Source organism: Carya illinoinensis, chromosome 15 (genome assembly GCF_018687715.1).
Source record: "Carya illinoinensis cultivar Pawnee chromosome 15, C.illinoinensisPawnee_v1, whole genome shotgun sequence".
In the NCBI taxonomy this organism is placed as follows: domain Eukaryota; kingdom Viridiplantae; phylum Streptophyta; class Magnoliopsida; order Fagales; family Juglandaceae; genus Carya; species Carya illinoinensis.
Window position 1 is genome coordinate 20,783,807 of NC_056766.1, and position 60,948 is coordinate 20,844,754.

The window sequence follows — 60,948 nt, forward strand, 5'->3', positions numbered from 1 at the left end:
GCTCCATTTATAGATTTTATTTTGGCTTCCTTGGCCAAGCTGCGTGAGCTATTCAATGGACTAGTCTAGTAATTATATTAGTCTTTTCATGTACTCAAGGAGCGTTGTCTCCAGTACTCATGATGTTACATATCTTTTTGGCATATACTGTAACTTTTGAACGTATGTTATCTTAAAATTATGAAATATGTTTGGATGTTTGGGATATATCTTTTTTAGTATATAGTATTATTGTTCAAAGAAAAAAAATTATCTACTACGAATATTACATATTGTTAGATGCATGCTAAGTGCATTGCATCTTTATTTGTTGTAAACAAGACTAGGTAATCTTGTGTTGCATGTCCTGACATTTCAGAGTTTATCAAATCCCAAGCAGAATCTAGGGGCGTCACACTCTACAATGGAACTTCGGTGATAAAAGTTATTCATATACAATTCCCTTGTTTGAGCATCATAGAACTGTGCATGATAAATAAAAAAAAAAAAAAAAAAAAAGGTTTGAGGATCCACACGCCGAGACATGTTGTCACTTTGTGTAAGAAAGCCACATAGCGAAGCATATTTGGAAAAAGATTCAAGGGTTAACCTAAATGTTTGGTAGGCATGAGATGGACCCATGAGGGACCCATGTGAGAACGGCTTACGATATGGTACCCAATTGATGCATAAATAGATGAAGTCATGAAAAAATGCATGAGGAAGCATTTGGTATGCCTACGATGATCCGAGTGACACAAGTGAAATCAACATGATGCTTTAAAATACCATGGGGATCAGTGAGGATTGCATGCATTTGCAACAAAAACCAAGTCCATTAATGTAACTTGAGAAAATGAATGAAAATATGGAGATTTCTGTCAAGAGGCATGTTGTCAAACATATGATGTGCCTAGTATGCCAAGCTTTAAATGTGTGCAATTTGCATGTGTGAAATGTTCTTAAGTACACAAGTCATCCAACAAAAATTTTAGAATGCCAAAGAATGAGGATTAGACCCAAGATCCTACCTAAAATTGAAACAAACTTATACCCAAAATCAAAATCGCAACCTACGGAAACCCTAAGTCAAACTCCAATGAATCAAAAATTTGGAAGGAGAAAATGAGCTTACCATGTGTAAGATCAAAATAAGGGATGTGAAGCTTGTAGAAATCAGACTAAATGTGGAGAATGGAGGGGAACTGAACGGTTTGGGTTTTTTTTGGGATGAGGGAGTGAAATGTCCCCAAGCACAGGCTCTCATATTTGGGGATTTTGAAATTATTTGCCCAACCAAACAAAACCTTTAACCAGATTCTAAATTCATTCAAACTTAAAAGTAACATTCGGACTATTTACCAAACTACCATGCTCCCCCGCCAAAATTTTATATAGCATCCCACCACAATTATCGTTTGAACGATTATCTCACCACATTTGAATGTAAAATACCATACCATCAAATGGTCTGAAACTCAGTTCGAATGCGAAAGTTATATTCAAATTATGTGTCAAACTCCTTTACCACAATTGTGTAGACTTCCTATCACAATTATTATTTCCACATTCGAATACAAAATACCATACCGTCTAAACGAATTACCATATGTTTAAAAACTAATTTATCTTTTGGGACGATTTGTATGTTTCATCCCAAAAATTACCATTCAAACAAATATTTGAACAGGAATAACCGCTTCCACCTTTTGGGACAAAATCTAAATTTCATCCAAATATTCACTTTTTGGAACAAAATATAATTTGAAATATAATTAGCCTAAAAAACATTTCTTCCCAAAAGTGAAATCTCTTGTAATGGATCCTGATTGAGAAAACTTTCAAGTCTCCCGATTTTAATGATAAAACTAGAAAATGATTGAGTTAAATGATAACAGTATAAAACCGACGGACTACTTGAGTACTTAACCCCTATATTTATTATATTAGTATTGTGACACCAATCACATGAAGCTCCAACTCAATTTGTGAGACTTCAATTCATTGTAAAATTTATAGTGTCTCTAGCATCTTCTTATAACATATATGGTTGTAGTAATATTTTACTCATAAGAAATGTTTTGTCCACAAAAAATTTTTATAAAAGTAAACTCACAAACTAACATGACTTAATATAGTATGTCAATCTATCGTATATATAGATTCATGCTAGTTTGTAAATTTATTTATTTTTTTTAAAAAATATTTTTGTGACTATATAACCATTCTCTTTACTCGCTCCTATAACACGAGCATATATAAACCTTTACAGTTGTTAAGAGAGCTTTACATAGGTTGATGATTGTATTTCATATATAACATTTTGTGTCAATATACATTTCTTAGCTTAAATGATACAATTTATATGATTTTTGCCAACTGACAATTTTGGGAACCTAAGCAATTCATATGTTGTGAGCAATTGTCCTATTTAAATTTGTTTGCTATTGGGTCAACAAGTCTCGGGACAAAAATCATCAATGCATCCTCTTGGAGGACGAAATGTTGCAGCACTTAATATTGGTTGAATATTACAAAGACGTGCTTGGTTGGGCCAAGACATTACGTGAAGTTGAATTCTATCCATTTCAAGGATTGCTGAAGAGAGAGTGTCCCTAATTTCATTGTGATCACAACAAAGTATAAGACCATCGGAGCAGCCACTTGTAGGCATAAGACTCTTGCCTTCTAGTTGAGAGATAACGAGAAGGTATCCATTTGCAATTGCTTCTTCATGTAGGTGCCTAAGCCCAGAGCGATCAGCAGCTAGACCTCTTGTTATTGCATACACATAGATAAAGCCCTACCAAGTAAAAAAGAGCAAGAAAGAAGTCAGAGGATGAGAGACCCAAGTGGCAGTTGGAGGTATTTACAATTTTTCAGATTAAGGTCCCCTCGAGATTTTGTCTGAATTTGAAGGCATCAAGTGGTATTAAAAGATCAGTAAGAAAATATTTATTAGAGCATATTTATTGTTGCTCTAATAAATATTTCTTCATAATAAATATCGTAAGACTTACTTTATGTATCTATCTCTTTTCTACTTGAAACCCTCAAATTAGGATAAGAATTTAAGTTGAACATACTATTTTTCCATTTTTTCAATCAATGAAAAGAGACTTCAACCGTCAAAAGGATGTTTGTGATAAGCTTGATGAAGTAATTAGTGTCAAAGTAAGTCTTGGATACCCATCACAAATTCCAATAAAAGAATATTGTTGAGGGTTTAAAATCTTGTTGGATATCAAAGGTTGAGTAGTACTATATATGAATGAGAAAAAAAAAAATGATGGGTAACCTTAAAATTTAAGGTGCAATGATATAATATATACCTCGTCTGTTCTTTTGATGTTGATTCCAAACCACTCTTCCCCTGGTCGGGGGATCATTTCCAATGGAACTTCTTCAGCTCCAGGTAAAAGCCAGAGTCTTGTACCCTGAACTATCTGTGAAGATGCAGCGTTTTGTTGCCTACCCCAGCTTATTTCTCTTCCTGTTTTATCCTTCAAGTATAAGAAATTTAGACATAAAATCAATATCATTATCATAACAGATCGTAAGATGTAGGGTATAAGTCAATTACTTAGTTAGGGTGGTATAACCATATATGATTAATGGTGCAAATTAATATTAATTAGAGTATTAAGAGAGTTAGATTTAATGGTACCGAGGTCAAAATTTGTTCTGTTTCGATATTAACAAAGACTAAAGGAATCCCCGAAGAAATTGCTCCTGAAAACCAGGCCATGCATCTTGCTGTAGTTGCCTCAATACAGTACTCGGATTGCAGCCGCATGAACAGTATTGATCTAACAACTGGAGAGCGTTGGTCCGGCAGGTAGGTTCCCACTTTCATCTTCCAATCATACTTTACACCCCTTTTGTTGAATTCCCAGCAGTCCATATTTACAACGCTCTGACTCCTTTTTGCAAGTTTAAATAATAGAACACCCTTTTTTTTTTCTTTTTTTTTTTTTTTCTTTTTTTTCATATTATTCATAACCTTTGAATCCATCATAACTCCTTGTTCTTCAAATTCTGCAATGCACCCTCGAACTAGCTAGTAGAAACCCTCCATAGTTTTTTTTATAGGAAACAATCATAAATTGATAAAATAAATAAAAATTAAATTATAGCATGCTCTAGATCTGGAGATTGTACGTTATCATTTAATTCTTTCCATTGCACTCTTTATTTGATCACTGCAATTATTTGTATACCGATGTTCATCTTATTATACCAAATTCAAGGTATATATGTTGGGGTAAATAAAATTTTGAGAATATTTAAAAAAGTTTTGAGGTATGTATTTTATAGTTTCTTTTAAGTAAATAGAAACATTTAAATAAGTTTTTTTCGAAATATCTTTTATATTGGGAATTGTGAAATATGTGGGTATAGTTGGAAAGTGGGCAGCCTATTCAAAGGCATTTCATACCACTCCAAAAGACTATTAATTTCACGCACATAAGCTTATTATTATATATATATTTTTTAAATTTTTATACAAAATATAATAAAAAAATTAATTTTTTTTAAATTTTAAAATAATAATAATATTTTATTCAATTTTCTACTTAAACTATTTCATCTTATTTCCCTATCTAAACTATGCCTAAAAAGGCTTTACAGCGACAAGAGACACAAGATGCATGGGTCACGATAGTTTAAATATTATTTTCATAGTAGTTTTTTTTTTTTTTTTTTTAAATTTTTTAACGGCTGTTTTAATTTTTGTGTTTTTCTATGTTAGTAAAATGTAGGTAAATTATTAGATAAAAAGCTATTTTGTAAAAGGACGGTGCTATAGGCACCGTTGGTGGCTCTCGCTGGGAGTCACCGTTAGGCAAAAAAAATTTTTTGCCTTTTTGATTTTTTTTTAAAAATTATTTTTTAATACTTTTAAACATTTTAAAAAAATATAAAAAAATTATAATAATATTATAAAAAAATTACTTAATCATTAAGAAAAAGAAAAAATTAAAAAAAAAATAAAATAGGGCCAGCGGTGGCCCACAGCGGGAGCTACCAGCGGTGGCCCTATCATTTTCCATTGTAAAAAGTGAAGATCTTTAATTGGATCTTGAGAGATATTTAGACTGAAATTGAAAAGTATTATAAAAATTTTAAAATTAAAAATGATAAGTACTACATGACATGCATCGCCTCAGTCTCAAAAAGTGATGAAATTATGATACTATAGGGTTTGCTAGGATTTAGATATGGTTTGTTAGGATTTTGAGATGAGATGATATGATTTTAAATGAAACATGAAAGTTGAATAAAATATTATTAGAATATTATTTTTTAATATTATTATTATTTTAAAATTTGAAAAATTGAATTGAGGTTCGAAAAAATTAAATTGTTTATTATATTTTATGTAAAACTTTGATAAAATTATAATGATGAAATGAGCAAACTATTCATATTTGAAAATCGGTAGAATCAACGTACCGTACAAATCAGTGCATTGTTCCAAGGTCAAATCCCCCAAAACAGCAACGTGTCTGTCATCTCCCACAGCTCGAATGGTGTATCTTCTATGGAGCGGCTGCGCCATTGAAAACTTCTCCTGAACAATACGTGCTTGGAGTTTCATTGCTCTATCTCCCCAGCTTCTAACCTTCACCCAGATGACTTCCACCTGTTGATTATTGAGCTTCCCTAGTTGTGAGCTTAGGTCTGACTTTGCCTTGACTGGCACAAACATGTCGTCGGCATCATCCTTTGCAAATCCTTCAATAATATCCCCCGGCAGAGGCAAGCTCTGATCCTAGTCTTCCGGTGCCTCCTGCATCACTTGTTTCACGCACACAAGTTTCCGATGAGCACTTCCGGCGCCGGCCATTCTTCTTTAAGTGGAGGTTGTACTTTTCCATGGAGTACTAGAAGAATTTATTTGGTCATGGAGGTTGTCTTATATAAGTGCCGGAACGATATATGTACGAGCATTTCAATGATAGTTTAGGTCTCTTCGCACAGCGTCCAGAATGTGATTGCGACAATTCTCTCATAGTTTCTTGCTTGAGCGATTGCTATAATTATAATATGATAAAACCAAGGCATGCGCGCGGCTGGCTCTCTAAGTTCTTTTGGAAAAGCTTAAATCTATCAATATATATTCTGATTATCCAAGGAAAGAAAGAGTTCGATTGAAGCCACGTGCATACATGAAATTTACTATAAAACATTTATGGCTAGCAGCTTTCAAGTTAAGCAGAACGATCATCTCTAAGAACAACCATATTTTATTTAGAGGAATATTACAATCACAAAGAAGTCTGATAAAAATAAACTTATAAACTGAGATAATTTCATATATATGAGACTTTTGATTTATTTTACAATAAAATTAATTTTACAATATAACGTACCATATCAAGTTACGTATATTTGTAAATTTATTTTTATGAGATTTCTTTATCGCTAAAATATTTTTTTTATGAAAATTTTTATTAATGAGTCGGTGTGTAGTACACATACTGCATATCGTTGATTTTGTAGGATTTGATTTATAAAAAAGAATTTACTAATTTGAGCCTTATAAATCTAATCATATAATATCAATAATGTGAATGATGTATTCTCTACACTGACTTAAGAATATAATAACTATTATTTTAGAGGAAAAATGGCCATATTTAAGACTAGAAGATAATCTTGTAAAAACATTAATAAAAGTAAGGATATATTAACTTAATTGTACAAGTGGCATTAATTAATAAACAAGCTTAATTAGTTTTGTACAAAGTCAATTAATAATTTATTAAACCTTTAATGAATATTTCCAATTCAACGAGGCATGATTCATTTGTATCCGAGCATGCACTTCAGGCTTGCCTTGATCAGTTTGCTTCTGGATCAAATATAGTCATCCATATGGTATTCAAGAGTACTAGAAGATAATCCTATACAAAAATAATAATAAAAGCAAGGTTATACTAACTTTAAATACTAGTCCAATGATCAAGATTATACAAGTTGTCTCATTAATTAATAAACAAGATTAATTTCTTGTGATGCCTCCAACCACTATTTGGGATGAAATGAAGACTTGGAAATTTCATGATAACCAAGGCCATCTCTACAAACATCACAATAAACTCCAATTTGCGGTCAAGGTCGGGTTTATTCTCAATCATGCATAGTCAGAGGTAAAGTTCATCTCCATCGTGATTGTCAAAATTTGGTCCTGCTACAGCTTCTACAATTAAGTGGGGAATGGTAGTTGGAACTACCAAAATGAGATTTCTTAAAAACTCAATATAATGCTCGTATTCAAATGGGTAGGATAGTTACTTCTTGTCGTTTAAAAACTACATCTCATATAAACTCCTAAGTCTCAATGACACATAAAACACCTTGTTTCAATCAACTACTCTAATATAATTAATTTAAAACATCACAAAGTTTCAAAATAAACGTTAACCTTCAAAAATACCAAGTCAACATAACAAAAACAAATCCACTGAGTAAAACTCTTCAATAATCAAATTACCCTCTTAGTACTTAATCCACCATGCTCAAATAGTCTTGTCTATGCTTCCTATGCTTAATCCTCAGCTGAAACATCCAAAATATTTGAAAATCTTATGGAGATAATAGATGAGTTATCAGCAACTCCATAAGTAAGGAACATATACCAGTATGTAAATATGAACCACTAACAAAATGCAGATTAAAATATGTTATCAAAAATATCGGAGTGACAGTTCAGACATATACATATTCAAAGGTCCTTTGGCATAGCTAACTAAAATATTATCATATCATAATAGAATTTCATATTTAACCCTCATGGTAGGATTGTGCAAATATTGGCAGCCAACCAAGTAGAAATAGAATTTAAAATCTTTTACTTATTATTCTCGGAGCCCCAAGTGTGTACACAAGAAAGACTATACAGAAAACAATTTTGCTTCTAAAGTAGGTGCACCAGAAACATAAAAGTCGGTACTAACCCAAATAGAGAGGCCACAGTTTTACACTTGTGGTAAGGTCAAAATAAAATATCATGCCAGAGGTTTTAAAATGTCATATCATATCATAACAAAGTACTAAACAGATTCAGATTACAACCGGTTCAATTAATCTTCATATAATCATGCACAAATTTTCATATTCTCTCTTTTTATATAACTAACTGAGAACAAAATGGCAAAATAGTTCATGCCTACACCGGTCATGATGGAAAATATTTTTCTCTTCTTATACAGATTTCGTGAGTAATGTAGATAAAATGACCGAGGTTATTTTCAAGTTTCTTTTCATGACAAAAGATACATATTTTTCATAAAACCAACTTCAGTCGATTTCCTTTTATGTAAAGTCTAGCATAGGAGTCCCGCTTACATGGATTTTTTAACTTCTTTGAATTTCCTCACATAGTGTGAAGGGAATATTAATCCTCACCTATAAAATAGTCACGTAACTTGAATAAATCTCTAATTGAGCATGTAATTCATAATTAAAACCCAAGATAATGGGGAAAAAAAATCTATATCCCCTAAATTCTAAAATCCTTGAACCCTAAAATATCATCACTTCCCAAACACTTTGATTTTCAAATAATTTGTCCAAATAATTATACAATTAAATCCCAAGATCATATTACATTATTACTATGTATTAGTCCGTAAATTGGTCTTATAATATTTTCCATGCAAACATGTGATCTTAACACCAAAATATACACATTAAATCTATGATATCCACTCGTGGCCCATAAACCTATGTAGCCCATAACCCAAAATGAGCACAACCGTGTGATCTCTCCAAACTATTTGAGAGGGGTGGTTTGTCTTTGGCATTGCATCTGTGAGGTGGGGAGGAGTATGACTGTACTGTGAGGCTGCTATAGTGTTTAAATTGTGGTTAGCATGGAGCTGAAGGCTTGGGTGGCATTTTTTGTGGAGTTTGGGTGGCTGAGGAGGCTTGCGGGGTTGTGGTTTTACTGTGCTTGGAGAAGGAACAACGCTTTACTTTTGTGGGGACAAAACAGGGCATGCATGCATGGGATTGATGCGTGAAGAAACTGGGGCTTTGGTGGTTGATCATTAGAGGTTGCAATGGCATTGTGGCATTGGGGGGGGGGGGGGGGGGGGGCAAGTGCTTCTTGCTTAAAATAAAGGCTTCAGTGATATGGTGTAGGAAAGCTATTGCTGTGAGAGATGAGTGCGTGACTTGCGACTTGGGTTTGTAACAGTTCATAGTGGACGTAACATGGTACAATGGTGAAGATACAGTGGACGTCTGTGCATGGGCTAGGGGTTGAGTGGGAAGTAGCCTTAGCACGTGAACGGATGCAATTGATTAACAGTGCACATTAGGTATTTCTCCAGCATAGCTGTGGGAGAAGGCTGCTGGTGTGTTGGTTGGGTTAACAGTGGCTTGTGAAAGGGAAAGGTTGCTTCGTGTGGGTGAGGTCTCTTGGAGGTTGCGGCATGCTGAGGGTAACTAGAGAATTAAACTAGGGCTTGAAGAATAATGAGATGCACGTACAGTGCATGGTGTATATATAAGTCTACCGGGTTTAAGGAATTTTAATGTGAAGGGGACTGTAGGATTGTGACCTATGAGAGAGAGAGAGAGAGAGAGAGAGAGAGAGAGAGAGAGAGAGAGAGCTCTATTGCAGCTCGAATCCTAGTAGAAGTTTGAGATGTGCAAGGCTTAGACTTATAAACAAATTAGGCTTAGACTTAAAGTTAGGGTCCATTTCATGATCAAAAAGTATTAAAGGGCTTTAATTGAATAATTGAATCTAATAAAATTTCTATAATCCATTTAATTAAATTCTAGGCCATGGCCTATTCAAAATAATTCAATGAATCTCAATCGGGTTCCTAAAATATTAGCCCAAAATCATCCGCTAACCTTTAATGGGCTTTAAAATAAATGTTTTTAGTCTCAAGCCTAATTAAAATTTCAAATTAACCTGAGTAATTATTGCTCATAGGGTTATCCAAAAGAGCCAATTAAACCTAATTTAGGCTCAACAAATTATCCATGTTTCATCTCCAATAATTTTGGATCGGATCATTACACTTGGTAAGTTAAACAAGTAGCATACACAAAGATAAATTATGCATATCTAATGATAAACATGAGATACAAAAATCATATGTAGAAAAATTGTATTTGTCTTTCATCTATATTGCTCAACATTTTTTAGAAAACTTCGATGCATATCTTCTTATAGAGAACACTTCTCATCCTTTCAAAACATATCAAATCTTGTTATTAGAGCCATCATTAAAAACATAGGGTAACATCTTAGTTCTCTATTTTGCACTCATGAGCACCATGCCGGTAACCATAGCACAACTTAGGTTGAGACTACATCATTAGAGCTGCATAGATAAATCTTTCAATGCATTGATCTTAAAAATTTCATAACATATGCACCCAACAGTGTTAGATGTCATATACGACTTTACTCGAGAATTTTTTGAAAAGAACTCATTCAAAGCTTATTGACAGTTCTTCATTCTAAGGATTATTACTCCATTTTTACTTACTTCAAAGTAGAGCGAGGAGTTCTAATAGGATACTCCCCTATCCTAGTATTGGATTGTGATAAAAACAATTTTATGCTATGCTTCATAACAAAAATATATTTTATGTGTTCATTTCGTAACATGCAATATACCTCATGCTAAAATGACATATTTTTATGTATCATACAAAAATCAGTACTATTTCATGCTTTGTGCAAAAGTAACATAACACATGTCATGTATGCAAGTAGTGGAATATATCACATGATATTTCACGATCAAATTATATAACATAAATGTGGTGTTTATACAAGAATCATAGATAAATTATCCAAGAGTACGTTAGAAGCTAACTTACAAACTTACTAGGTTTAAATAATCATCACGGTTGAAATAAAATATATACCAAAGTAAGGAATCATGAAATTTCAGAATTTAATCAATTAAAAGAAATATTTGTATATCTACTCCTAACTTTCTCAAAATTGTTATTTTTATCCAAAACTTTCACTATTTGCATTTCGGCCCCAAATTTTACAAAGTTACTCAAACTTCATATATGCCATATCTATTCCATATATGACCTTAGAATTTCATGAATAAAATATCCACTATGAGAAATTCAACCAACCCATGGCATGCATATTGCTAATTTTCACTATATGTGATTTTAAGCCTATAATCTATATGGATGCTTATATAGCTGAAAGTTAACACATTTAAACATTGGTTCTAATATTATTAGCTTTCTAGTAACTTAGACTCAAGTCACATGGGACGATATCAACATTTATGTGATAGACAACACCAAAGCATCATACAATCACCAAATTGAGTACCCATCATGATGTATATAACTTCTTTTTAGCATATGGACCCTTATAGCTCTAAAGAATCGTGTTCTCTCACTTTTGACATGCTGATAATATGCTTCTAGATGTTTATAACACCTGATTTGGGAACTCAATCAAGATTTCATAAGATAACTCCAAACAAGTGGAATCCAAAACATGCTAGATAAACAACCCAATATATTGATTTATAATCCTAGCATGACATGCTATTTTTCCTAAAATTTAACCTTTAATCAATATAGTAAGACATTAGCTATGCTTATAACATCATATCAAGACATGTCACTACAACAAATGTGGGTTTTTTATGGCATTTTTATTATTACCCAAACGAAATCACCGCAAAATTGCCTATTGCGACGCCTTCAGTTATCGCCACGCAAATTAATCGCAAATGTTGTCTTATCATTATGGTTTCAGTGAACAATAATATTTCTTTTGTAGCGAACCTTTTCTTTTTTATGACGATTTTGCCGCCACAAAGGCTCCATCAATTTCTCGGTGCTTAATATCCTCGGTAATGATATATATTATGGTGATTTTATAAGCAGCTGTAACAACAAATTCCTATTTTTTCCGATTCTATCGACATATCCCTTATCTCCCTTCTAAAATCCTACCCCTAATCTCATGACCCAACTGTACCTCCTGAAAACTTCTTCCCCTGATGCAGTACTGAACACTCTCTCTCAGCCCAAGAAAGTCCCTAGTAGGAACTCTTTTTAAACGTACTGACTTCTTGAATCAGCATCTCCTCCATTGATCCATGGTTTGAGCCTTATTCTTGCATATTTTGATTGCTAGATAATGGATGCAGAGAGGGATGAAGCCGACAATAAATAGTCCAATATCTAGGAGCCAAAGTAAATTACGATCAAATTTCTCCACAACCTTTGGATGCTACTAGTATGTGACACAATAAAACAATAAAATTATTCCATGTGAATAAAAATCCAATTCTATGAGCGGTTGGTAATCAAACTTTAGGTGGTTTAAACAAATCTATAGAAGAGTATATTTTGTATGTTCGTTTTATGACATTATGTTTATCATTTTTATTAATTTTTCTATCAGTTGTGATACATGATATACATCTCCTCTTTAATTTTTCCATCTAAAAATAGATCAATTCCATGCAAACAAATCAATTCCATGCATGCATGTGTGGAATTAATTTCATGGCCTCACTTTTCTAAGGAGTGATTGATTGTTGTACTCAATAGTTACCTAGACTAAAGCATAAAAGTAACTAATCCTATACATGGGCTGTTTGTCATTAATCCCAACAAATTTTCCAAAACTGAAATAATTGTTCCCAGTAAGGCAATCAATCTCAATAATTGTCATTAATCGGTCTTTATTATTTATAATTGTCATTAATTGTTCCCTTCATGATTTTCTTTAGTATATCATGTAATGTTTTTACTTTTTATGTGACCTATAGTGCTCATATACTTGCCTTCAATTGGTCTTTATTATTTATAATAGCCATATCTCAATCATTTTAGCCCATAACTAGTGTGCAACTAAAAGGCTCATCATGTCTAATCCAACCATCATCATTCTCTCATTTGGTTGTAGAACCTTTTATATGCATATTAAAATAGTATCATACAAATTGTGATTTATTTTTAAATTAGAAAGTTGGCTGGTGATTGGGCAATAATAGCTCTTTTATGTTGGTTTACAAACTGGATGAGACATGAAACAATAGGGATCCTCTGATGCAGTCACTCTATTTATCAACTAAAAACTCAGGTTAATTAGGAAGAAGTCTTAAAACTTTAGACCAAACATTATGATTAATACATGTACTAGGCAGTCCAGATTCAAGTTTGCTTAAAATAGAATTGTGCAAGAGATGATGTGCAAAAGTGCCTATTGGTAAGTGGAAGTGGAAGTAGGCAACTCGATACTTAAGATTTATGTAAATTATGGCATTGTTAATGTAGGTATGACACATGGATGAATAAGAGGCAGTGACATTTGAGATGATGAGTTGAGTTGATGGGTGTTTAATTGGATGGTATTAGTTTTGGATATGGCTTGATGTAGAAGTAGAGCTGCTTAGGTTTAAGCCATCTTACTAGTTTTTAGGATTCTCTGCTGAACTTACTTTCAACTGTAACTTGATGTGCTAAAATCAATAATATTTGCATGCTACCTTATTGTGTATTAAGTTGTCGTGTGTAACCTAGCTCTTCCTCCCCCTTCCCCCTTGTTATGGTGTGCAACTTATATTTTATGAACTTTTGCTCTTTTTGTGTTTATAAGCTTTCTAATGTGTTAATTTTAATTTGTATATAGCTTTTGGGTTACAATGGCAAACCCTTATCCTCTAAAGTTGACTCCTACAAATATTCCAACTGATGGTCAGCACATTTTTAATCTTTCCTCTAATGTGCATGGGTCTTTATTGATAATTTGGGAGTGCTGAAAGTTGGAAATAGTAACTCAATTTAATTTTTGAAAAAAAAAATAAAAGGATTGTACTATTGAAAAAAAGAAAAAGAAAAAAAAAATGAAGGAAAAAAAAATGATTTCAATTATGCAAACGTATTGTTCCCCTTGACTACAACATTAGATTTGGTTCAGATATAGTTTTTTTTTTTTTTTTCTTTTTTTTTTTACACCTAGCAAAAATCAAATGACAAAATATTGTACAAAAATTTTATACAGCTAAGTTCCTCACTCCCCCAATATTCAGATGTTCTTTTCCTTGTGAAAAGCCGATTCTCCTCCTTCCCTTCATGATTTTGGATGCATAATGTACTCACTTCTAGACCATTTTAAATTCTGCAAGTTGTATCAAGCAAAAGGAAAATATTTTATAATATAATCTTCTATGTTGACTAAGATTAAAAGACTCGTGTTTTTTTAAGTTTTGCTCACTTTGCTCACAGTCATGCTAATTTGGGTCTCAGTAGGTAGGAACCTCTTAGAAACTTCCTCTAGCTCGTAACTTACTGTAGATCCCATTTTTGACATTTCCATGTAAATTAATTCTTACAGATTTCATTCAATGATTAAGGCTTTCTAATTTATTCTATTTTATGACTTCTTGAAGCAAGCCGAAAATCTAATTTTTTTGTATCCCTTTATTGTTGGTTTGGACCATTTACTATTTGAGCTATGTAGTGGAAAATTTCAGCCACCTTCTACAAATATGATTTTAGGAGTTGGATATGTGAAATCAATTGTATGTTGGTATCTCATTTAAAAATGTTCTTTTGTAGGGCCTTTTCAAGGTGAATCAATTTATTGAGGTATGCCTTGTGATTGTTATTAAAGATCATGAGAGTGGGTACATCAAGTGCACACTAGCTCCTATTCCAGAATAGTTTCATTATATTTTAAGCAAGATGAGCTGCACTTTCCGATACCCGGAGGTCTCATTGGGGTTGGCACAACAATGGAATGGGCATTAAAATGTACTAATAGGTTGGTGGGTTAAGTTCTTTGTGAAGTTGGATCACTCCCAGAAATCTTTATTCAGCTTGAGGTAAGAAGATAGTTTGACAACTTCTTTTGATGGTCTCCTAACCTTGGTACCTGTATCAATGTGCAAATATCATTTTTTTTTTCTCACTTTGAATTTATTAATCAAGTGATATGCAACTTCCCCAATTCATCCCATACTTTCCTTGCTTGTGTCGAATGGATTTGATCAAACTTTGAATAGGCAAGGTACATAATGTTAGTGGTAATAAACACAAGTGTGTTAGGGGAAAATAGAAAACCCACTAATGTGCATCTATCATATTTATTACCACATTTGAATGAGCTTCTTCGGGGCTCAAGATTCTTTCCTAGATTTTAAGTGGTGATACTCTAATATTAATTCTTATGGCATTCCTTCAGTTTAAGCTAAAACCTAGATGTTGTTGGCCTATTTTTCTGCTTCATATGCTATCAAATTCCAAAAGGCTGTACACGAGCCAGATTTGTGATACAATCATGTATGATACAATGATGCTGCATGTCAATCATAGTGTTAACCTATAACTGGTTCAATTAACATGTTCCATTTAGTTTTACTATCACATGGCATCACTTGAACCTTCAATATACTCTCACTTGAACCCCAGTGATCATGAAGTAGAAAATAACTACTATCATTTCTAGATGATATAACTACTATTAATTTTTACTTATAAAAAAATTATTTCTAGTAGTAGTTAGAACATTTGTAAGTACATTAGTAAGGGATTTTGGACTTTGGTTCTTATTCTCAAATTTATTGATGATTTAATGGGACAGGAAGATTTACAAAACCTGTATGCATATCACTAATAGGTTTAGATCCAACGAATATAATGAAGGGGTGAGGACATTCATGGCTATGGCAGTGGAAAATGCACATGGAAGTAATACGATAAGGTGTCCATATCGTCAATGTTGTAATAGGTACTTCCAACCAATAGCAACAGTGGAGGATCATTTGTTCATAATTGGAATTGATCCCTGTTATACAAAGTGGATTTTTCATAGGGAGGAAGAATTATTGAATTCTACTACTGAAGAAGATAGTGACATTGGCAATGATTTTGGAGAATATATTGATGACATGGATGATATGTTAAACGATCTTCAAGCTGGAGCATTTATGGATAATTCTGCAACGGATCATGGAGGTACTCAAGGTCCAATGTTTGAAATTGGTGAATCTTCAACATTTCAATAATTGTTGGATGATGCATCACGTCCCTTATATCCATATTGTCCCAACTTTTTTAAGTTGTCATTTATTGTGAAGTTACTTCATATCAAGACCATTAAATTGTTTGATATGGTTATAACTTTATTGAAAGTTGCTTTCCTAACGCTCTATTGCCTAATTCATATAATGATGCATGTCATTTGGAGCATAGGTTGGGCTTTAATTATGTGAAGATATGCCTGCCCAAATGATTGTATTCTTTTTTAGAAAGAACACAAGGAGAGACAAGAATGTCCTGTTTGCAAGGCATCAAGATGGGTGTCAAGCATGGAAAAAGATTCCCATGTACCTCAGAAAGTCTTACTCTATTTTCCTTTGAAGTCGAGACTCCAAAGATTGTTTACATGAAAGAAGACATATGATGCAATGAAATGGCATCATGATCAACATGTTGATGATCCGAAGTGTATGAGGCATCCTGTCAATTCTAAGGTATGGAGGGATTTTGATGTCAAGCACACTTGGTTTACTAATAACCCTCGTAATGTCAGACTCGAACTAGCTAGTGATGGTTTTAACCCATTTAACAATATTGCAAAGCCCTACAGCATATGGCCAATGATACTTGTGCCATATAACTTACCTCTTTGTTTGTGCATGAAAGATACATACTTTATATTGTCCTTGTTAATTCTTAGACCTAAAGCACCTATAAATAATATTGATGTGTACTTGCATCCCTTAATTGATTAACTAAAAAATTTTTGGGAAACAGGTTTTGATACATTTGATGCATCTAGTTCAACAATCTTTCTGTTGCATGTAGCATTGTTGTGGACTATCAATGACTTCCCTGCATATGCCAACCTTTCTAGTTGGAGCACTAAGGGAAAATTGGCTTGTCCTATGTGTAATGTTCACACAGAGTCAATGTGGTTGCAGTATGGGTAAAACATTGTCATATGGGTTATCGACGTTGGTTGGCCCTAAAATATCCAAGAAGAAGGAAAAAAAGTTTGATCAATGTCGCGAAGATCACCATAGTACACCAATGGAACTGTTAGGAGATTCTATTCTCGAACAATTACTAAATGTCATAGATTGATGTGAACCCCAATCGACTCGCTTTGAGACCTAACAACAATATTGGAAAAACAAATCCAATAAAGCCAAACTCAAGTCTATGGATGGAGAATTTAGACCCGTTGAGATCTTGTTTCAAGAACCTAGATTATATTAAAATCTAGACCCGTGAAAAAACTTGTCTCAAGAACCCGGATTACAAAGGAGGAACGCCACAAATGTTGTGATTTACTTTTGATAAGTTCAAACGTTCAATAAAAAACAAGAGGAGATAAACTCAACTCACAATGAATAAAATTCATGAATTTCAATAATGTCTTCCTTCTCAAATGAGGCTACAAGTGGTTTAAATAACAATCCCCAAAACCCTAAGTAAGCCGCGGTACTGTAGCATGAACAGTGCCCTGGCTATAGTACTTCTAAAACCCTAATTCACTTTAATTAATAACTTTTCAAATATATCCTTAGCCAAAATACAAGGCCTTCCCAAAAACCTAGTTCATTAGAAATAAGACATATATGTGAGCTGACATCATCAACCTCACTTATTCTAAACTAATAAGATAAGTTCTTTTAATGAAATAAATAAGTTCGAGGCCTTCAATAACATAAGCCCAAGTCGTATCTTCCATAATTTGGATCAAGTGGATCAAAACTGGTTCTCCTTCTTTCAAGCCCATCATGAGTGTTGGCCTCTTATTAGCTTCATCCCAATTGGATTGCACCAATTCTTGCATTGCTCCCTTAATCTTCATAACTCTTAATCTTATAATTGATTTTTAAGACTTGGTCCGCCTTAGGGCCCATCATTCCCCCTCTCCTCAAAAGGATTTGACCTCAAATCTCCACCTGGATCAAAGGGAAAAAGATCAATAACATTGAAAATAACAAGCACATGATACTTACCTGGAAGATCCACTAAATATGAAGTATCATTAATTTTATCAAGAATTTGGAAATGTCCATCTAAGCTACTTTTGTCATCAACGGGTAAAGGCATTAAATCAAAACGAATAAGTGGATTAAAGCCAAAACTAACTTCAAAAGATGAATAAGAAATAGTAGCATGTATGGTCATATTATATGTACACTTTAATAATGACAATTGATATTCTCGCAAACATTCATGCAACAATGGATGAAAAATGATACTCCTACAAATGTTTATGAAACAAATATAAAATCTTCCTTACACCAAAATGAGCACTCAAATTATAGGCGACCTCAATGAATGGAACCATACTCTCAAAAGTGTTCATGCAATACACATAAGCTCTTCTTTACACCAAAGTTACCACGCCAACTATATGCAAACTCAATGAATGGGAAACAATACTCACACCAATGTTCATGCAATATGCCTAAAATATTCTTTATATCAAAGTGACCACTTTAACTATATGCAAACTTAATGAATGGCAAATAGTACTCCCACCAATGGTCATGCAACACATCTATAGTCCTCTTTATATCAAAATTTTCCAACAGACCACATCCATGCACAATCAACTCATGCATAAGACTAGTAGGCACACAAAGTTTTTTTTTCTCTAAACAAGTACCAATCTAGTCTATATAAATGAGAAAATGACGCTTTCTCACGTATTCCATACACACTAGCCAAGCCATTATCATTAACAAATAAGTTCTTATCATATTCAAGTCTCAATAACTTTGCATCCAAAATAAAGATAAGGACATACCTTCTTGAAATATATTAAACAGAAGATTTTCCTTACCTTCTTGTAATGATGATGGTATGTCCTTGTCATCATCAATGAAGATCAAGGGACCTTCATTGATGATGCTAGCTCCAATGATGATGACAACTTTGATGATAATGGTAGCTTTGATGACGATAGCGGCCAAAACAACAGTGAGGAATACAATAGTGGTAGCAAAGGAGACCTCGAGCTTCATGAAGTTACGGATGCTAATCAAAGGTAAACCTATATTTGTGTTACAAGTGTATTTCATTCAATTTGTGCTACTGCAACAATAACTTGAGTTATAATATTGCAGGTCTCTATTTCTATTATTTCCTGAAACCATTTGTTTCTTTCTCCTGGTTTGATTGTTCTCTCTCTTCCCTTTATGTTTCTTTCTCACCAACTCATCCCCATTGCCATAAACAACTCCATCGAAGACAATGTTCATCGCCATAAACATCATCGTCAACAACTCATTCACATTAGCTCTTTCTTGCAATACCTTAGAGCTTCTCTCCAGAAACTCTCTAGCAACAATAGGGTAAATTTCTACAATTTCTTCTCCTCCATTTTTGGTTAGATTTAAATGTGGGAGAGAATTATCATTGGGTTTGATTTTGGTCAAATCTTTGGGTTTCTCTGGGTTATATTTTCTTTGGGTTAGGAAAGAAGAATGAGGTATTTTGGATTCTGTCTTTTTACAATAGATGAATGAGCTATGAATTGGTGTATATGTGAGCTACTTTTATGTGAACTACTTTCATTGGTGTTATTTTCCTTTAAACACAGCAATAGCTTTGGTTTGTGTTATTTTGCAGTAGATAGTGGATCTCTGTTCTTGTCTTTGATGTATGAAAATTGTGCCATTGATGTCTGAAACTATTTGTGACATTGATGTTTGAAAATTGATGCTAATGTTTGAAGATGTTGGATATAAACATCAAATAGAGAAAATAAAACCGGTTGTTTCTGCATGCTACTTTTTTTTTTTTTTTTTAAATCCTCTTGTTCCATCTATATAATCTATATGACCTTACAAGATTGTTACTACTGTTGTGGCAAGATGTTGGATATAAACATCAAATGGAGAGAATAAAACTGGCTACTTCTGCATGCTAGTTTTTTTTTTTTTTTTTTAATCTTACTTCTTGTTCTTTCTATATAATCTATATGACCTCAAAAGATTGTTGCTGCTGTTGTAGCAAGATGTTGGATATAGACATCAAATGGAGAGAATAAAACTTGCTTCTACTTGCTAGTTTATTTATTTATCTTACTTCTTGTTCCTTCTATATAATATATATGATCTCGGTAGATTGTTGCTACTGTTGTGACAATATGTTGGATATAAACATCAAATGGAGAGAATAAAACTAGCTGCCTCTGCATGCTAGTTTTATATATATATATATATATCTTACTTCTTGTTCTTTATATATAATCTATATGACCTCAAAAGATTGTTGCTGCTGTTGTAACAAGATGTTGGATACAGACATCAAATGGAGAGAATAAAACTTGCTTCTGCTTGCTAGTTTATTCATTTATCTTACTTCTTGTTCCTTATGTATAATATATATGACCTCGGTAGCTTGTTGCTACTGTTGTGATAAGATGTTGGATATAAACATCAAATGAAGAGAATAAAACTAACTGCTTCCGCATGCTAGTATGTTTCTTTTTTTTTTTTGTTCCTTCTATATAATCTAGATGACCTCAAAAGATTGTTGCTACTGTTGTGGCAACTCAACCTCCCAACTTACCTTGGCTATGGTTCCATCATGCACTAGCACATACTCCTAATCACAATAAAACAATGTCATCATTTACAACCAAACAATCCATATAAGAACCTCCACGTAGATAGTATATTGAGAAAAATTCCCTCTCCAGAAGCCAGATTGTATTTTCCATACAAGAGTTTTAAAAGCCACAGGCCTTAATTATGTATATATGGGCATCAAGAGCATTGAGTGGTATTTTGAAGCTAGAACATCTGTCTTGTCCATGCCATTTATTGAATAAGAGATGTGAATCATATCAGATTTTAAATGGCATTTATATAAGTGTGGATTCTTTGTTGCAGCTCATTACTGTGTTTCCATTGCATGTGAAGACAATTTTTATTGGCTTAAGAACACTTCTCATATTGGTCAAACTTTGTTTCCAAAACTGAACATTTGTGTTAGATGTCCTTATTTTGTTTTTACATTTTTAATGTCAGGAAATAAATGTTAGAGGATTCATGGAAGTGATTTTCGTCTATATCTCTCCATCTCAAACTAGTTGATGTTGTGTAGCCATTTGTTGGTGTAATGTATTGGGATAGTTGTTATCCACTTAATATTGTAATTAATTCCCTTCTATTGTATTGAATGAAATGAATTTTAATGACTTTTACGCTACATTCTATAGCACATAGTTTTTGTAATTAGGCTCTTTTTTGTATACTTTGTGTACTCTCAGGCTTTGCCTATTTACATGGATTAATAAATTCTCTTTTTTACCTATCAAATTTTGATTATTAAATGTGTACTCCAGAGAGCTTTTACTATATCTTTTGTGATAATTTTAATTAGCAGTCATATTGTTAATTTTGGAAATGAAAATGAAAGTAGCACAATTTGTTGCTCAATATGAAAATGAAAATGATACAATGGAGACTGTAAAAATGAAAATAAAAAAGTATTTTTTTCAAACATTTTTTTAATCCCTTAAACATTTTCAAAAGATAAATAAAAATTACAAACTCATTAATCCAAATAGCATAAATCGGTTTACTCATTTTAAAATAAAACTGCAAATGAGAGAGCTCAATAATAGAAAAGACAAATGGAACCAAAAAATAGAATCGATAACAAAATATACAAACCCACCAAAAATAGAGAGATCATGGTCAACCTGCTAGCAGGAGACACGTGTACTTGACTCAGTCAGCCCAGCCACTTAACCACCTTATTCCACTCAACCGTTTTAGCCCACTCAGCCGCTGCACATGTACGCACACATGCATAGCCACTAGAATTTCGCCCACTATCATCCTTTGAACACTCATACGAGTTCAGCCAACACCCCATAACCATCACAGTCAAGCAAGTGGCTGATCACGTCAGTCATCAAGGCACAAGGAGGGGCGCGGCAGCTTGGTGTCTAGGATCTTGACCGAGGACCCTATCACCAAATTGGTGCTTTCATTGAGAGCAACCACGTTGCTTGAAGGTTCAAGAAAGGTTCTCACTTCTCTGATGAGGTGGCAACCCATCGCTCATCTTTTGTGATTTTGGTTGGGGGATCCACTAAGGATCCCGACGTTGCTGCATTTTCTTTTTGTTGTTGTTGAATTGTGAAGTTTGGGGGTTGCTGTAGAGGAAGGAGTAGCTAGGCTTGGAGCGGATGCCACGCGAGAACGTGAGAAACCCAAGGTCGGACTCATAGGTTGAGGTTGGGGTCGGTCACCCTTGAAGGTGAAGGACCCAAGGTTGGAACCACGAACCTTCACCATCAGCCCGCTTTCACCCCTCATGACTGACAGTTTGCAAGCCTAAGCCAACTGTGTGGGACAATTTGCAAGCCACTCATTCGTGATACAGTTGCAAGAGTGAGTCAACATGCAGGAGAGGCAGTCTATAGAGGAGCCTACGGGCATTTCTAATAGAGCCCAGCTAGAAGTTCTAAAGGATCACACCAACCACTTAGCCGAGTTACGTGTGGCCATGGAGAATTCTAATAACAATAACCAAAGAGCCATGGAGAATATAAGGAGAGAGACAAACACGACATTGGAGCAGCTAGAGATGAGACTAGCCGAGAACTGCCCTGGGACACCACCTCACGAGGACGATGCATATGCTAATGGACTAGAAACCAATGTGACCGAGTCCATGCATGCGGCCCCAAGGCAGGATTGGAGGCATGGTGGCCGTGTAGAGAATTGATTGCCAAGGGTATCATGAGAGGTGGATTCCGAATGAAGCCTTTGAGAGAGAGGATCCAATGGCTGGCTATCGGGCTAGGACCCCTAATATTCACCATGAGCACCAGGAGTCTGAGCACGAGCAAGGCTTTGAGGAGCCCTACCAGCGTGAACAGCCAAGGGCATGGAGAAGACAGCCAGGTCATGGCTATCATGGGCCACATTTCGAGAGAGAAGACTATGAAGACTGAAGGGAAAACCGAAATCAAGATCGGGGACCCAAATGGCCTAAGGTCGACTTCCTAAAGTATAGCGGTAGTGACCTCTATGAGTGGTTGGACAAGGTCCACCACTATTATCTGACATATGATATCCCACACCATGAGAGGGTGTCGATAGCCTGCTTTTACCTTGAAGGTAGGGCTGGAAAATGGTGGCGTTGGATAAGGGACCAATACGACAAGGATCGTATGAAGCTGGGGTGGATAGCCTTTGAGAAGGAGCTCCTCAGCCAGTTCAGGCCATCACCATGGGCAATTGGCCAAGCTAAGGCAAGGGGGCAAGGTCCAACACTACATAGAGGAGTTCAGGCAGTTGCAGATTATGGTTAGGGGCTGGTCCAAGGAAGTTTTGATTGGCACATTCATCGATGGTTTGAAACCTTGGCTTGCCAAGGAAATCAAATTTAGACAGCCCACAAGACTTCCCGAGGTGATGAAGATGAATAAAATTCTTGAGGAGAGCCATGCTAGTGAGCGACGCCCAACCAAAGACATAGGAGCAAGTCTTTCAAAACTGTGCAAACCAAAGTCTCTTAGAATGGAATGGACACATCAGCCACCACCTCTAAACCAAAACATGAGATCAAGAAATTGTCCACTGAAGAGGTGCAAGAGCGCATCAAGAAGGGTCTGTACTTTAAGTGCGGAGACAAATGGGGCTCGAGTCACAAGTGCAAGGCAGCTCAGGCCTTGCTTATGTTTGAGGACAAGTTTAGTGATGATGAGTCGGAAAGCAACAAGGAAGCATCTAGCCAAAAGGAGGAAATCGACGAAACTGAATCTGGTGGCACACCAGAAGAGGCTGAGCTATCATTGAATGTTATGGTTGGCATTTCTAAACCCACGTCCATGAGGTTGATGACATGGGTGGGCAAGCATGAAGCGACTTTGCTAGTGGATAGCGGCTCCAACCACAACTTGATTAATTCCAACATTGTTAGTAAGGTTGGTCTTAAGCTGAGCCCTATCCCACCATTTGAAGTGAAGGTTGCAAGTGGTAAAAAGCTGCAGTGTGAGGCCCTCATTCAAGAAGTTAAGATGAATGTTCAGGGGGGTCTGAATTATGGCAGACTTGCATGTGCTGTCGTTGGTTGGCCTTGACATAGTCTTGGGGAATGCTTGGCTGAAAAGCCTTTGCAGGGTTGTCCATGACTATCATAACGTGACAATGAAGTTTAAACTTGGCTCCAAGAAGCAGCTTTGGACAGTCATTGCTAGTAAGGAGATCAAGTCTTACGAAGCTATAATGTTTGAGAAGTTTTGCAAAGGCAGGGCACATTGCTTCGCCATAGTAGTGACCGAAGAGGATGTATTGAGGCTAGCCAAGAACAAGGGTCAGGAGAGCACCCACGATGAATTAGAGCTGCTGCCCGAGGAGGTCAAGCTGGTTTTAGAAGCCCAAAGGGGGTACTTGAGGTGTCCACCACACTCCCACCTCCTACGGAGTTTGATCACCGCATTCGGTTAGTGGATAAAGTAAAGTCGATCAATGTGCCACCTTATAGATATGCCCACTTTCAAAAGGGAGAGATTGAACGGCAAGTAGATGAGATGCTGAAGAGTGGCCTTATCCGCGCTAGCACTAGTCCCTCCTCTTTACCGGTGCTGTTGGTGAGGACGAAGGATGGCACATGGAGGTTCTGTATCAATTATAGGGCCCTAAATGAAGCTACTGTCAAGGATAGATTCCCAATTCCCACAGTTGATGAGATGCTAGACGAGCTGCATGGGGCCATAGTGTTTTCCAAGTTGGATTTGAGGGTCAGCTACCATCAGATTCGGATGAATGAGGAAGACATCCATAAGACAACCTTTAGGACTCACTCAGGTCATTATGAATACCTGGTGATGCCTTTCGGCTTATGCAATTCGCCCTCAACTTTTCAAGCTACAATGCATAGCATCTTCAAGTCACTACTTCGAAAGTTTGTGCTTGTCTTCTTCGATGACATCTTGGTTTATTCTAAGACTATCGAAGAGCATAAGCAGCACTTGGAGAAGGTGCTAACAATTCTGGAGGAGTATCATTTTTTCATTAAGGCCACCAAGTGTGCTTTCATGGAGAAGGAGTTGTAGTATTTAGGCCACTTCATTTTGAGGGATGGTGTCAAAGTTGATCACAGAAAGGTAGAGGCCATGGTAGATTGGCCTCTACCCAAAAACATCTCGGCTTTGAGGGGATTCTTAGGGCTCACAGGTTATTACAGGCAGTTTGTCAAAGGCTATGGGCTCATAGCCAAGCCACTCATAGCAATGCTCGAGAAGGACAGTTTTGAGTGGATAACCGAGACTAGGGAAGCCTTTGAAGAATTGAAGCGAGCCATGACCAAGACACCTGTGTTAGCACTTCCCAATTTTGAAAGACCGTTTGAAGTTTTTACAGATGCAAGCAGTGAGGGCATCAGGGCTGTGTTGGTTCAAGATCGAAGACCTTTGGCCTTCATTTCCTAGGCACTTGGGCCTATGAAGAAAGCATGGAGTACCTATGCCTGAGAACTATTGGCAGTAATGCATGGTATCAAGGTGTGGCGCCCATACCTCTTGGGACGCAAGTTTACCATCATCACAGACCAGCAAGCCTCAAGGCATCTACTCCAGCAGAAAATTGTCACCCTGGAACAACAGAAGTTCCTTGTCAAGTTGTTAGGCTTTGAGTACAACATAGTCTATCAACCACCAGGATCACTTCATGTCCTCCGCTAATGGGTAGGCCCTCTATAAAGTCCATTGTCAAGTTCTCCCAAATTCTGTTTGGAATTGACAATGGTTGGAGAAGTCCCACTTTTGGCCTAATGTCGTACTTGGCCTTATGTCGTACTTGGCCTTTTGACATATGTCACATCCGGCCACAAGTCTCTTGACATCACCCTTGATTCCTTCCCAATGGAAGAAGTGCTTCAACTGGATGTATGTTCTCACTCTTGATGTCGTACTTACTATTAATGAGTCCTGAAGGCTGTCTTATGGATGCCTTTCTCATTCATCTTAATCTGATGGTAGTCGGCCCTTAAACCCAACTTGGAAAACACTGTGGCCCAATGCAGCTCGTCTAGCATCTCATCAACTGTGGGAATTGGGAATTTGTCCTTGACAATAGCTTCATTCAGGGCCCTATAGTCGGTACAAAACCTCCATGTGCCATACTTTTTCCTCACCAACCGTACCAGTGAAGAGAAGGGACTGGTGCTAGGGCGGATTAGTCCACTCTTCAGCATCTCATCTACTTGCCGTTCAATCTCTCCCTTCTGAAAATAGGCATGTCTATAAGGTAGCACATTGATCGGCTTTGCTTCATCCACTAGCCGAATGCGGTAATCAAACTCCCTAGGAGGTGGGAATGTGGTGGGCACCTCAAGTAACCCCCCTGTGGGCTTTTAAAACCAGCTTAACCTCCTTGGGAAGCAGCTCTAATTCATCTTAGGTGCTCTCCTGACCATTATTCTCGGCTTCACTCAATACATCCTCTCTGGCCACTACTATGGCGAAGCAATGTGCCCCGCCTTTGCATAACTTTTCAAACATAATAGCTTCGCAAGACTTGATCTCCCTACTAGCAATGGCTGTCCAAAGCCGCTTCTTGGAGCCAAGCTTAAACTCCATCATCATGTTATGATAGTCATGGACGACCCTACCATGGCTCTTCAGCCAAGCTGATGGGCCCTGACCAAATCTTAAGGATCAATTACAAGATTAAGAGCCATGAAGATTAAGGGAGTAATGCAAGAATTTGTGCAATCCAATTGGGATGAAGCTAGCAAGAGCCCAACACACATGATGGGCTTGAAAGAAGGAGAACCAGTTTTGATCCACTTGATCCAAGTTATGGAAGACACGACTTGAGCCTATTGTTATTAAAGGCCATGACCTTATTTATTTCATTAAAAAGGCTTATTTTATTAGTCAAATGAATTAATCTAGAATAACTGGGCTTGGGAGATGTCCAGCCCACACATCTTATTTCTAATGAACTAGGGTTTTTGGGAAGGCCTTGTATTTTAGCCAATGGCATATTTGGAAAGTTATTATTTAAAGTGAATTAGGATTTTAGAAGTACTGTAGCCCGGGCACTATTCATGCTACAGTACCCGCGGCTCACTTAGAGTTTTGGGGATTGTTATTTAAACCACTTGTAGCTTCATTTGCAAATGTAAGACATTATTGAAATTGATGAATTTTATTCATTGTGAGTTGAGTTTATTTCCTCTTGTTCTTGATTGAACGTTTGAACTTATCAAAGGTAAATCACAACCTTTGTGGCGTTCTCCCTTTGTAATCTGGGTTCTTGAGATGGGTTCTTCAACGGGTCTAGATTTTAATATAATCTAGGTTCTTGAAACGAGTTCTCAACGAGTCTAGATTCTCCATCCATAGACTTGATTTTGGCTTTCTTGGGTTGGTTTTCCAATACTATTGTTGGGTCTCAAAGCGAGTCGTTTGGGGTTCACATCACAAGCATTCTCCAAGACTATGTCATGGCTGACCAAGGGCAGCACATGCAAGTCTACCATAATTCGGACCCCTTGAACATTCATCTTAACTTCTCGAATGAGGACCTCACACTGCAGTTTTTCACCACTTGCAACCTTCACTTCAAATGGTGGAATCGGGCTCGACTTAAGACCAACCTTGCTAACAATGTTGGAATTAATAAAGTTGTGGGTGGAGTCGTTGTCCATCAGCAATGTCACTTCATGCTTGCCCACCCATGCCATCAACCTCATGGACATGGGTTTAGAAATGCCAACTATGGCATTCAATGATAGTTCAGACTCCTTTGGTGTGCCACCAGATTCAGTTTCCTCAGTTTCCTCATCTTGGCTAGATGCTTCCTCGCTGCCTTCCGACTCATTATCACTGAGCTCGTCCTCAAATATAAACAAGGCCTGAGCTACCTTGCACTTGTGACCCAGGCCACATTTGTCTACACACTTAAAGCACAGACCCTTCCTGATGCGCTCTTACACCTCTTCACTGGACAACTTCTTGATCTCAGGTTTTGATTTATAGGTGGTGGCTGATGTGTCCCTTCCCTTCCAAGAGACTTTAGTTTGCACAGTTTTGAAAGACTTGCTCCCCATGTCTTTGATTGGGCGCCACTTACTAGCATGGCTCTCCTCAAAAATTTCAGCCATCTTCATCACCTCGGGAAGCCTTGTGGGCTGTCTAAATTTGATTTCCTTGGCAAGCCAAGGTTTCAAACCATCAATGAAGGTCAAAGCTTCCTCAGACCAGCCCCTAACCATAATCTATAGCTGCCTGAACTCCTCTATGTAGTGCTGGACCTTGCCCTCCTGCCTTAGCTTGGCTAGCTGCCCATGGTGATTGACAACTGGTGATGGCCTGAACTGGCTGAGGAGCTTCTTCTCAAAGGCTGTCTACCCCAGCCTTATGCGATCCTTATCGTACTGGTCCCTTATCCAACGCTACCATTTTTCAGCCTTGCCTTCAAGGTAAAAGCAGGCTATCGACACCCTCTCATGCTATGGGACATCATATGTCAGAAAATAGTGGTGGACCTTGTCCAACCACTCATAGGGGTTACCATCGCTATACTTTGGGAAGTCGACCTTAGGCCGCTTGGGTCCCCGATCCTGATTTCGGTTTCCCCTTCGGTCTTCATAGTCTTCCCTCTCGAAATGTGGCCCATGATAGCCACGACCTGGCTGTCATGTCCATGCCCTTGGCTGTTCACGCTAGTAGGGCTCCTCAAAGTCTTGCTCGTGCTCAGACTCCTAGTGCTCATGGTGAATGCTAAGGCTCCTAGCCTGATAGCCAATCATTGGATCCTTTCTCTCGAAGGCTTCATTCGGAAACCACCTCTCATGATACCCTTGGAGGTTCTCTATACGGCCACCATGCCTCCAATCTTATCTTTGGGCCACATGCATGGACTCGGTCACACTGGTTTCCAATCCATCAACATATGCATCGTCCCCTTGAGGTGGTGCCCCAGGGCGGTTCTCGGCTAGTCTCCTCTCTAGCCACTCCAATGTCGTGTTTGTCTCTCTCCTTATATTCTCCATGGCCCTCTAGTTATCCTTATTAGAATTCTTCATGGCCACACGTAGCTCAGCTAAACTGTTGGTGACACTATCAAGAATTGAAGTAATCTTGTTGGTGTGATCCTCTAGAACTTCTAGTCGGGCTTTATTAGAAATACACATGGGCTCCTCTACAAACTGCCTCTCTTGCATGTTGACTCACTCTTGCAACTGTACCACGGCTGAGTGGCTTGCAAACTATCAGTCACAAGGGGTGAAAGCGGGCTAATGGTGGAGGTTCGTGGGTTCAACCTTGGATCCTTCACCTTCAAGGGTGACCGACCCCAACCTCAATCTGTGAGTCCGACCTTGGGTTGCTCACGTTCTCGCACGGCAACTGCTTCAAGCCTAGCTGCATGGCCCAGGCCAGTAGGGCCTAAGTGTTGGTCTGCATGGCCCAGACTAATGGGGCCTAGGCATTGGTCAACAGGGCCCTAGTCAAGGCCTGGGCGTTGATCAGCATGCTAAGGCGTTGAGTAGCAAGGCCCTGCGTTGAGTGGCATGCCAGCCTGCGTGAGCCTGCTGGGCAGTCGCACCGTCAATTCCAACATGGGGGTGCATGCGTTGGTGCCTAGGCCATGCACGGGTGTTGTGCTTGTGCACAGCCCATGCATGCGCACAGGGTGTGCGCGCAGCCCATGCACACACGCTGCATGCGTGCACACCCTGTGTGTGCAGTCTAGCCGCGCGCTGAGCATGGTGTGACAACCACGCTTGCGCACGCACGCTGACTGTGAGCTGGCCTAATTGAAGGTGACCGTGTGGCCTAGCATCCCCCAAGGGCTCGGTCTGTGGGCAATCAAGCGATGCCAACAATGCTCCTGACGTGATGTCTGAGCATGGAAGGGTGCTTGTCAAGGCATGGCTCGTGGCCTCCTGCCTTGGGATTTTGACATTCCTATAATTTTTAAAATAAAAAACAGCAACTTCTATCAATGCAAAAAAAAAAAAAAAAAAAATTAATCATAAAATAAAAAAGTAAAAGCCATCTTTTTTTCCAAGAAACTGCAAATCAAAACTGAATAACAGACTAGACAAATGAAACCAAGAAACCAAATCAATAATAAAACATACAAATCCAACAAAATATATAAAAGAAAGGTACCAACTATTCTTAAAATGAAAAACACAACTTCTTCTATTAATGCAAAAAATATATATATATATATTAAAAAAAAAAAGAAAGATAAAAAGCATTTTATCCTCTCTTTTTTTTTTTTTTTTTTTTTTTTTTTTTTTTTTTTTTTTTTTTTTTTTTTTAATCTATCTTCATTTTGCACCAATTATGCCATAGAGAATCAGAGATTTGAAGCTGGGAAACACACTTTTAGATGGAAGCATCTTTAACAAAATATACAATTTAACATTTACACTCTGCAGGAATCAGTTGTCAAGCAAGCGCAAACTATAAGAAATTGTACAACCATTCAACACAGAGAGATGGAACAAATGACAAGAAAGGTGGAGTATCCTTACACAGTTGAACACATTTGGAGCTCCACGTCCTGTTTGAAATGGAAAGAAGGTTACAGGTTTACCATAATGATTGAATAGAAAATAACAATCAAGCATTAACTTCGAATGGTTTATTACAACATTGCATACCTATCTCGAGATCATGCCAAGGATGTGCAGCAGCTGATCTCCTGGTCATGGATGAAAGTATCCTCTCGTTAAGAGGTGGATGTGGGTTACGATGAGCATCGGAAGTTTTGTTTGTGGTTTCAATTGGTGGAACCATAGTTGCAAGCTAAAATGCACGCAGGAATATTTCAAAACACAGCTACTTTGAAATAAAGCTAATAACGTTTCTTCCAGCATTTTATTTTCAAGCTACATCATCGAAGTATTCATAGCACAAGACATAGCACACTCCATTACCTTAATCAATCCAGTTTACTTGTGAAATTCATATTTCACCACACTCAACAGAGCTCCCCATAGCAGTCCACCACGCAAGGAAACATCTTTCAATGATTCAGTATCTTCTGTAATTAAACAAGTGCCCCTCAAGTCTTAAAGTGGAAGATGAACGATATTCCCCTCCCTTCTGTGAACTCCCTCCAGCCACAGAACCTAAATCTAACTTAGAAAAACAAAAAAGGAAGTATGAGAAAGAAAAAAGACTCCAAAAAAATAATGGGAAAAAACAACAAATTTCACATCCAAGTAAATGGCAAATCCAACAAAAATGGTCCATACCAACGAACGGAAATTCTGGGACCCAACAAAAAATTCTGTACTCTCCCTGAGATCACCAGAAAATGCTGCCCGGGCCATTGAAGCTGGGGCCGGGGACCTTGGTATCCAAGCCATGGAGAAGTTCCCCACCGCACAACAGATGCAAAGAAAACAGGTCAGTTTTTCAATTACATGACGTTTCATATTTTCAGCAAATTACTTATATCATTCCACTCAATCCTACAATGACAATAACCAAAAAAAGTAATGCTAGAAAAGGTAATGGAGTGAGCTATGCCTTGCCAGAGTTAGATACTAAACCAAGGTCCCTGTTGGATTTTATTCGTAGTAAACCATTTTATTCTTCTCCGTTTGGCTCTGATCTCTAGCTCCTCTTTTCACTGATTCTCGATATCGTGCTGTTCGGTAAAGAAACCCATTTTCATACTCACAGTCCGCCATCGATGCCAACTGGTTCACGTCCACCACACCCAGGAATGTCGACGTCGCAGATTAATCTACCAACTGGTTCAGACGGAAGATAAAAGGCAGTCTATTTGGACAGGTTTTGGTAAACATCTCTCCTACTCAAAGTTTTCATCCCATTATTTTAATTTTTTTAAATTTTTACGTAAAATAAAATATAAAATTTAACTTTTTTAAATTTTAATTTAATTTTTTCAAATTCTAAAATAATAATAATATTTAAAAATAATATTTTAAATTTTTATCTCTATTCAAAATTCTCATACTAAATCTGTCCTTAATACCAACATTAAATTTTTATACATATATCAGTCGATCCAATTTGATTTAGCCCAATGTTTAAAAAAAATAAAAAAATCAGAACTGAAACGATTTCAATTAAAGTGATTATATAAAGTAAATTCATAAATTGACATAATTTTATAAAATTTGTTAAATATATTTAATTATAAAAATAATTTTATAATTTAATATATCATATTAAATTATATCAATTTATAAATTTATTTTTATATAATTCTTTTAAATTCATAAATTGATATAATTTTATAAAATTTGTTAAATATATTTAATTATAAAAATAATTTTATAATTTAATATATCATATTAAATTATATCAATTTATAAATTTATTTTTATATAATTCTTTTAAAATACTTTTCTTTAAGAATATAAATCCGGTACGGGGCCAAATCGTTTTGAACCGAATACAATCTATCGATTCAGCTCGTTCACTCCAGTTAACCCTTTTTATTTTTTTCACCCGTCGTCCTCTCCATATCTCAATTGAGGAATGCTACACAACCTCCCAACACTCCACACTCCATTTTTTTTCAATTTTTTAATATTTTTTTAATATAATTTTTTGAATTTATTCTTTTTAAATTAATTTAATTATTTTATTCATTATTTATATATTAAATGTTTGATAAAAGATAAAATAATAAAAATTAAAAAAAATGTAGAGTGTAGAGTGTTGGGAGGTTGTGAAGATTTTTTCATCTCAATTCCGTTCATTGACGAGACTACACATTTCTATCACTAACATGGAGCAACATAAAAGCTGCACTAAGCCCCTAGCGAAGACAGAAATCCATCCCGTCGGTCTTGTCCTCCCGAAATTTCTTCCGCTTTGCTTTCTTCACAACTGACACGCCATCGACCAACGAAAGACAAAAATAATAAATTCCCAAAGAGACGCTTGCCAGTGTGCTTGATTCTGACTCCAACTTTCATTACAGAATTAGTATTGAGTTTTACTACATACAAGCACAGTCGCACACTAATCTGTGTACCAATACTAATTTATTCATACTTAAAATTTAAATTAACATTGTTTTTAATAAAATTTACTTTTTGACCAATCACATCACATTAATGCACAATTATGCTTGTAACTATATTTTTTCATTAGTATTTCCGATTTTCATTCCGATTTTCGAATACTCCGAATCTATTAGAGTCAGAATTGGATGAGTTGAAAATTTGCACACCTCTATTTCCCATCCCATCCCCTCCCCTCCCCCCCCCCCCCCCCCCCCAATCTCAACGCTTAATCCCGAAACACGTGATGCACTGACACAATAAAGACAAATAAATCTTCATTTAAACCGATACAAAAGAATAAAATAAAAAGGATAAAAAAATATAAACACACGATTTATACATAAGGAAACAATAATTTTACTATTCATAGATATATGACTCATTTTTTTTTAACACTCGGCCTGTGATGACTCGCTTTCGCTTGTATTTTCGCTGATATGATTGTTTTTATTTTAATTAATATATTAGCTTATTTATTTTAATTTATTGCGTTTTAAAATTGGTTTTTAATTTAATTGATGTTGTGTTTTATTTCTTTTAGTTGTTTACAGTTTTTAATATCTTTGCGGCAGTTTAGTGTTGTTTTCCCGGAATGAGGATTAGACCTCATCTTCTTTCCCTACACCTTTTTTCCTTTTTCTTTTTCCTTTTTCTCTTTTCTTTCTTCTTTCTTTTTCCTTTCTTTTTCTCTTTTTTTTTCTTTCTTTTCTTTTTCTCCCCCTTCCCGCGTCGACCCCCCTGTCTCTCTCTCTCCTCTCTCTCTCACGCCGGAGCCCCTTTCAGCCTCGACTTGCCGCCGTCCGGCCACCGTGCGGCTCACCGCCCACACCGGTCGACTCCCCTCCCTCCGGCGCACCTTCCCACCAAAACCCACCCCCATCCGGCCGGCCATTTGGCCGGAAAACTCCTTCAAAGCCCGCACGGGTTTTGCTCCGATCCGCCGCCGTCGCTCCACCTCCGGCCACCATTTCTTCACCACTTCATCACCGGTCCCTTGCCGTCCTAACCCACCTATTTCCGGCCTCCAACGACCACCGGAACAGCTCCCACGAGCTAGCTTTCCTTTTTGGGAAATCCGGCCTCTCTCCGGCGTTTTCGCCGCCACCCACGGCCAACCATCACTTCCAATAGCTTCACAATCATCCCTAGACCATTCCCTATCAATCCCAAGCCCTGGTTTGTCCCCGTTCAAAAGTGGGTATTTCACAACCCACGGCCACAGTGAATTTTCACTGTAACGTTGCTTTTTCTCCGCCGTTTGCGACGCCGGGTGTTTTCTAAAATTACTGTATAGCGCTGTAAGTATTTTCCAAACCCTATTTTCAGATTTAAATATATATCGCTCATTCAATTTATTTATTGCTGCTGGTTGGTTGATTCCGGACTGAGTCCGAGGAGTTAGAGGGTCGGATGGATGGAGGACGGAGTTGCTTGATTTATTGTGTTATGGTTGGTTGTTTGTTTTGTGCATTGATAATTGCATTTGCATGGTGCATGCACGTGTATTTTATTTTATTTGAGAAATCCTGTTTTGCTGGCATGAATGGTTTTTGGGTGCGTGTGTCTCATGAGCCCAAGCCGGGATGGGTTATTATCCCGGTGGAGCTCCTCTGGTCACTCGGGAGGGGATAAAACTGAGTGACATCCCCTGGGTTGTCGCAGGGCGACGACCGGATCGCACTATACGGTAACGCTGTCGTGTCGACTCTGTGGTCCTTAGAGTGGCGGGGACTAGAGGATGGCCTGGCCAAGTACGCACTGGGCGCGAGTCTGGGCATCACTCGTGTAGGTGTCACATGCGTGGTCGTTACCTGCGGTGTGGCACAGAGCCAGGGTGTGCGGATGATCCCTAGGGGAGATCATGGTGCATGCATAACCGGAATGTTTTTATGGTGTTCGGAATGGGCCATTTTCTGGGAAAATGGCGAGTTTTGGTTTTGAGGCTTTTGATCCATTTTCTGGGAAAATGGTGGTTTGGGTCATTATCTGGGATAATGGTGAGGCTTGGTTTTAAGGATATGTTTTTATGGGCCAAATGGGTTTTTTGGCGTGCGTGGTAAAAATGTGGTTTTGCGGGACATGTGCTTTGGCTTTTCTTGCATTCATGTTGTTTGAGTTCTATGTGTTTTTATCTGGTGGTGTTTGGGTTTTACTTACCTGCGGTACTATTTTTGGTTCCGTAGCTTTTGGTACAGAGTTCGAGGATGAGGAGGAGGAGGCTAGGCCCGAGGATGCGGCTCCGCCGGGTTGCTGATGTTATGTTTTGTATTTGATTTTAAACTATACTCGTGTTTTGTTATATTTATTTATGTATGTTTTTGAATAGCTTTGTATTAAACAAGAAAAATTCTGGTACTTAGTTATTGACTTGCTTTTCGCTGCGTATTTCTCGTGCACGTTGTTGCTTTTGCACACACTTGGCACACGTCGATAGGACGATGACCCGTGATGTCATCGTCCGAACGTTTCAATTTTCCCGTGTCCGTGCATGGGGATTTGGGGGCGTCACAGGTGGTATCAGAGGGGTTTGGCTCTGGGTAAAACCACATGTCCCGTAGGTAGTACCAGAATGCTTTTAAGGTTGTGTTTAAAAAAAAAAATATGTTAAGTACAGTTATTTTATTTGTTTTATTTGTTTGAGTTTGTTTATTTGTTTTTATTTATTTAGTTATGTTTTTGCAAGTTGTTTATTTTGTTTTGGTGTGATGTGGTGTTGGTCTTTGGTTCTGTTTTTGTTGATTGTTGGTTTTATTTGTTTTTGTTTTCTGAAAGGGAGTCAAAGGTTGTGGTGGCAGGAAAATGGGAAGGCCAAAGAAATCTACTCAGGAGCCACGGGACAATACATCAAGAGATGACTCCATAGCTCAAGCCATACGGCAGATGACGGAGTTTATGCAGCAAAATTATAGGCCACAACAGACAGGGCCTTGGCCACAACCAAGGGGACCTTGGCCACAACAAGGGGGTCTCTGGCCGGCACAAGGAGGGCCTTGTCCGCAACAAGAAGGATTTTGGCCGCAACCAGGAGGTCCTTGGCCATATCAGGGAGGGCCTTGGCCTTACCCGGGAGGATCTAGCAGCATGGTGCAAGCCGGGTGCACCTATGAGCGCTTCCTGGCGTATAGGACTCCACACTTCACTAGAGAAGAGGATCCGCTTCGAGCTGGAAAGTGGATCAAGGACCTGGAGAGAACATTTGAGGTGTGTGGATGCACCGAGGCGCAACAGGTACTCTATGCCAGCTATCTCTTGCAAGGCACTGCTTCGGATTGGTGGGATACCAAGAGAGTGATGCTGGAATCAGAATTGGGATCTTTCGCTGCGGTGACCTGGCAGCGCTTCAAGAAGGAGTTTAATGACCGCTTCTTTCCCGCATCGGTAAGGAAGCAAAAGGCGAGAGAGTTCTCAGATTTGGTCCAAGGGGGCGCGACGGTGGAACAGTACGCCCGGAGATTCATAGAACTTGAGCGATTTGCTCCTCACCTTATCGCCACAGAGGAGATGCGAGCTGATCGTTTTCAGGAGGGACTGCGCCCTAATATACGCCGTATGGTGGTCAGCCATCGGATATCCACTTTTCAGGAATTAGTGGATATGGCCACCCTGGTGGAACGAGAAAACAATCTGAATATGGGCTCCCCTCCAGGGCATAAGAGGCGGAGTTTTTCTGGTGAGGGAAGCAGCTCAGGTTCGCCTCAGAAATTTGTTCAGCGGACCGGGACTCGACCGCAAGCATCCTCAAGTGTTCGCATGGGAGGACGTGTGCCTGTTTGTGGAGTTTGTAATAGAGCTCATGTGGGTGAGTGCCAACCTAGTGGAACTCGATGTTATAATTATGGCCAGCAGGGTCACTTTGCCCGAGAGTGTCCAAGAACAGTTCAAGGAAGCCGTGGAGGTAGACGCGGTGGAAGAACAAACCCGAGACAAACAGTGCAAGCCCGGGTTTATGCTGTCACACCCGGAGAGGTGGATGATGAGCCGCCAGCGACCCATGATGCTGGAGTAATTACAGGTATGGATTACTTTAATTTTAAGTTGGATTTAATTTTGGTGTATTTGATTTATTCTTTGCTTTTTGGATTTCATGGGTTGATGTGTTTGGTTCAGGAAGAGTCCGTTTGTATGAGTTTTATGCTTGTACTTTGTTTGATTCCGGTGCGTCGCAGTCATTTGTATCTTCCACGTTTGCGCGGGTGTGTAATTTGGTTACGGAACCGTTGCCGAAGGCTATGGTAGTGGCTCTACCCGATGGTGAAATGGTGTGGTGTTCCAAGGTTGCTTTGGGATGCCCGTTAAATTTTGAGGGAAGATTCTTGGATGCTGATTTGGTGGTGTTCAAGCTGTTGGGTTTTGATATCATCCTCGGAATGGATTGGCTATACCGATATTCTGCTAGTATTAATTGCAGAAGTCGGATAATTAGCTTTCAGCTTCCAGATGGTGATTGTCTGGAATTTGCGGGGAGTAAATTAAAAGAAAAGTCGATAATTATATCGACGATTCAAGCAAGAAGAGAGATTGCATGGGGAGCGGATGCATTTTTGGTTCAGATGGTGTCCACGCCATCTGAGAAGAAGTCGTTGGCAGACATTCCAGTTGTGGAAGAATTCCCCGATGTGTTTGTGGATGACTTGCCAGGACTACCCCCTGTGCGGGAGATGGAGTTTGTTATAGACTTGGAACCTGGAGCGGCTCCTGTGCATAAAGCTCCTTATCGCATGGCACCGGCTGAATTAAAAGAGTTGAAGACTCAGTTGCAAGAGCTGGTAGAGAAGGGATTTATTCAGCCTAGTACTTCACCGTGGGGTGCACCAGTTTTGTTTGTTAAAAAGAAAGATGGAACCCTCCGTATGTGCATAGATTATCGGGAATTGAATAAGGTGACCATCAAAAATAAAAATCCTCTCCCGCGGATAGATGATTTATTTGATCAGCTTCAAGGAGCAGCCGTGTTCTCTAAAATTGATTTGAGGTCGGGATACTACCAGCTGAGGATCAGAGACAAGGATGTGCCTAAAACTGCTTTCAGGTCGAGGTATGAGCATTATGAATTTAAGGTGATGCCGTTTGGGTTAGCTAATGCCCCTGCTGCTTTCATGGATTTAATGAATCGAGTGTTTCGACCTTATCTGGATTCCTTTGTGGTAGTATTTATTGATGATATTCTGATTTATTCCCGAGATGTTGAAGAGCATGTGTATCATCTTCGTCTGGTACTTGGGAAATTGAGAGAACACCAATTGTACGCCAAGCTCAGCAAGTGTGAATTCTGGTTGGAAGAAGTTAAATTTCTTGGGCATGTAATTTCCCGAGACGGAGTGGCGGTTGATCCTAATAAGGTAGAAGCCATTTTGTCATGGCAGCGCCCGACTATAGTGCGTGAGATCCGGAGTTTCTTGGGGCTCGCCGGGTACTACCGAAGATTTGTAGAGGGTTTTGCTCGCCTATCCAGACCTCTCACAGCTTTGACTTGGAAGAATACAGAATTTGTTTGGTCAGAGAAATGTGAGAGAAGCTTCCAAGAATTAAAGAACAGGTTGTTGGGTTTTACTTACCTGCGGTATCATTTTTGGTTCCGTACTTTTTGGTGCAGAGTTCGAGGATGAGGAGGAGGAGGCTGAGCCCGAGGATGCGGCTTCGCCGGGTTGCTGATATTATGTTTTGTATTTGATTTTAAACTATACCCGTGTTTTGTTATATTTATTTATGTATGTTTTTGAATAGCTTTGTATTAAACAAGAAAAATTCTGGTACTTAGTTATTGACTTGCTTTTCGCTGCGTATTTTTCATGCACGTTGTTGCTTTTGCACACACTTGGCATACGTCGATAGGATGATGACCCGTGATGTCATCGTCCGGACGTCTCGATTTTTTCGTGTCCGTGCATGGGGATTTGGGGGCGTCACACGGCCGATTTATATATATTATTTATTTATATGATTATTTATATTATAGTATATATATAATATGATAAATTGCTAATTAATATAACATGAAATTTTTATTATTCAAGTATAATAATCTAATAACATAAAATCTTAAACTTAAACATGACATAATATAAAGTTATTAGTATAAACCTACTTTTGATTTGTATATATATTATATCAAGGACAAATTAATTTTATGACATAATAAGTTATATCACATATCAACAACTACCTTATAAACAAATTAGCACATTTAGAGCTCCACTAGTATATTATTTTCTTTTATAACTGGTCTGGTCTTCACTACTGCTGAGACTTTCTATAGACAAACGACCATGAGACAGCATTCTGCCTAAACAGACTCAACCTCATCCTTCATGGAAAGAGATGACTCAACATCTACAGACAAACGTCCAAAAGAGGAACTCCATTTTTTTTTTACTAAACAATAAGGAAAACAGTAAGATAGATTCAAAAAATGACAGATTATAATTTAGACCAATTTCAATAAACATCGGAATCTGTGATGGTACATGAAGGTAACACACTTGTCTCCTTTCAACCACAAAAAGTTAGATTTGAAAGATCTGATGGTGGCGATTCCGAGGATCTGGCGTGTGTGGCAAGAAAAGCAGCCGGAATAGGTAACACGTGAGAACCACACATAGTTGTGAGCGACGTATGAGAACCACGCACTGTGATTTTTGCAAAACCACCACTATCCTCTGAACAATTTGCAACCTGAGAGTTTTCTTGTGCTGCTTGTGTCTCTCTAGAGTTGTAGTAAAACTATAGATCTATCTTTTTCGACCTTAAAAGAAACAAAATAAATTAAGAAAATAGAACTACTTTGTTAGACAAAGTGGGTAGACAGAGAAAAGAAGGAATGAGAGGGAGGACGAAGGAATGGATGCTTCCTACTTCAGTAATATAGTTAAATTCAATAGGAAAACGCTACGGAAGTTGGAACCCGCTTAGTGCTCCCATTTAGTGTTCCTGCTTGACGTGGAGTGGCCACCTGGCATTCTACGTAATTTTTTTTTTTTTCTCACTTGTTGAAAAGCTTGAAACCAGCTTACCCATCCCCTCGACAATGAGTTCGCAAGTAATCATCCCCTCCTCTCCATATCTCCCCTACCCCGCACTACCCATCCCCTCACCTCGATCTCCCCTGCCCCGCACTACCCCTCCCCACCGACCTCATCTCTGACAACATCCCTGCTGCACGAGTTCACATCTGCTCTAGGTTTGATTGTTGGCTACTGCATAGTTGATTTTCTTTTCTTCCCAATTTGCAGTGTTCGAGTTTCCAATAAACTTGGATTGGCATATCCAAGAGCTGCAAAATACTCTGTTCATGTGACAGTAATTTAGTCTCTACTCATCGGTTATTTTGCCATCGGAAAATGATAGAGTTACTACCATTTTGCTACCTATTTACTACTCATTTTGTATTTGATTTTTTTTTATTTTTTATTTTACTTAATGCTTAAGAAAGTGACTATTAATAAAATTATATATTTTTTTAATTTTTTCTTATTGGCTAAGGATGTTAAAAAAATACTTGAAAGAAAATGATGAAAAAATAAAAAAATCCTATTACCTTATAAGTAGTAAATTGATAGCAATAGGCTAGTAAGCCTATCACTACCCTTTTGCCATCATTTTCAGAAGCAGTGAAGATTATTTTTGCCATCATTTTCACAAGCAGTGAAGATTTACAAAGAGCTGTCTCTCGTTTGGCATTCCTCCTTGGCGTGACCATGGTTCTAAATAGTGTTCAACCTGTAATTTCAGGTCTCATATTATTTGCCTTCTCCTTTATCTACGCTGTATAATAAGCTTCTCACTCCCGCCCCTTCAATATCTTTTGAATCATTTTTACAGGCGCTGCTGTTGGAGATGGTTTGCAAGCATTAGTGTCTTAGACCTGAAATTATACAACTTTGGGTAGTTATTATGTTTTTGGGCTTCCAATTTGATTCCTTCTTGATTACAAAGCAAACTTGTGAGTGATAGTAAAAATATTTCAATTCCGCTTGCATGCAATACCAAGGAATTTGTCATAGTAAAAGCTTTGGTGTCTGTCTCTCGAAGAAAATGCGGGCCTTCTCTTGATCCTTTATCTTTTCGTCACATGACTCACATCTGCAAGTTCTTAGTGTAACCTTCCAGCCACCATTTGATTTTTTTCTTTGCCCATCGATTGTTGGATGTCTAGGTTCAAAATCTATCTTCACTATACCGAACATCATCCAGAAACAAGGGCTAGAAAGAAAGATGCTTTTACTTCCGTCAAGTTCTTAAGGATGTCCCGACCCAAGTTGAGAACTCGAGATTGCTTTAAATGTGCTTATAAATGATTATAACATATAATAATAACCCACAAAATCAAACAATAAATAAATAAATAACAAAGAAAACATCCAAAACTGGTGTATACTAATTCAGTTCTAAAATACGTTCAAAAACAGACCAATTGCATCCCTAAAGAAAATGAAGACAGTAATCAGGTTAGGCTCAGGTAACCATACATCTGAACCACCTAAAAGTGATCTCACACGGATCTTGGACGTTAAGCCTAATAAACGAACTACTACTCGATGAAGGACAATCTAAGAAAATATCCTTCCAAGTATCCTTCCCACACGACCAGAACCAAACACCCCAGAACCTCGTAAAATATGTAATGCAAGACTAGGCATATCATACATACCCTTTCATGATAGAGAACCAACGGCTGAGGAACGAAGTTCTAACCTACAACACACAGAAAACGCAAAACTAAAAAAACTAAATGCCCTTTCATGATACTGAAAACCACCACCTGGTGAACCTCATTATAACCCGTTACAGTAAGCTGCCTTCATACAGCAGTAATTGAGGAAGGGGAAGGAGGAGCAAAAAGAGAGACGGTCATTGTACTAAGCCAAAAAGAGAGACGATCAAATCTCCGATCAGCTGTAGTGATTCAAGTAATGAGAACCTTCACTTTCTACCAGTTGCAACACGTGGCTTGCTTTTAACCTCAGATTCCTGCACCCAGAGAAAAATAAAAAAGATGTTTTCACTTTTCACCAGGGTGCTCTGAAGGACAGATTAGCATTTCATTTAATAGTTTTATCTATCTTCAAACCATACAAATGAATGTACCTGTGGCAGATGCAGGAAAATGTAGGACTTCGCAGTTGTTGGATTGTGATTCTCAGCACCCTTACTCCAGTCGTAGCATGCCTACAGCCAGTTAAAAGTAAAAATTTCGTGCCCACATAAATATATGTCCAAGATAATTTCAAACAAGACAGATTTAGCCTTTAAATTATGCGTCCCTCCTTTAGATGAGTAAATATTGTAGCTACGAAAATATGGAGCAAGAAGCAACCCTAGCAGCCAGATCTGATTGATTTAATCACGTCTGGACTTGGAAAGGTTCACAAACATATTATGGTATGGTTAGCTGAATAGTTCACTCCAAGGAACTGATTTCCCATTCTAAAAACCTTGTTTATTTACTCTTCTTGCAGAAAACATATTAAGTTGAGAGAGAGAGGAGAGAGGAGGGGGGGGGGGGGGGGGGGGGGGGGGAGGGGGTCTCAAGAAATCCCCCATTATTTTGATCTTGAAGACGCCCATACGCATGTATAGATGAGTATGCCCAGGATGTAAAGTGAGGAGGAGAAATAGAACATTATGCTTCAAAAAAAAAAGGGAATCATACTGGAGGTAAAAAAATGAAGCGAGTCATACTGAGTATGCAAAGAGTGAACCATCGTTGTTGAATGTACTGCATGGTATTGGTTGACTGCACCTAGCCATGGCCTGAACCAAAAAATGGTGTTACACGTGTACTTCAGCCAGAAAATATAACTGCTCTAATGACAGTAGACAAAAGATATCTCGCATACTAGGAACCCCTTTGGGTTTGGCTGAATATTGCATATTAGATTTGAGATATTATGAGCCAGCAAGAATGTGTGCATGTGTCTATACCAAACCAGACATTTTAATTGTGGAAAGATGCATTGATAAAACCACTACGTATTCAGTTAATTATTAAAAAAATGAAACCTAGACTTAATTGAAATGTCGTAAAAGCAATAAAATTAATTGAATATGATTTGAGCTTAAAAAAGACATTGTGCACACCTTGAGTCTCTGCTTGCTGTCTTTGTCCCAGAAGTTAAAAGCACCATCAGACCCCGCAGTTGCAAAAGTGTGATGCACCTGACACAGGGTGAGCAGATAAGATCTTATGCAGTAACTGATCAAAATACATAAAGCACCGAACAGTTCACATTCTGAGTTCGAAGAGTTGTATCTTCACGTAACTTGAGGAAAGAAAGCTAATGCTAGCAAAAGATTTGAGTCTACTATGAAAGTGTAAGCTATCAAACAAATAGCTTACAAAGAGATCGAATAGCAATACAGAATCTTACAGGGTGGAAGTTTAGAGAGTTGACAGAGTATATCTCATTGCCGTCCCTATGGCATTTAAAAGTGAAGTTTTTACTTTGCTGTGACTCGTCGAGGTGGTGTACACCAACCCTTCCCTCTATTGAGCCAACCTGAATGAAAAACAACAAATTCAATGATCACAACCACCCATTACAGTAAAAAACATGAAGTGACGGCAAATTCAAGCAAAACAGTTGACCAAGAGATACATAACTGGTAAAAACCAAAAAAATATGTGAAATGAAAAAGATTATTTGCCATCTCTTCTTCCTCGTGCAGTCTGTGACCAATGACCTGTGTCTTAGGGGTAACTTTCTTCCATCAAGAAAGTGGATTTTGTTCTAATCACTCACTATTATGAAACCCATGTTGGTGGCTTCTATATCTTTTGCTTTATCATTGCTTTGGGTTCCTCACCTGTTTCTAGGTAACCTTGGAGACTAAACATACTGAACCTTGTGGAAAAGCTTTTGCTAGAGCTTATCAAGGGAAATTAATAACAGATATGTCTACTTTAGTGCAGAACAAATAGTTGAGCAGTTATCATTTGAGTATTATTGTTTTGTATTATGTTTAAATTTAATATAGGACGTGCTGCACTATTTAAATGGTCGTCTTCCTTAATATTTTCCACCAGCTGACAGAACATAGTTGGAAGTCCCAAGTACATTTTCTCATGAACATATGTATATAAAATACTTTGTTTATCAATCATTGGAGAAATTTGAAAAAGTAAGGAGCATGCCAACAGAGGCAACCCAAAAAAGGGGGCAGGGGGCAGCACTGCCAAAAGTCAACAATAAAAAAATCTACAGGATAATCATAGATAAATGATGGTAAATAATGTATCAAGAAGCAGATTCATACCAAGAAACCTTGCTGATCAGGGAAGGCAGTGACGCATCTTGTCTGATACTTTAAAGGTGAAGTGATTCTCTTGAACTCGGTCTGTTGGCATGTGGAACACGAGTAGACTTAAAAAATTTAAAGAAAAATATAGCTAAATATGGATATTAAAATTCTCACACTCATTATTGTGGAAATACGGATACTAAACTGAAACATCAATGCATCTCAGGCATTTTTGCATTATTGTGGAAATATATACTATCAAATAACAACACACGTACAGAAAAAGCCTTGACTCCCATGAAGAGGCATTAGAGGTTATTTTTAAATTTAACTCCTCCATGACAGCAACCGCACATACTGTTGCTTCCAAAAGCACAAAAACTTCTTTTTTGATAATTAATAAGAGATTTATTACCAAGAATAGGCATAGCCTAAGTACATAGGAGGTATGCAAGAGGAAATACCTACATACACTAACTAAAAATGACAGAAAAGACAAAGTATATCCAGAAATTCTTCACCATTCATTACAATAGCCTTAGCCCACAAACATAAAAGTATTAAAGAAAAATTCTCTAATTTCGCATACATTGTCTCCCCTCTACAGCTCTCCAACAAGTAGATCCACCACCTGCTTAGGCATCACCCAAACTATACCTATCCTACCAAAAATCTCGTACCACAAACTCTTAGCCACCTCGCAATCAAAAAAAGGTGGTTTACTAATTCACCATCTTTCTTGCACATGGAACACCAATCTACGACGCAAAGTCCACACTTACGTAAATTTTCCGTGGTCAGAATTTTATCAAGACACTAGCCAACAGAAGAACGCCACCTTACTAGGCACCTTAACTTTCAAAATGCTTTTCCAAGGGTAGTCACAAACACCTCGACAGGTTAACACCTTGTAATAGGAACGAACAATACTCAACTCATATAATCTACCAAAAAACTCAGAGATTACATTCACTTCCCTGTCATGCACATTTCTCACAAAATCAACATTCCATTGAGGACTATTATTCAAAAAAGAAAAGCAATTAGCCACTGCTGCATCTTGGTGCCTTGTGATCCTAAAAAGTGAAGGGACGACATTTTTTAGTACTGAATTGCCACACCAAATGTCATGCCAAAAATGTATCCTTGATCCATCCCCCACCTTAAATTTGACATGATTAACAAACTCCCCCCAACCCATTCGAATGGACTTCCACAATCCCAACCCATACGCTCCTTCTACTTCATTAGAACACCAACTCCCCCACATTCTCCCGTATTTAATTTTTCCATAATGCATCCCTTTCTATATGATATCTCCATAACCATTTCCCAAAAAGAGCTTTGTTAAAGTGCCTCAAATTTCGCACTCCCAAACCTCCACTTGAAACCGGTAGATATACCTTATCCCAACTCACCAAATGAAACTTCTATTACTAAAAGGGAAACATACAGAAAACTTAATAAAGACAAACCAATATCAAGTGAAAGTATATAGAGCAACAGCATATTCTAAGGTTTTCACAATCAAGTTCATCCACAGATTAAATAATAGACCCCACATTTATTAGACCATACAAGCAAACAAAGAAAAACACTAACCTAAACAATGGGATGATCTTTTATCTGAGGGCCTTATAAGGACCCTCCAAAATAATAAAAATGAGGAAGCACTCAAGCTGTTAAGTTTCAGTCAAGAATATTGTGGAAAAATAAATTAACGAAATTCTCATGAAATCCAAATGTGGAAATTTTCAAAAAAATAGCAAACCGTCTTTCAAATACCCAGACAATCTTACCCAATCAACTAAAGATAGATGTCCATATAGCAATATAAATTAAACTTGAAGATAGCCTCATATGCTCAATTGTTAAAAGTCTAGATGAGATAATATATGCTCAATTGTTATAAGTCTAGATGAGATAATTAATATTTTCTTTTATAGGAAATCAAGAAATTATATTCATAGAAATAAGCAAAACCCAGGTACACAGGTAATATATACATGAGAAACACCTAGCTAGGGGTTACAATAGAAAGTAGAAGGTCATGGATGAGATAATTAATATAAAAAATGGCATAATGAGTAGCTCCGATTTTATGAAACTTTTTTTTTTATTTGATAAGTAAAAATTTATTCCACGAATGAAATGTACACAGGAAGTATACAAGAGAAACACCTAAGAACATTCAAGAACTAAAACAGCGAAAACAAAAACTCATGGACTGCCCCACCATTAAGAACAATGGCTGAAAACCAAGAAAATAGGGAAAACATAAAAAATTTCCAGAGATCATCTACAGAACGTTCCCTATCATTAAAACACCTCTCATTCCTTTCCATCCAGATGCGCCACATAATACACAAAGGAATCATCTTCCACGCTGCTGCAACTTGAGAACAAGAATGAATTCTAGGCCAGCAAGCAAGAATTTCTGTCACTGATTTTGGCATAACCGAGGATAGTCCAATTCTTCTAAATACACCTTCCCATAACCCTTTAGCCGCATCACAGTGAATAAGAAGATGATCCACTGATTCTCCAGCTTTCTTACACATGAAACACCACTCCATAACCATCATTCCATGCTTTCTCAAATTGTCAATAGTCTGAATGTTTCCAATTGCCGCGGTCCAAACAAAGAAAGCAACTTTTGACGGAACACAAACCTTCCAAATATTCTTCCAAGGAAAAAGAAAAATTTTGCTGACCATTCATCGTCTTATAAAAAGGAGAAGCGCTACAGGCAACCGAGCCGCGTACTCGTGGGGGAACCATGACGCCATGTCAGCCTATATTAAAAAATAAATAAAAAATTGAATGACAACCGGCTATGGGAACAAACACAGGGCTCGAGAATGACAGATTTGGCATAGTCTTATCTTCGTAGCTCCAAATACTTCCTTCCCTTCCTCTTCCTTCTTCGCAACCTCCTTACCGATCTCTCTCTCTCTTCTATCTTTTCCTACCTTCTTCAATCTCTCGCAAGCGATCACATTAAAAAAGGCTTACTGCCTCAGAGTCCCAAAAGTGAACATTTCAGCGACGAAATTGATGTTCCTATTTGCGGTATCAACCCAAAAAGTGTAAAATTCCATAATGTTGTTGTGCTTCAACGTCTTAAGGAGATAAATTTCACAGTATAGATTTCAAGATCTTCGGGGCTTTGCAGGAAATCATAAAGCTTGACCTGGGTCCAAGCAACTTCAATTCCGTCGTACTCATCAAAAGCTCTGTAACTGCAATGATCAAACATCAAGAATTGACAAATATATCAGATGACCGTGTACAAGAACAAATAGAAGGACCCAAAAAGCTCAGATTTTGAAGAAATCCGAGATGGGTATGCTGCAAGCCGAATGAAGGACCAAAAAACGTTCGAATTGAAGGGGAAAAAAAATCTCAAATTGGTGTTCATATATTATCTTTGAAGCTCCTTTGCCTCTCTCTCTCTCTCTCTCTCTCTCTCTCTCTCTCATGTAAATAATTGTTCATTTCCACAGCTTTCTCACACACTCTCTCTCAAAATTTTTGGAGAAGTGCATCCTATTTTTGTATGATAAATCTCTCTGGTGTGTGCGTGTCAGAACTGTAGAAGAAGAAGGGTAACTGGGGGGATAATCATAGGAAAGAACAGAGACCCCAGAAAAGGTAGGAAAAAAAATAGAGGATGAATGTTCTTGCACATCTTGAACCAGATTACTCCGAGTTTGTTGAAGACTGAAGTTGATCCAACTGGTAGATATGGCATAGTACACCTCTCTCTCTCTCTCTCTCTCTCTCTCTCTCTCTCTCTCTCTCTCTCTCTCTCTATTGTTATATGCTCTGAGCCTATTTTTAGGCTCCTTTTTTTGTTGCAGCACAATGAAATCCTCAGCAAAGAAGCTTCAAAGACACTGTATGAACACCAATTTGAGATTTTTTTTTCTTTCAATTCGATCACTGATGCATGTTGTGAGATTTGAAACTGTATAAATGATGGAAAATGATATCGAAGACGAGGGGAAATGAGAGGAAAGGGAGATAACGTACGTTTTGGTCAATTGATAAAAAACGGCGTCGTTCTTGTTTTGCCACGTGGGACGCGATGCCCCCGCGATTTCTCTGGCCGGTTGTGTCTAGAGTTTTTCTATAAAAAGATCTAACAGAAAACTTACTGGTCTCTATACTTTTCCAGAGAATATGATCCCTTTCATGCCTTCTAATAGTCACTGAATACAACAACTTGAAAAAATCAGTCACCTCCTCAATTTCCCAATCCCGAACAGATCTGAAAAAACAGACATTCCAATGCACCTCTTCATTAGAAAAACTCAACATTCCAGAAATGGAAGCCTGCTGATTTGTTGCCAATCTGAAGACATTTGGAAAAGCTCTAAACAAAGCAGACTCACAACACCAAACATCAAACTAGAAACGAATTATTGAGCCATCACCTACCCCAAAATAAACTTGTTTAAAAAATTATCCCAACCTTACCAATTTCCCTCTTTCCTCTCTGTACACCCCCCCTGCATGCATGCACGTAACCACTCCGGCACCCCTCGCCGGAGTTGAACCCCCCCACCTCCCCTTCCCCCCCTTCCTTCACTTTCCCTCCTTTGATCCCTTCCTTCTTCTTTCCCTCTTTCCCTTCTCCTCACCCTCCTGCTGAAGATCAATGGCAGAAACTAGACTTTTTACAGTGGAAGCAAAAACTTTCATTTTTTCAAAGGAAGGTACCAATAGCTTCCGCATCACTGAAAGAAACCGGCGGATGGCTCTTTTTCTTCTTATCAATGGGGCAGCGGTTTCATGGGTGGTAAATATGGTGACGGAAGCCACCGGGTATAGGTGGCGTGAGAATTTTTTCAGAAAACTAAGGTTGGGCAGCAATGGGTTTCTCATGTTGCATCTTCTTAGGAATGCTAGGGGATATTACCTTCTGTTGGAGGAGTTCACCAACGGCCAGAGAAGAGGCTCACTGATTATCCTTGAAGGTATTAAGAGTTGTGGATGGGAGGGGTTTGCATATAATCTGAAAAAAATGGTGGAAAGCAAGGTGGTGCCCACCGCGGGGTGCACAAATCGGGATGGGAAGCCAGCCTCATACGCCATAGTCGTGTTTGGTTCTACGTCAAAGAATAGCTCTGCCATGGTGGCAACGAAAGGACATTCTGGTCCTTACCCAGCAGACATGATGCGGCTCTCTGACAGAAATATCAAACGAGGGGAGATAGAGGGTGTTTTTTGGGATGTCAGGGCAGAGCTTTCTGAAGTCTTTCATGAAGTTTCTTCTCTGATGAAAAAGGTAGACCTGGGTCTAAGCTTAGTGATGGAAGTAGGTAGGCATGGGTCTGACTCCCTGCACATCTCCGAGAAATCTTTTCCTAAAGAGTTTCAAAAGATCTCTGCAAGGGCAGAGTATAAGAGGTAGGTGATGGGTCGACTAGGCTGGACACGTTGGCAGAAAAGGAGCTGGGTACAGACTGCGTAAAAGGAAAGGGGACCCATGGGCCTAATGGGCTGGATGGTTTCAGCACATTTTCAGCCCAACCTTGAAGGAGCTCAAGCCCGCACCTCAGGGACACACAACAGCACCTCCATACGAGTCCTATCCTCACGGGCTCACACTCACGGGCCTCAAGCCCACAGGCACCACTCGGATCTGAAAACTTTAGATCGGGCGCCCGAAAACCTTCAGCGCATAGGACCCCTCCCGTCTCTCCTACATTGGGTCTGAGCCAACCCCCTCTGCCGGCATTAGCACCGGCGACACAGAAGACTCCGACGGTTGCTGAGGTCCCCTCCGACGGGAATGGAGATCCTTCGGAAGCTCTACAAAATGCCAGGATAGCTGGGCTTCACGTCGCCAACTCTTCCCAGACAACCACCAGCCCAGAAACGACCCAGACAGAGCCGATGGGGACCTACGACCCCTCGGTTAGCCTGTCGAAGCTCATCCCGGCCGCGGATGACGGCCACTCACCTAGGCCAGATACGGGGGAAGCACCTGATTTTTTTCTCACGCGTATGGGTCTCTCAAAAAATCTGTCCAAGGTCCTATGCACTGAAACGGAAGAGGTGGATGTTGATGGGAGGAGCTCGGACGAAGAAACACCCTATGATTTAGATCTGCAGTTAACATGTAAGGAGCTTGGGACGGATTTTCACTTAACCGATGTGTACGAAGCCGAGGATGTGCCTAGTCCCCTCTGCTCCTTGCCCCCAATAGTTCCTTGGGATATTTCGCAACCTGATTGGGTCATCGAGAAGGTTAATGATATGTGTCAATTCATGGGGATGTCTTGTGAAGGCTTTGAGGAACAAATGCAAGCTCTTTTCGTCGCAATAAGAGCAGGCCAGCCCTCCCTCGCCAAATCCGTGGGCAAGAAGGAAAGGGAATTAAGGAGACTCACCTGCTTCATAAATTATGACATACGGGAGGGTAGCACGAGCAGGGGACGCACTAAGGATAGGGTGAATCTTGGTGATCCATGAAACCCAAGATTCTTTCTTGGAATGTTAGTGGCCTAAACAACCCGAACAAACGACTTAGAGAAGAATTTACTAAGGGATTGGCATGCAGGATGGACCACACTGGCTTCACAGGGCGCCTCAGGGGGTATTTTGGTGATGTGGGATAAGAGAGCAGTAAATTTTGTTGAGGATTGTGTTGGGGCCTTCTCAATTGCGTGCTCCTTCTCGAATGTTGACGATGATTTTGTTAGGGGGTTCGCAGGTGTCTACGAACCAAATGAGGATAGTAGTAGAAAACTTTTTTGGGATGAAATATCTGGCCTTTGCAGTTGGTGGGACATCCCGTGGTGTATAGGGGGCGATTTTAATATCACTCGCTTTCCGAGCGAGTAGTCTGGAATTTTCAATCTGGGTTCAGCTATGGCAGACTTCTCAACACTTCTCTTCGAGTTAGACCTGATGGATCTTCCTTTAGCAGGAGGAGACTTCACCTGGTCAAATGGAAGGGCCTGGTCGAGCTTGGACAGGTTTGTTGTTTCCTCTTCATGGGAAACCCATTTTCCTACGCTGTGCCAAAAACGTCTCCCTCGGCTATGTTCATATCATTTCCCTCTTTTGCTAGATTGTGGAGGCCTTTCAGAGGGAAGGAGATATTTCAAATTCGAGAACATGTGGTTAAAGGCAGATGGGTTCACTGAAAAAATCAGCTCATGGTGGGCATCCTATCAGTTCACGGGCACCCCTAGCTATGTTCTAGCAAGAAAGCTCAAAGCTTTGAAGAATGACCTGAAGAAATGGAATTTGGAAGTCTGGGGGAACATTAATGATCAGCGGGACAAGCTATTTACGGAATTAAAATAGTTGGATGAAAGAGAGGTTGAAATGGGCTTATCAGCTGAGAGTAGAGCAAGAAAATTGATTGTAGTCGCTGAGCTAGAAAAAATCACCCTAATGGAGGAGATCTCGTGGAGGCAAAAATCACGGGCTCTTTGGTTGAAGGAAGGAGATAAAAGCACAAAGTTTTTTCATAAGGTCGCAAATTCTCACCGAAGGAACAACACCATAGAGGTCCTTCATGAGGAGGGCAGGGTCATTTCGGGCCGTGACGCCATCAAGGATCATGTTATCCTCTTTTATGATAAACTTCTGACAGAGCAACACCCTTGGAGACCCAAGGTGGACGGTCTAGTTTTTGATCCCATCGACCACACAAGCGCATCTTGGTTGGAGAGACCTTTCGAAGAAGACGAGGTGTTGGGCGTGATCAAAGGTATGAACAAGGACAAAGTCTCAGGACCAGATGGCTTTCCAATGGCCTTCTTTCAAGCCTGTTGGGGTATCATTAAGGAGGACCTGATGAAGGTCTTCTCGGAATTTCACTCTTTTATGAAATTCGAGAAGAGCCCTAATGTCACTTTTATCACCCTCATCCCTAAGAAGGCGAGGTCGGTGGAAGTGAATGATTTCCGGCCCATAAGTTTGATCAGTGGGACCTACAAGATCATCTCCAAAGTTCTAGCAAAAAGACTGAGCAAAGTCATGGGGAAGCTCATCTTGAAGTCGCAAAGGCAAAATGCATTTGTAAAAGGAAGACAAATACTAGACTCGGTCCTCATTGCCAATGAATGTCTGGAGAGCAGAGTCAGAGACGGCACCCCAGGTATCTTGTGTAAACTGGATATGGAGAAGGCATTTGATCATGTGAATTGGGATTTCTTGTTATATATCCTTGATAGGTATGGCTTTGGGGAAAAATGGTGCCAATGGATCAAACATTGTATTACAAATGCCAGATTCTCTATCTTAATCAATGGCACTCCTAAAGGCTTTTTCAACAGCTCTCGGGGTTTAAGACAAGGGGATCCATTATTGCTGCTCCTATTTATTCTCATCATGGATGTACTGAGCAGAATGATGGAAAGGGTGGTGGATAGGGGACTCATCTCAGGTTTCTCAGTAGGCGGTTCCTCCCAGGGTAGCGTGTCAATCTCCCAACTCCTTTTCGCCGATGACACTTTGATCTTTTGTGACCCGGATTTGGATCAGATTCGCTCTTTAAGAGGACTTTTCTTTGGTTTTGAAGCTGTCTCAAGCCTTAAAGTAAATTTAGCAAAGAGGGAAATAGTTCCGGTTGGTAGGGTCCATAACTTAAACGAAGTGGCTGCCATTTTGGTATGTAAGATTTCATCCTTGCCTCTACAGTACCTTGGACTTCCCTTGGGGGCCCCTCATAAATCCAAGGTAATGTGGGAAGGGATCATTGAGAAAATTGAAGGCAAATTGGCGGGTTGGAAAATGATTTACTTGTCCAAGGGAGGGAGAATCACTCTTATTAAGAGTACGTTATCTAATCTCCCAACATACTTTCTCTCTTTATTCCCTCTGCTAGCAGGGGTGGCAAATAGAATGGAAAAGATCTTCCGCGACTTTCTTTGGGGAGGCATAGAAGATACAAAGAAATTCCACTTGGTAAAGTGGGATAAAGTATGTACTCCTTTGGCTTGCGGCGGTTTGGGCTTAAAAAAACTAAGAACCTTCAATACAGCACTTCTTGGAAAATGGTTATGGCGTTATATGCATGAGGAAAATGCTCTTTGGAGGAATATTTTGGATGTCAAATATGGAAACATCTGGGGTGGTTGGTGCACAAAGGAAGTAAGAGGTGCGTATGGTGTGGGAGTTTGGAAATTTATTCGGAATGGTTGGAATGACCTTCTCGGCAATTGCAAATATGAGATAGGAGGGGGCACATGTATCAGATTTTGGCATGACATTTGGTGCAGGGATGTTGCCTTGAAAAATGCTTTCCCTTCTCTCTATAGGATTGCGTTTGATTAGGACTCCTCAGTGGCTGAGAACATGAGTAATACTGCTGAGTCTATTCATTGGTCCGTGAGATTTACTCGTGCTGCTCAGGATTGGGAGGTGGGAGACATCACTGATTTCTACAGCGTACTATATGCTCTGAAACACAGGGTAGGAAGGGAGGACAGATTAGTATGGACACGCACCGGGAACAAGAAATTCTCAGTTCGCTCATACTACAAGGCCTTGACAACTCACTCCCCTAATACCTTTCCTTGGAAGAGCATCTGGAGGAGTAATGCCCCTCTTAAGGTTGCTTTCTTTGGTTGGTTGGCTTCTCATGGCAAAATCCTGACTATAGACAAACTAAGAAAGCGCAGTCTAATCATAATGGACTGGTGTTTCTTGTGTAAACATGACAACGAATCAACGGATCACCTTCTCCTTCACTGTAAAGTAGTCAAGGCCCTATGGGATAAAATCCTCTCAAGACTTGGTATCGCATGGGTTATGCCAAAGAGGGTAATAGATTTATTGTACTGCTGGCAAAGGATTGGAGGCAACCGACAGATTCTGCTGTTTGGAAAATGGTACCGGTATGTCTAATGTGGTGCACTTGGAATGAAAGAAACGGCCGCTGTTTTGAGGATAAGGAACGCTCCCCGGCTGGTTTTAGGGACTTTTTCTTTCATACGTTGTTATTGTGGGCCTCCTCTATTGTATTGAATGGAATGAGTTTTAATGACTTTTATGCTACTATACGTAGCACGTAATTTGTAATTAGGCATTTTCTTGTATACTCCCTGTATACTTGGGCTTTGCCTTTTTACGTGGATCAATAAAATTTCTTTTACCTATCAAAAAAAAAAAAAAATTATCCCAACCCTTTCTAATGAATTTCCATAAGCTTACCCCATAAGTCCCCCTGCTCTCCTTAGTACACCAACACCCCCATCACTACCATACTTCCGGACAATCACCCCTCTCCACATCGCACCCTCTTCTTTATTAAATCTCCACAACCACTTCCCTAATAATGCCTTATTGAAACTACACAAATTACAAACACCCAATCACCAACCTCAATAGGACAACATACTTTTTTCTAATTAAGTAAAGGTACTCTTTTCTCCTCCCCCAAACCTCCCCACAAAAAAGCTCTATACAATTTTTCGAGAAGATCAGCCACACCAACTGGTAAAGGGAATAAAGAAAGAAATTATGTTGGAATATTCGGAAGGATACTCTTTATAAGGGTGATTCTACCCCCTTTAGATAAATACATCCTTTTACAAGCCGCCAACCTTTTCTCAATCTTCTCAACCACCCTGTTCCAAATATACTTTGCCTTGAATGATGCCCCCAACGGGAGACCGAGATATTTCATAGGCAGAGAAGAAACTCTACAACCCAACAACGACGATAAATCATTAATATTATGAACAACTCCTACCGGGACCAACTCCGATTTACCCAAGTTCACTTTTAACCCAGAAATGGCTTGAAAACATAACAGTACAGCCCTCAATGCTTTAATCTGATCATCACATAAAATTAAAGTATCATCGGCAAAAAGTAAGTGCGATACAGAAGTAAAGCCATTAGAAGAAGAACCAACTGAAAAACTTGAAATAAATCCAACCCCTACTACTGCCTCCACCATACGACTAAAAGCCTCCATAACAAGAATAAATAAGAAAGGAGATAACAGATCTCCTTATCTCAAGCCTCTTGAACTCTTAAAAAAACCACAAGGCTGACCATTAACTAAGACTGAAAAACATAGCAGTCGAAATACATTGTCTAACCCAGCCACACCATTCGACACCAAAGCCACATCTTCTAAGCATGTATATCAGAAAATCCCAGCTAACATAGTCAAAAAGCCTTCTCCATGTCCAGCTTACAAAGAACCCCCAGAACACCTTCCCGAAGCCGACTATCTAAACACTCATTTGCAATCAACACAGAATCAATAATTTGTCGACCTCTAACAAAAGCATTTTGAGATTTTGAAATAACCTTTTCCATCACCGTGCTCATACGATTAGCCAAAACCTTTGAAATTATCTTATATATACCACTCACCAAACTAATAGGTTGGAAATCTTTCAACTCCAAAGCACCTACTCTCTTAGGGATAAGAGAAATAAAAGTTGCATTCAACGACTTCTCAAACTTGTGCTAATCATAAAATTCGTGGAAAACTTGCATCACCTCTGCCCTCACTATCTCCCAACAATCTTGAAAAAAAGCCATAGTATAACCATCAGGACCCGGAGCTTTGTCTCTTCTCATCCCACAAACAAACCAATACACCTCATCCTCTTCAAACAGCCTCTCAATCCAGTTTGCTGAAACAGAATCCAATGAATCAAAAAACAGCCCATCAAGTTTAGGTCTCCAATCCACCGTCTCAGTTAAAAGAGAACTATAAAACTGTACAGCATGCTCATGAATCTCATCAGGGGAAGACAGAACAGTATTATCAGCTTTGAGCAACTCAATGGCATTGTTACGTCTATGAGAAATAGCCATTTTATGAAAGAAACTAGTGCATTTATCCCCCTCTTTAAGCCATAAGACTCTCGATTTCTGCCTCCATGAAATTTCATCCAACAAAAGCACTCTCTCAAGTTCTAACACCACTTCGTTTTTTCTTGACAATGAGTCCTCACAATTCCTCTCTGACTCTAAGGCTTGAAGCTCTTCCCAAAGAGATTTTTTCTGCTTCTCTACATTCCCAAAGACTTCCTTATTCCACATCTTCAAGTCGGCCTTCAAAGCTCTAAGTTTACTTGCCAGCACAAAACTAGGAGTTCCCTCAAAATAATAAGAATGCCACCAGCTTCTCACCTTGTCTACAAAACCCTCAACTTGAAGCCACATATTCTCAAATTTAAAATAACATCTAGGCTCAAGAATACCCCCACAATCAAGAAGAATGGGAAAATGATAAGAACAAACCCTAGGCATTCTTTTTTACTTACCCTTGGATACTGAGACTCCCAAGAGGAAGAAACAAGGAATCTGTCCAGCCTTGAACCGCCTCTACGATTAGACCACGTGTATTCCCCCCCAACCAAAGGCAAATCCAGCATTTCCAAGTCAAAAATAAGTTGAGAAAAATTCTCCATAGCAGAAGACAAAGGAGAATTACCCTCCCTCTCACTAGGAAAAAGAGTAATATTAAAATCCCCACAAAAACACCATCGCATATCCCACAAGTAATGTAAGCCCGACAATTCATCCCACAACATAAATCTAGCCCGATCTCTATTTGGCCCATAAACATTAGCCAAAATCCAAATCCAACCATCTTCAATATTTTTTAAAACAGAAGCTACCGAGAAAACTCCAATGCAATCCTCTACCAACTCAACAACTCTCTTATCCCACATTAACAAAATACCACTTGAAGCCCCCAAAGAAGGTAAATAAATCCAACCAACAAAGGCACATCTCCATAAGCTACGAATAATATTACAATCAATAAACTGCAATTTGGTTTCTTGGAGACAAACAACGTCCACCTTCCAACTACGAATAAGAGCTCTAATACGAAGGCATTTATTAACGTCATTTATCCCCTAACATTCCAAGACAAAATTTCAGGCTTCATTAACACCAGAAAAATCCCTCCCTTTTACTCTATCTCTCCTAGAAGTTCCTTCCTTACTCTATCCCTCCTTATTGAAATATCACTACCAGACAGTTTTTTTTTTTTTATTGGTAATCAAGAAGTTTATTCATAATAATAGGCAAAGCCCAACTACCAGATAGTTACCGAATATTGTTTTGTGACATTGAAGATCTGATTGTTGAAAGACTACAAAATCATGTCGGAGGCATATTTCACTCATTTCTTTCAGAACATTACCTGGGGGTTCTGCAAGTTGAAGACTATCAGATTTCGATCTGCAGTGCCAACAACCATCAAAGGATGCCTCACTGTCAATGCATAACAACGATCAGGGAGTTGTTAAGTATGCACTGGATTTGACTGTCTAGTATCCCAATACCTAAGAATTGGTAGGAAACAATAGAAATATTTAATCAAATATAAGAATCTTAGTAGTCAAGTGCACATGACGACCAGATTGCAAAACATGGTAGAGCATGTAAAACAATTAGTAGTGCACAATTAACCATCCAATGGAAAAAAATACTATAAATAGCGAGTGCCCAAACATGAAGAAGGATATAAAATTACAAAGCCTCGATCAGTGATCCAATCTGTAAAAATTGCAGATAAAAACATCGTACTTATATCCATCCCATAACATAAGAGAACACTGTGTTTCTAAAAAATTCTTCCACAATGCAAAAGAAATATTGTCTAGGAGCATAATTCAAGAAACATTTTCATCATATCCTTCCTCACAATGTCCCAACAATCTAGAAAAAAAGCTATGGTAAAACCATCTGGACCAGGAGCCTTATCTCTGACCATCCCTCTTACCACAGTAAGAACTTCGTTCTCATTGAAAGGTTGCTCAAGCCATTGAGCACTCAAAGGATCAATAGTATCAAACTCTAAGCCATATAGTATTTCTTTTGCAACGCACACACTGGCCACAAAGATAAAAGTATGACTGCTTCCATAATAGTCTCGAAACACTAAAATGTTAGCATCAGATACAAATCATGAGAACAGAATCCACAGTAACGCTACTGTTCATAACTTTTAGTTAAGTATTCCAATTGAACTGGTAGAGAAAAACAACATAACTACACAATAATGAGGATATCTAAGGAATCTAGATCAAGATATGAATCAATGTTTTACTTGAGGGTCTTGTCCCAACTTCCTGTAACTAAGAGGTTCATCTCTGGGATCCACGCAATCTCTTTGATAGGTGCATCATGCATGCCCACAGTCATTGGCTGCCCACCAGACAAAGGCCACATTTTTGCTTGCTTATCACAGCCTCCGGAAAATACAGTTGTTCCATCATCTTTCCAAGCAGAGCACAACACCTTAAAAAAAATGTTTTTAAAAAAAGGTCAACCAAGAGAGTGATTATTTCCATTGTAGATTCAGCAACAGCGAGAAAATTTGTGTAAGTTATGATCTTCAGTTTTACCGGTTGGTCATGAGATATTGAAGCCTTGGGTGTACTGCCTACAACAGCCCCACTATGCATTATCTCCCAACATCTTACCTACAAAAAAGAAGCCAATAGGATTGAAGAAAGGATAAAGGAAAGACAAGTTAGCATGAGAATAAAAAATTTAGTTTAGTAAACAAGAAAATAAGAAACTGAACAAACCTGGTTATCCCACGAAGTGGCAACCAGGTAATTGGCCTTAGGGCTGAAACTAAGGCTTGAAACTGAATCGCTGGGAGGTTGAGCCACCTAGAATTATATCTCCAAGTCATTTCAACTCAAGGAAAGTTTTAATAAAATAAAATAAAAAATCACATTACTGCAGAGAAAATTCTGTAAGCAAACAAGCACAGAAAGCAAGAATTGTAAGTACGTTGAATATATAATGGGAATAACTATGTTCCATATCAAGTGAAGCTGAATTCAAGAATGATAGAATAGCAGTAATATTTGATTCACTAATATTCTGTTAAATATCGGGAAGTTGACGGTTATACTTAGATACATGCAGATACCACAAAGCAATTCAGGGACAAATCTTTAATTGAAAAACATAGGTTTCTGCTTCAAAAATAAAGGCTCCAGGTTCATGACAAAACGCCATTTGATACAAAACGGTACAGTAACTGGATATGTCAAAAGCCATTAAGGATTCTGCATAATCATGATCAATTCAAAGAAAAAAATCATAGATACTTTTCCCAGAACAAGATAACTTGAGGGAATAACGCAAGAATAAAAAATAAAAATAAAAAGATATTTATTGTCAAAATTTGTTTGCAAAATACTTTGAGAAACAATTTAAGAAACAAAGGGAAAAACAAAATGTGGCCATTAATATCTTCTGTGACAACACAATTCAAGCTCGATAATAGTAGAAATACAGGAATTCAGATAAGAACTCAGATGCAATAGTAGAAGTCAGACATTCGACCACATAAGTAGGGTTTTAATCATGGAATTAAGCTAAAGAATAAACAAAAAGTTACAAAAACAAAAAAACTAAACACTCAAATCACAACGCCTACCTCAAAGGACTTATTCGGATTAGGGTTCGGGGCCGCAGGGGTTCCGAAAGCAGACATAGGAACTGCAAAATTCTAACACCACAAAATGGGAGACCAAATCTCATAAGAATTCAAGTTCGCAAGAAACACAAAATTAGAATTAGAACAAGGATATGCAACAATCGGAATGAATATGAAAGTTACCTCCGAAACTACAACTACTCGTACGTTTGAGAAAGAGAGAGAGGCCTCCAGAAACTCCTAATACGTGTGAGAGAGAGAGAGAGAGAGAGAGAGGGAATTTTGCTTCAAAGTTGGAGCCAGATATAAGTGTGAAACAGTGAAAGGCGCAGCGTGGCGTTGGTTAAGAAGGCATGGCACCCACAACGTAGCGTCAGAATGATGCTGCACGCAAAAAGGCTTCACATAAATAATAGCATTGGCATTAGATTGGTCATCCCAATCTTCAAAATTTAAAAAATATGTAATTTTTTCACTTTTAACTAATTACTTAAAACTTGAAATTTACATTGAATTAGACATCACATTCTCTATATTGATTAATTTTTATTTTTAAAATACTTTTATTTTTATTTTCATAATCTATAATAACTCTTCCATAAGTGATATTGCTTAAAATAAATACTTTTATTTTTATTTTCATCAAAACCAACTCCATTTTCACTATAAAGAAAAGAGATATCAAATGAAAGTAGTGCTCTGGCATGTCCCTTGTATACTTCTAGCCTTTGTTATTAATAAAACTTACTTTTACCTATAAAATAATAATAATAATTAAAAAAAAAAAGAAGAAGAAGAAGAAGATATCAAATGAAAGTAAATAAATCTAACCCAAAGTTGAAACTAGAAAACCCAGTGGTTCATGCAGAGAGTGATCACATCTTTTATTTTTCTTTATTTTCCTCTGCTCGGAAGGTAGGAAAAGATAGGAAACAACAAACGGCTATAACACCAAAGAAAAGAAGACTTGGAACCAAATCAACAAATCGTAATCGCAAGAAAATTGACCAGATCTAGACCTAAAAATTGTGCCAACCAAATCAACAATGAGATTTCCCAAGAAAAGCATCAAACACTCAAAAGCGAAGTCCTATTTTACAAATGTAAAAAAATTTCCTGGTTCGACACGAAATTATATAAAGAACCAGGAAGATGGCTGTACGAGGAATTAAATTAGTTTCGTTGGCTTCCGTTGCATACCGACCTACAAACGTCTCGGAGCGGAGCTGTCGTGGATTTTACCGGACCTGCAAAACCAATGCTTCCTTCAGTTCCAAAAGAAATCAAACCCA

General features: G+C 38.4%; 1 pseudogene; it reads right to left on the bottom strand.

Annotated features, from left to right (window-relative positions):
- Nucleotides 1-41,354: 41,354 nt before the first annotated feature.
- LOC122296242 lies at nt 41,355-60,036 on the bottom strand (annotated as a pseudogene).
- Between the last annotated feature and the right edge of the window lie 912 nt (nt 60,037-60,948).